The 71,843-nt window shown below is 31.4% G+C and overlaps 3 protein-coding genes across 3 annotated transcripts; 2 read left to right on the forward strand and 1 right to left on the reverse strand.

Annotated features, from left to right (window-relative positions):
* Positions 1–15,695: 15,695 nt before the first annotated feature.
* LOC134685700 (DBH-like monooxygenase protein 1 homolog) lies at positions 15,696–20,489 on the forward strand. Its single transcript, XM_063545674.1, has 6 exons — positions 15,696–16,016; positions 16,763–16,909; positions 17,394–17,567; positions 18,107–18,187; positions 19,646–19,822; positions 20,370–20,489. Exons 1-6 carry the CDS (start codon positions 15,696–15,698, stop codon positions 20,487–20,489), a joined length of 1,020 nt encoding a protein of 339 aa, XP_063401744.1.
* A 159-nt stretch (positions 20,490–20,648) lies between these two features.
* On the forward strand, positions 20,649–23,928 carry LOC134681165 (DBH-like monooxygenase protein 1). The gene is made up of 5 exons (XM_063540643.1): positions 20,649–21,002; positions 21,445–21,627; positions 22,620–22,679; positions 22,969–23,205; positions 23,719–23,928. The coding sequence occupies exons 1-5, from the start codon at positions 20,817–20,819 to the stop codon at positions 23,806–23,808; spliced, it is 756 nt and encodes a 251-aa protein (XP_063396713.1). The 5' UTR covers positions 20,649–20,816; the 3' UTR covers positions 23,809–23,928.
* Positions 23,929–26,933: 3,005 nt separating this feature from the next.
* LOC134709352 (adhesion G protein-coupled receptor L3-like) lies at positions 26,934–52,689 on the reverse strand. Its single transcript, XM_063569524.1, has 21 exons — positions 52,587–52,689; positions 50,474–50,491; positions 48,167–48,361; positions 47,539–47,601; positions 46,159–46,270; positions 44,978–45,082; positions 44,458–44,530; positions 41,966–42,077; positions 41,442–41,488; positions 40,232–40,349; positions 38,131–38,234; positions 37,372–37,474; positions 35,892–36,045; positions 35,207–35,276; positions 33,747–33,813; positions 32,957–33,042; positions 31,920–32,046; positions 31,144–31,185; positions 29,395–29,484; positions 28,989–29,037; positions 26,934–27,033 (listed from the first exon to the last, which is right to left on the reverse strand). Exons 1-21 carry the CDS (start codon positions 52,587–52,589, stop codon positions 27,014–27,016), a joined length of 1,758 nt encoding a protein of 585 aa, XP_063425594.1. The 5' UTR covers positions 52,590–52,689; the 3' UTR covers positions 26,934–27,013.
* Between the last annotated feature and the right edge of the window lie 19,154 nt (positions 52,690–71,843).

Genomic DNA, 71,843 nt, shown 5'->3' on the forward strand with positions numbered 1-71,843 from the left:
GGTTGTTTTTAGTTCTCTTATGCATTTCCCTCAGTTTTAGTTTGTAACCCGGCTTTGTTTTTTCACTATCGATTTATGGATTTCGAACTTCTTTTTTAAAGCGATCCTTCCACTCCAGGGCTTTCCCTTAAAATTGTAGTAGGCTAAAATAAAATTATAGGTGGCTGTCGCCCACCAATGCTTTATGGCCGGGGGTCTGGAGGAGCTTAATGCCCTCAGAAGCTCTGGGGTAAATAGAGCAAAATCCTGAATACTAACAATCTCCTGGCACCTAATTTTATCTTTCAAATGACCACTTTTTGGTGCGAAATAAAAGATAAAGAAAGAAAAAAAGCTCAAAGGTTTTTTTTTGGGTGTGTGTAATTGTCAGTTCTTTATTATTTCCTTTACCTTCAGCTGAGAATTAATTTGCTATTAAATTAATCATACCTGAATTTTAATAGCTCAGAGAATGTGATGATAACTTGTAAAAGAGTACCAAAACATATTACAATAAGTAGAGAAAAATGTATAAATCTAAATGTTTATAATCAAATTTGGACAGAGCAGAAACATATATACACATTTTAACTACATTGGCTAGAGGTAATGGGGAGGGTTGAGATCTCAAAAACATGTTTAACCCCGGCGCCTTTCAAAGTAAGGAGCTGTTGACATTTGTTAGTCTTGTATACTTTTTAATTATAGTTTTCTTGTGTATAATTTGGAGTTTGTTTTTACATCCATTTTCACTGAACTAGAATACACTTTTTTAAGGGACCAGCTGTAAGAAGCCTCTGGATGCGGGAATTCTCGCTGCATTGAAGACCCATTGATGGCCTTCATGTGTTGTGTTGTTGTCTCTTTGAAACATTCCTTATTTCTCTGTCTCCGGACAAAGGAATTTAATTATCAAAGAAAAACCAAAAAAATATAGACAAAGCATATTAGTAACAATGGGATATGATTATACAACAGTTACAGCACAAACACAGGATGTAAAAGTACAGAGCCACGTCATATGTAAAAAAAAAAAAAAAAGTCATATATATACGTTTGAATGTTTTTTTTTCATTTCAAGGCCAAAGCGCCGTGATTTGACTCACATGTGTAAAAATTCACTGTTATTAAATTATGGTTTGAATGGAGCGTTGTCTCATTAGCACTCATACTATTATATAGTCTTATATCGACAAAGCATTTTAGCAAAACTTGAAATAATCATGTATAGAACAATAACACAATGACGGGATGTTTAAGTACAGAGCAACGTCAAATGGATACCTCTAAAACAGACTAAACAGGTAGAGTGATATACCTAAAGACTAATAATGAATACTGTCCTAATAGTTATCAATGAATACTGTACTAATAGTTATCAAAGGTACCAGGATAACAAATCCATGGACAATAAACAAAAATCGGGGTAACAAACTAAAACCGAGGGGAACGCATTAAATATTAAAGGAGAACGACATAACACTTAAATGTAACACACACAGAAACGGACCGAGCATCAGACAAAATCCCACGAGTATAATAAATATAACATGAATTTTGGATAGACAAGAACCGTGACACGTCTTATCGCAATGTGAAATTACACTCAAAAATAAGAGAAAACAAACGACGCAACGTTAAAATGTAATACACACACAGAAACGAACTATAATATAACAATGGCCATATTGCTGACTTGGTACAGGTCATTTATAAAGGAAAAAAATGGGTGGTTGAACCTGGGTTTGTGGCCTGCAAAACCTCGCACTTTTATGGCCATGTAAAATATAACACCAAAATGACAACACAACACCACAGGACTACAATAAATAAATTGGAGAACACAATTGACAAAGAATCACACGAACAACAGCCAATAAAACAAGTTATAATTTTAAATACGCCAGAAGTGCATTTTGTCCACAAAAGACCTACTAGTGACGCCCAGATACAAAAGTATGAAAGTCGAAACAAGTACAAACTCAAAGTTGAACAGCATCGAGAACCAAAAGATCAAAAAAGTTGTGCCAAAAACGGCAAGGGTTTTCTGTTAGTCAACAGTAAATTTTATAAAATAACTTTACAAAAGATGTATTAACTAATTACAGGAAACAACTAAAATACATTACATAACCAGACATTTGCAAAACTAGTAGGCATATCCGAATAAGTTTAAACCTCAACGCCAAGTGACGTCATATTAGAAACTGTAAAAAATGACGAAAAAATGACGTCATTTGAATTTGTAAAACAGATCATCACAAAATGAAAAATGACGTCACATTAGCATGAATAAGATAGAATTAGGATTGATTTATGATTATATATTTGAACTAAATACTGATATTGCAAAAAAACAATGCACATTTCAATACGTATTTATAATAGCAAACTAAGGTAGCAATTAACTATATTATAAAGCTATGTCCGGTTTGTTTTGAATCCAACTTCAAACATAAAATATCGTGAGCTTTAATCCTCTTACTACCGGAGGAACACATAACATGTATAACCATAGTTAAATTAATGCAAGTTTTTCATCAATGCTGTATCTCTTTCAAAAGAAAGACCGAATTTAAAACAGTGTAATGGTTTCTTCTTCGGATCCCAAATGAAACGGTCGTTATGTAGTGACGGCTTATGGCGAATGACGTCATTGTTTGTTGTACCGTCACAGACGTCGAGCTGTCGTATTATCTCGCACTTCAAAAAATTTAAAATTCTGGTAGCTATGACGAGGTCATGTGAAAAACGGTCGGCAGTAAGAGGGTTAATATTTTATGCTCTTCTACTTCGTACTTTATTTGGCTTTTTTGGATTCGAGCGTCGTAGTTTCGTTTTTGATACTGACTATATCATGTGGAATATCTAGACGAGCTCGTCAGGACGAGTTAAGATATTTAACATGATATAGTCCGAATTTACGAATTACCGATAAAGAGATATACTATTTTTTTTAATTTTTTTTTTATGAATGTTATTTTAACTGTTTAGTCCTGTAGTCCTGTTATTATGGATATCAATTTGACGTGGCTCACGTCATTGTGTTATTGTTTTATGCTAATTGTCGTATTCTTGTTATTCATGTTTGAAAATGCGCTTTATATACGCCTTTTGTTGTGTCCTTATTACATATGACGTGGCTCTGTACTTATACATTCCGCTATTGTGTTTTTGTAAAAAGATTTTTGTATTCATTTATTTTTGCTTCTGTTCTTTGTCTGTTTCTTGGATACAATTGACGTGGCTCTGTACTTATACATCCTAATAGTGTGCTTTTGTCATTTAGGTTTTGTCTGTTAGTTTCACTGAAGGGCTTTGTGTGTTTACCTTTTTTGTATGACTTGTCTCTGTACTTCTACATCCCATTATTGTGGTTTTGTAAAACACTTTTGAATTATTGTCTTGCATCTTTAATTTTTACTGATGTGCTCGATCTATGTTCCTTTTTATGTTTCTTTGATACACACATGACGTAGCACTGAACTAACTTCCCTTTCTTGCGCTTTGGTAATATTCTTTGTTCTTGTCTTTATATTTTGCTGATATGCTTGTCTACATGTCATTTTGTGTCATATATTTATTTGTAAAATGATCTCCGGAGGTTACCTCGATAGTAAATAAAATGGCTTCAAACCTAAAATACATTCGATAAGATTAGTTCAATTTCTTGCACATCACGAAGGTTTAGTATTTTATAGACCCTATGTGTATATCATACAACTTTATATTTGTTCTTTTTCACATTTCTCACATGATCGTGCATCATCACTTCAAAAATAATGCACACTGGTCTTTGTATATAGATTCTGAGTAATTAGCATTGTTTATTATCTTAAATATACCAAAAAAAATGTTCGTCTTTATTTGACGCGGCTTGGTACTTGTACATCACGTCATTGTGTTATTGTTTCATGATCTTCTATGCTTGTCATTCATGTTCGCAAATATACTTTGCCTATATACTCTTTGGCGCTTCTTTGTTGCAGATGACGTGGCTCTGTAGTTAAACATCCCTATCCAGTATTGTACTTTAGTTAGACATTTTTGCTAATGTGCATTATATATATATATATATAACGGAGATGTAGTATGATTGCCCGACAACTCTCCACAAGAGACCGAAATGACACAGAAATTAACATCTATAGGTCGCTGTACCGCCTTTCACAAGGAGCAAATCTCATACTGCACAGTCCGCTATAAAAGTCCCTGAAATGACACTGTTAAACATTGCAAACGAGAAAACTAACGGCCTTGTTTAAGTAGCACATATACAATCGACAATCACTGAATTACAAGCTCTTCACTTGGGACAGGCACATACATATGTGGCGGGGTTTAACATGTTAGCGGGATCCCAACCTTTCCTAAACATTGGACAGTGGTATAACAGTACAACATGAGAACGAACTATATTTACCTTTTTATGTGTCTTTGATACATTCATGACGTACGCGTGTCTCTGTACTTATACATTCCGTTATTGTACTAAATGGGAAATTTGTGTATTCTTGTCTTTAATGTTTGCTGATATGCTTGTCTATATGCCATTTTGGGCTTTTTTGTTACATACTTGTTTGTAATACAATGATTAGGACTACAACACAATGTTAACTGCTGTATAGGCCCAGGCTGGTTTGTTCACATATATTAAAACATTCTGTTCGGTTTTCTCGCACATCGTTGTCAATTTAATGAAAATTGATGCGACGGTCGTGTTAATATCTATATCGCTTACATGACCATTGGAGATCTCCAGAGGTCAACTCGATAGTTAATTAGATGGCGTTAATACTTAAATATACATGTAGCTATATAATATCGAGCTCGTGCCCTGTAAGCTAATTATTTCAGACTTTTTATAACTTGGTTTTACATGATTATGAAATAATTACTTTTTTTCTTCTTTCGAATAACCAATATTTTTATGTTATCTACAAATAATTTAATTTTGAATGTCACATGTCCTCAGGTTGGCTAATGGTGTTTTGTCTATCGCCTCATAGACATTATTTTGGCATGTGACGGTAACTGAATTCAGAGAAAAATTCAAAACGGAGAGTCCCTAATCAAATGGCAAAGAAAAGTGATAAAACACTTTCGAAACCATCGAAACCTGCTATGATGGTCTTGGAGGCAGACTATTTTTTACAATTTAGAAAATCCGGCATTGTGAGGCCTTTTGAGAAGATGTTTTCAGTCTGAAAAATAACTTTCATACTTCATATATTTATATTTCATAAAAAAAAAGTTAAGACCAAAAAAATCTGATGGCAGGAATTTGTTTGTCAAAATCAGCGACTTCCTATACTATAATTATAGAAAGTCCCTGTCAAAACCTACATTTTTACTGTTAATGAATTGATCCATTTTAAAAATTTATTGTGTTTTATCATTAAACGTCACTGATGAGTGTTATGTAGTCGAAACGCGCGTCTAGCGTATTAAATTATAATCCTGGTACCTTTGATAACTATATTCAGTCTATTTGAAATAACATTTAAAATAAATGTGCTACAAACGTAAAACTAATCCGCTTCTCCGATTTTTTAAGTGTGCACATGTACAACAATGTGTATGTTACTTCTGCATAGACAGAGACAATAAAAATAACAGTCATTTCTTAAATGTAATCATAAAATGTCTAAATTTATACAATGAAACCCTCATAACCGTCTGTCCAGAGAATCACTTTGTCAAGTTATAAGCATAATAATACATTCAAACTTTGGTAGGTATAACACCAAGTGGTTCATTCTGTTTCTTGTCAAAGTTGTGGTCGGGGGGCAGTTTCAGACCGCCGGATTACACAAGCATCTAGGTTCTTGGAAATGTTGGAGTTTCATGCATCAACAATGTAGCTAAGAAAACCCACCAACCAAAAGAAAAATTAATCTTTTGCTTTAAATTAATTGTGTAAGTACCAAGAACCATTATTTTGAGTTGCATAGTATTTTGGATTGAAAATTTTTATAGATATCAAATTAATATTTAGTAATGACTTAAAGATTTCAATATATAGAAAAATATTTTAAAGTACCCATTGACCAATTTTTAGTAAATTTATTTTTATTAGATATAGGAAGATGTGGTATGTGTGCCAATGAGCCAACTCTCCATCCAAATAACAAGTTATAAAAGTAAACCATTATTGGTCAAGGTACGGCCTTAAACACAGAGCATTGGCTCACACCGAACAACAAGCTATAAAGTGCCCCAAAATTACTAGTGTAAAACCATTCAAAAAGGAAAATTAACGGTCTTATTTTTATCAATTCTCTTTACTCACTATTTCTATAATCCGTAAAGAAGTTTTGCAGTTTCACCATCATTCTGTTAAAAAAAAACGTCAATAAAATTGACTTCTGCATGTTCTATTCCATGTTTGGTGTAGAATACCAAATCACACTTTCTCATCTCCATAATTCCCATTTGTCCTTGCACTTGACAATAATACTGTGCAGAAAAATGAATTTGGCCATCAGAATTAGTTTTCATGTGTAATACAGATGTAGCAGATTAATTTCTTAGAGAAAATGGACACTTAATTTCAATAACTTTACTCTCATGGCATTTACATGTGATCACTCCATCTGGACTACAACCTATACATGGATACTTCGGATTTACCACCAAACAAGTTTCAGTTATATATTGATTCCTTTTCAAACCATGAGCTGTTTGGTATAGGTTCCTGGCTTTTGATTCCTTGCGTCTACCCCAATCTAAGGTCATTTCTTGGAATTAATTCTTTACAGAAAGTGATTCACTACCTATAATTCGTCTGCAAATATGATCTGGATCCTCATTATTCATTATAGCCTGAAATTTAGAAGCAGTAATTAAACCTTCCCTTATAGTGAACCATAAATTGTTGAGTTGCTTTTGATATAAGCTTAATTATAATCCAACTATGTACAGTACTGGGTCGATGCCACTGCTGGTTGACGTTTCGTCCCCGAGGGTATCACCAGCCCAGTAAATACCAATACAATATCAATAATGTGGTCATTTATATAAATTTCTTGCTTAAAAAACATTGAATTTTTCGAAAAAAAAACTAAGGATTTTCTTATCCCAAGCATAGCTTACCTTAGCCGTATTTGGCACAACTTTTTGGAATCTTGGATCCTCAATTCTCTTCATTTTGTACTTGTTTGGCTTTATAAATATTTGAGCCTCACTGATGAGTCTTATGTACACGAAACGCGTGTCTGGCGTACTAAATTATAATCCTGGTACCTTTGATAACTATTTACACCACTGGGTCGATGCCATTGCTGGTGGACGTTTCGTCCCCGAGGGTATTGTTGAGAATAGTTCGAACTTTATAACGTTACGTTTCCCGTATTTACGTTCACATGTTTGTGGCGTTGCTTACATCTTGTATGGGCTTCGCCATTGTAAATATTACACGCAAAGTAAACACACCACAAGTACATATACGACTTAGTCTTTTCCACACATTTATTGAGCCGTGACTATGATAAGATGGACAGCAAGCTAAAAGCAGACAGAGCCGGTCACAAAAGTGCAGTAAAGAGACTTGCGGAAAACGGAAAATGATTCAAACTTGGACAATGAAAAAAATGCTGAACTTTTAGAAACATTAATTCAAAAACAGAAAATTATTAGTTAAAGGAGGAGGACATCGAGGAAGAAATTCGTAATGCAGATGAGTACAAATTCTTTTTGAACACCACAATACGATATTTACGGAAAAAATTCGCAAACAAAGTATGTACTGATAATGATATCCCACAGCATGATCACGCATTACCTTCTCACACTTTTGAAAACATTAATCAACACAGTTCTGTTCCGTACACAACTCAAATGTATCCCGTTCAGCAACCTAGCAACCAAAATCACCATTTGCCGAAACTTTCACTACCCATGTTTAACGGAGAAATTCTGACTTGGCAAACATTTTGGGACTCTTTTGAATCTTCCGTCCATTATAATGTAACACTCACAGACGTAGACAAATTTAGTTATTTAAAATCCCAGCTTGTTAATGATGCTCCAAGAACTATTGACGGGTTACCGCTCACAAACTCAAATTACATGGAAGCTAATAAACTTTTAAAGGAGCGCTTCGGACAATCGCATAAGATTACAAACGCTTATATGCAAGCTATGCTAGAACTTAGACTACCACAAAACAACCTACTTAGTCTACGTGTTTATTACGACAAGTTAGAGGCATATATAAGAGGTCTTGAATCGTTAGGCCGCTCCGGAGAATCGTATGGTGCATTACTTATTCCTTTAATACTGAACAAGCTTCCGTCAGAAATACGACAACACTTAGCTCGTGAAAACGGTTCCGATAATTGGGAATTGATTGATTTGAGACGTGGAATTTTGAAAGAAATCACTATAATTGAAGCTGGACAACGCTCGTCGTCGTTTATGGATTCAATGCAGTCTATCGCAATGACCGCATCGTTTTTGATTTGCGTTAATAGAAAAGGTGAACCGAGTAAAGTAGATACATGCGATAACCATGAGAGACAAACACCAAATTTTCGACAAAAACCTTGCATATTCCGCCAGATTTTACATGACCCTGCAAAATGCCCAAATGTTTCAGATCACGATACACGCCTATCATTCGTCAAAGAAAAGAAGTTATGTTTTTACTGTTTAGGATCACACCGTTCCGTAGATTGAAGATCGAAATTTCACTGCCGCCAGTGCCATCAAAAGCACCACACAAGTCTTTGCCATGGAAATACATGTACTTATGATCAGCAAATGTCAGTTATTGCCGTTGATGATAGTAAAAATACATTGATCGCCGCCATTTTTTCATTCGTCTGAAGATAAATCCCGATCGAAAGTGCTTCTAAAAACTGCCGTTGCACCAGTTGGGGGTAAATCGATATGTTGATACGCACATTTTTTTTGATGAAACAACGCTCTTTTGTTACCAAGGAGCTAGCGTCGAAAATAGATTTAGAAATACTAGGAACAGAAACCATACATTTATCGGCATTCGGAAGTACCGGCAGCAAAGGCCGTCATTTGTCAAGAGCACGCGTATACGTAGAGTCGATAAATAGAACGAAAATTCCAGTTGAGGTTCTAGTAGTACCGAACATCGCCAGCCCGTCAACCAATTACATCGGTAATGGTATACGAAATTCAAGTACCTGAAAGGATTACGATTAGCTCATCCGTTTACAGAAGACAACTCTTCTTTTGAAATCTCCTTGCTCATCGGAGCTGATTTCTATTGGGATTTCGTAGAGGATAAAATATTGAGAGGAAATGATCCGACCGCCGTAAAGTCAAAACTTGGTTATTTGTTGTCTGGTCCAATTCCGATGTCTTATCGTCAACAGAGTAATGTAGGTATGTACAACATATTGACATCGCACAAACCAGGGAAGTTGAATTTAGAAAGATTTTGGGAATTAGTCGTCAGGAGTAGATAGCAATACGACAGATGTTGAAACAGTCTTTTAACTTAATTACAGCCTCTTAACTTGGGACAGGCACATACATACTAATGTGGCGGGGTTTAACATGTTAGCGGGATCCCAACCTTCCCTAAACCTTGGCCATTGGTATAACAGTACAACATAAGAACGAACTATATTTACTTTTTTATGTGTCTTTGATACACTCATGACGTGGCTCTGTACTTATACATCCCGTTATTGTACGTTTGGAAATTTGTGTATTCATGTCTTTAATGTATGCTGATATGCTTGTCTATATGCCATTTTTGTGGGGTTTTTTGTTACATAGTTGTTTGTTATATAATGATTAGGACTACAACACAATGCTGGCTGCTGTATAGGTACAGTCTGTTTTATTCACATAAATTAAAACACTCTGTTCGGTTTTCTCATACATCGTTGTAAATTTAATGGAAATTGATGCGACATAAATTTAATGGAAATTGATGCGACAGTCATGTTAATATCTATATCGCTTATATGACCATTGGAGATCTCGAGAGGTCAATTTGATAGTTAATTAGATGGCGTTAATACTTAAATTTACACGATGCTATTTAATATCGAGCTCATGGCCTGTAAATTAATTAAATTCAGACTTCTTTTATAACTTTGATAAAGATTTTACATGATTATAAACTAAATCTTATAATTCAAATCGGTGAACAGAAAATTGGCATCTTGTGCTCCCATAAAATGATACTTCATGCATGATTAAAGTTAATTTTTCTTCTTTCGAATAACCAATATTTTTACATTATCTACAAATAATTTAATTTTGAATGTCACACGTCTTCTGGTTGCCTGACGGTGTTTTGTCTATCGCCTCATAGACATTATTTTGGCATGTGACCGTAACGTCTTAAAAGTAAAATCACAAAAATACTGAATTCAGAGGAAAATTCAAAACGGAGAGTCCCTAATCAAATCACAGGGACTCGGTTAGCAGATTAACATTTTGTAAATCAATGTTTTTAATTTATTTTTTTATTATTTCCTGTCTATTTGCATTACTATATTAACGTATTTAAAGTTGCCATCACTATTTCTTTGTTTTCTGGCAATGTGCAGTTTACTATCCATATCCATATACTGCAATCTCATTAAAATCCGATGTTCTGATACGCTACCCTCCACTGTATCAGAACATCGGATTTGAATGAGATTGCATATACTGAAAAAACCTAAAGGGATCTAAGTCGCCATCTTGAATTGCCTTCCCTACTTTAGATAAAAAATAATTAAAAATATGAATAAATTACTATATACCTAACAACAGCCCTCATTTTCTTCCGAAATGATTCTTCTATAACATGCATATTTTGATTTGTGGATTAACAGAACCCTTATGAGGTTTCAGTTGCATTCGTGTCAGAATATTCAAATTTCCCGGCGAAAGCAACGTATCATTCGGAAACTTTCGGGTTGATGCGTTTACTACAACGATAAATCCTTATAAACAGACGAGTGCTGTCCCCTAACTTCATACCTACGCCACACCAAGATATCCTTCATATAAATTAAATATCAAACAAAAATGTCTTTGAACAGTTAGTGCATTTATTGTTTCAATATCAGATTATCCTCCTATCCTTCCGCCCATTGAAAATATCAAATGATTGTCCCAAACTATCGGGTTGTATTTCTGACATCCTGATATTTTTCAAATCATGGATTTATGCAGTACAAAACTTACACTTATATAATCAGAGGAGTATGTATGTAAATGGAAAAGGGGCCTTCCGATTGAACTTCATACATGCATGTATGATAAGTTAATATACTTTTTCAAAGTATTACTCCAAGTTGACCTACCAACCGGCCCTCCCCCTTTTTTTATATCCTGGTACTGTTAATAAACCTTATGAATCCCATAGAACGTGTCAATATTTAAGTAACTTCTTTATTTTATTGATGTGTCTTCAAAAAAGTCAATGATTTATGTTACCCCGTTTGAAGAAAGGTTATATTCGTTAACTTTGCGCTCGATATGTAATAATAAATCAAGGGACAGCACTCGTCTGTTTATAAGGATTTATCGTTGTGGTAAACGCATCAACCCGGAAGTTTCCGAATGATACGTTGCTTTCGCCGGGAAATTTGAATATTCTGACACGAATGCAACTGAAACTTCGTAAGGGTTCTGTCAATCCACAAATCAAAATATGCATGTTATAGACGAATCATTTCGGAAGAAAATGAGGGCTGTTGTAAGGTATATAGTAATTTATTCATATTTTTAATTATTTTTTATCTAAAGTAGGGAAGGCAATTCAAGATGGCGACTTAGATCCCTTTATGTTTTTTCAGTATATGGATATGGATAGTAAACTGCACATTGCCAGAAAACAAAGAAATAGTGATGGCAACTTTAAATACGTTAATGTAGTAATGCAAATAGACAGGAAATAATAAAAAATAAATTAAAAACATTGATTTACAAAATTTTAATCTGCTAACCGAGTCCCTGTGAATCAAATGGCAAAGAAAAGCGATAAAACACAACAAACAGATAGACAATTGTCGTATTCCTGACATTGTACAGGCATTTTTAAATGTAGAAAATGATGGATTGAACCTTGTTTAAAAGCGCTGAACCTCTCACTTGTGTGACAGTCGCATCAAATTTAGTTACATTTTCAACGATGCTTGAAGCAAACAAACATAATATAGGTAACAATGTCAAAATATCGGGGGGTTGACACTCACTTTTGTAGGTACTAGCCCAGGGGCTCATAACAATTATATTCAACTAGCCCTGTTCTTTATCAGGTAGCCCAGTGAGTGGGCCATAAGCCCGCGAAACCTGCTATGGAAGTCTTGGGGCAGACAATTTTTGCAATTTTGAAAATCCTACATAGTGAGGCCTTTTGAGAAGATGTTTTCTGTCTGAAAAATAACTTATTCATACTTCATATATTTATATCTTCATAAAAAAAATTAAGAACAAAGAAATCTGATGCAGGAATTTGTTTGTCAAAATCAGGGACTTTCTATACTATAATTATAGAAAGTCCCTGTCAAAACCTACCTTTTTACTGTTAATGAAATGATGTATTCTAAATATTTATTGTGATTTAACAGTATATAGCGTCACTGATGAGTCTTTATGTAGACGAAACACGCGTCTAGCGTATTAAATCATAATCCTGGTACCTTAGATAACTATATTCAGTCTATTCGAAATAACATTTACAATGTAAAACAAATGTGGAACATACGTAAAAATAATCCGCTACGCAGGTTATTCAGTGTGCACCACAATGTGTATATATTTCTGCATAGACAGAGAACAAAAATTACAGTCATTTCTTAAATGAAATCTGTACAATGAAATTAGTAGATAACTAATTATTTAAGCTTTGCTCTTCATATCAATCACTTTATAACTTTCTTTTGTACATTGATTTTCGGCCTATTAGTAGAAAAAGTGTGATATGTCTCGGTTATTGTATAGAAATGTATATACTATGAAAATAAAAGCGCGGGGCTTTGCCCCAAGCTCTTATTTTCATAGTATATACCTTTCTATACAATATCCAATTTAGCACATATTCTATACAATATCCAATTTAGCACATATTTACAACTTGAGTAATCCTGTAATTAGTCTATTGGTATGTTTTGGCCGACTAGCTGTAGCTCATTTACATAGTTTTGTAAATCTACTCACTTTCATCATTGTAAGCTAATGACTTCAGAATGAAAGATTGTAGTTGCTAGTGTAAGTATGTTTATTGGTATATTTGTATAAAGCTGTGTTTTACTATACAAGTAACATGATAAATTTCAAAACATGGATAGTTTGCAGTGGCAGATCCCAAAAGAGGATGGTGGAAAACGCCTACTTGGGGGATGATCAATGCTTTGAATAAAAATATACAGTTCAACCCCTCCCACTTCATTGTGGGTTGGAACCCCTTTAAAAATGAATGTATCTGCCCCTGGTATGTGCCCATAGGTAGTATAGTGAATAGTTTACATGCATGACATATCTGTCACTGGACATTAAGCAACCAATAATCAATCCATTCATGACGAAATATATTGAATTTCTTTTATTTCCCTTTACAAGGTTTCATGGTTCACTCTATTTTTGTGTACAAAGTAATTACATGGAAGATGATATACTAAAAAAGTAAATGATTACAATTTTAGATGTCATTGTACTATAATCAAGTTATAATGAACTACAATGTATATTTGTTACTCTTTATCACAGGGTCTCGGTTAGCAGATTAAAATTTTGTAAATCAATGTTTTTAATTTATTTTTTATTATTTCCTGTCTATTTGCATTACTATATTAACGTATTTAACGTTGCCATCACTATTTCTTTGTTTTCTGGCAATGTGCAGTTTACTATCCATATCCATATACTGAAAAAACATAAAGGGATCTAAGTCGTAATCTTGAATTGCCTTCCCTACTTTAGATAAAAAATAATTAAAAATATTAATAAATTACTATATACCTTACAACAGCCCGCATTTTCTTCCGATGCATATTTTGATTTGTGGATTAAGAGAACCCTTACGCAGCTTCAGTTGCATTCGTGTCAGAATATTCAAATTTCCCGGCGAAAGCAACGTATCATTCGGAAACTTCCGGGTTGATGCGTTTACCACAACGATAAATCCTAATAAACAGACGAGTGCTGTCCCCTGATTTATTATTACATATCGAGCGCAAAATTATTAACCATGTTAACGAATAGAACCTTTCTTCAAACGGGTAAACATAAATCATTGACTTTTTCGTAGACACATCAATAAAATGAAGAATCTACTTAAAATATTGACACGTTCAATGGGATTTATAAAGTTAACTATAAAGTACCAGGATATAAAAAAGGGGGAGGGCCGGTTGGTAGGTCAACTTGGAGTAACACTTTGAAAAAGTATATTATGCATGTATGAAGTTCAATCAGAAGGCCCCCTTTCCACATACATACATACTCCTCTGATTATATAAGTGTTGTACTGCATAAATCTATGATTTGGAAAATATCAGGACGATGTCAGAAATACAACCCGATAGTTTGGGACAATCATTTGATATTTTCAATGGGCGGAAGGATAGGAGGATAATCTGATATTGAAACAACACATGCACTAACTGTTCAAAGACATTTCTGTTTGATATTTAATTTATATGAAGGATATCTTGGTGTAGCGTAGGTATGAAGTTAGGGGACAGCACTCACATATCTGGCTGTGTTGGTTTTTTTTAACTAATTTTAACTTGTTCCATGAAATATGTTATATGAACATAACATGCATAACATCGTATTGTTGTTTTTTTCAATAGACTGAAATATATCATTTTACATAATTCATGATGTAATTACGTTTTGATGAAAGCACACAAGTTTGGTGTCAACCAATGCATTACTGGCTTGTTCTTTGATTTTGAATAATTATTGACAGTTAACTATTGTATCTCACATGTTGACGGCATCAACAAGCTGATATGTGAAATGACCAAATAAAGAACATACATTTTTATGCAGATAGCTGGAAATTAAAGAATTTCAAATTATATTTACAAATATCTGAACCGTTTTTATTTTTTTTTTAAATTCAAATATGTATAACTGATATTGTATATCTCGGCGAGCCTTCGTCTAAACAACTCTTATTGGGTAAATATTGTTCATCTTTGTATGTAGTGGAAGTATCAAATTTATTATTAACTTATGATAGATCTGTATTTGGAACATGTGGTTTACTTAGGGGTATGTTCTTTCGTATTTATCTTAATATAAGGAGATGTGGTAGGAATACCTTAAAATTAGTTTATTGCATTCATATTCCGGACTTTGTGGTTATCTTCGGACTCAGACATGTTCAAATATGTTCTTCAGACATGAGTTCGTCCTAAGTTATGTTTTTGAGAGTTTCTATGAGTTAGGATAAATCCTAAAATATATCATAAATTAGATACATGATCTTAGATGTATATCATTCATGCTTTCTTATCATATTTACATGTAAAGTATGTCTTTCGTCTATCTACCTATACATAATTATCAATATATCATGAAATGGCTAAACTTTATCTATTGGCTATTTACAAATCTAAACATGAATTGACACACACAATTCGTTTATGATTACTTATAATTGATAGAACCACTTCTGAGATTTCAAGATAAAGACAAGGAAATCCTTAGGTCAATATATCTATAAGAAAGATATGATAATTTAAAGTGTCTTAAGGTTATAAAGGTTATATAGAACAATGGTCTGTAATGGATTTTCGTTGATATTATTATTGGGATTATATAAGGCATATGAGTGCTCAGACGCCATTGATTCAGCTCAAAGGCTGATACCTGTTTACAGTAAACCAGTCCCGACATCAGTGTTCCAACATGAAATTCAACTGGATCCTGATGGAAACTTTTGGCTATTTTGGAATGTCAGCGGTACCAATATAACGTTCGAAACTCATGTCAGAACCAGAGGATATGTGGGATTTGGACTGTCGCAAAATGGTAAAATGTTTCCATCTGATGTAATTGTAGGCTGGATTAACTCTGACGGCTCAGTATATTTCCGGGTAGGCAGACTATTATTACCTTGAATAGTATTATCACAAACTGAACGTTTTTTAATCTTTTACTCCCGAAATTATCTGTTTAAACTTTTTTTCAAGCATACATTGATATTTTATGTTAATTTCTATCTCTGTCAATTTGGAATTTCATTGAATTTGGGGATGATATATCCTGTCCTTGGAACGATTTACTGCTTGACATATTGCTTAGAGAATTGTCAATTGATGAAGACTAAGGTTGATCTCAAAATGTCTTTTGTTTGCTGTTGTGGTTTTTATTTTGCCATGGTGTTGTATCTTTGGCGTCCATGTGTTTTATGACCTTTTTGTTCATTTACTATGGTCTTCTGATTTGCGGTAACAATTTTAAGATTAGATGATTCTTTTTAATTTCACCTGAGTACATATTTTAAAAAGAGGTATGGGAGTTACTAGGAAAAGATGAGTTGCTCTCAACATTTATCAAATTTAACATTGCTTCTAATGTGCAGAACATTACAATGTCAAATTGACAACTTATATTCAGTTTGAGTAAACATGCCATATTAGTTAATTGTTTAGAAAGTTTTATGGCTTTCTACAAATGCTAGTGGTCATCCATATAAAATTATATTGTATGCAAATTTTTTTTATTTTGTATACAAAAATGTAAATTTGCTGAAATATAAACGTCTGTTGTTAGTATCTATATTTAACCGATCATTTGTCAAAAACGACATTTGATATCTTTGTTTATGTTTGCAATGCAGGACTGCCATACTGTAGGAAATGTTGTTCCCAAGGTGGATTCTAATCAGAACTGGTACCTGATTAACGGATTTGAGAACGATTTCGGTACTGTCCTGACATTTACTAGGAAATTGGATACTTGTGATGAGGATGACATAGTGATAAATGTAAGGCGTTGTATTATTTAAAAAAATTATGAACTTTATTTTTTTATCACCAGTATTGTTTTTATATTGACGTACCATTACATTTTTGTCTTCTTTCAATGTTGTCTATGTGTTATAGTTGATATTTTTATCAATGAGAATTGAAAAATGCTTTTAAATTTCAGGAATGAATTGCCGTTTGGTCTAACTTTTTATTTACGAACAATAGTCATGTATTTACAAACTCTGTAACTGAACCTCTCGATAGAGATCTATTTGTACGAATTGTTGCCCTTAGGAAGCCTATAAATTTCCCTTGATTAAGAGTAAGCGTACATGGTAAAACATAACGGCATAAAACTTATCTAACTAGCAATTTGCTTTGAATAATTTTTACATATCTCTCCGTATATCTATATGTATCGTATATATATCTAGAAGTGTATTCTCTCTTTTACTTTGTGTGTCATATTTAGCATAAAATATCAAGAATATTTTTAACTAGGACGACACTATACGATCTATATACTCATACCACGAGGAAGATCCAATTTCAATGACGGAAATGCCATGGCATGGAGAAAATCGAGGCGCACAAAGTGTGATGTTTTTGTCCTCAAGTAAATCACTTGCCAGTATTCCAAAAAACAGCATAAAAGTTGATATTGTAACACCCCCGGTATGTTTTATCTGTATAATACAATTTCAGATTTTATCATATTACACATTTTCCCCCTTATATTAAATAGTGGTCGGAGTCGACTTTAGTAGTAGAACTTCTGCAGTCTAAGAGTAGGATGGACGTTTTTTATGTTATTGAAATGGTCACTTAGAAAATTATTCACTACTATTTACATTTATTTTTTATCGATTTAGAAAGAATAAAGACACACACCAGAAAAACAGCAGTAAACCAATCTGAATTTGGCATTTTTAGTGGGTTTTTTGGGTTACATTCTCACAAAGTAAACGTGGATACCTACATGTAGGTAAGAATCGTGAATTAATTGAAGGAAGTACATCAACGAGGCAAAAAAAAACATTAAGTCAAGAGAAAGTCTGTAAAACTGTATCACAGAGTTAATTTTACGCGTTATTTGAGGTAAAGCCGAACTATAAACATCATCAACTCAATTGTAACTGAAAGGAAAATCCACCAACATATAAATGGTTGTTTACAATCCATTCTATTAGTTAATCTGTTAGATTTAATTTTAGTATTCAATACATCTCGCTGATACTCGCCACTGCTCGCTACATAAGATTCCACAACTTACAAAGAAGCATCATATGATAAGAGTAAGTATTTAAATATTTTACGCTTAACTTCCAACATATTTAATTAATATTCCATCAATATGTTGGTATTTGGATTTACACGGTAGATTGTTGGATTGTTAAAAAGATACCATAAGCGCCGGAGGTGAATTTTTATTTATAGAATAACGCTTTCAAATTATATCAGACGTTTTTTTTAATGAAAAGCGTTGGTCTTAATCAGTGACGATTTATAAAACGGTGAACATATACCAGAATATTAGACAAATAAAATGTAATGACAGTGTAAATTTTGAAACAAGTAAAATACTATTTAAAAGAGGGACGAAATATACCAAAGGGACAGTCAAACTCATAAATCTAAAACAAACAACGCCATGGATAAAAATGACAATTTTACAACAAATCCATACTGACATTGATAAAAAAATATACAAACTATCTTGAGGTTTGTCTTCTTCATTACAAGTATTGAAATATTCGAAAATTATTATATGCATACCTTTGATAAATACATTAGTGTAACTCATATTCAGATTTGACTAATAAAAATGTATACAAAATTAAAATGTATCATAAGAGTATGATATGCATATGTTTTAAAATTGGTTGGGCACTCCTTGGTAAATGTTCGGTCTAACCTATGTATAACAAATAGATACAACGTGGGAGAGATCGTCAGGTTATTCTTGATCCTTGATGATAAGCCAACTATATAAACTCTTTATTTACACAGTTTTGATTCTATAAATGTACTAGGTTAACTTTAAAGTGAACTCTTAGGCAGCATTTTAATTCTGCATTTAAGTCAATATAATATGTACATGTAGTTACAATCAAGATAAGACTATAAATACCAAAAGGTATCTATCGTTTAAGAGGATCAACGGTACATATTTCCTCAGATAGAATTTTCCTAAACTTTGTCAACCTAAAGATTTTACTATGCCTTTTTTTCAAAAATATAATGAAAAGTATGTGATATATTTCAAGTAACAAGTTTGCATAGATTTCTCATTAAAACACATTTATGTTTAAAGAAATCTATGAGCAGATAAATCTCATAATATGCTTTTAGAAAATAAAAAGTAAGAATGTTGTCCCGAATTGGTTTTCTTGCTACAAGTAAAACATGAAAATTACACTATCATTCCAGTGTACAATTATTACTGTAAGATCTAGAGTTGCCCCCCCCCCCCCCTTTTCTTAATTAGCGAAGTTGAAAAGTGCTTCTATAATACCCAAATATTTGGTATTTGTTTAAAAAAATCTTGGATAATGCAATGAATCACTTATTTTTAATACAAAAAAAAACAGTCTTGCACATAAATTGAAAATTTGTCAAAAAATTTGTAGATTAAGGCGAAGAACTAGACCAATAGTGTACTTCTATTGTACAATCCAAGATGGCGGTATACACTGAAACTACCGTTAGGTGGAATTCTTGATGTTCTTATATTTACATTGGTTTTATTTCAGTATGAACCACTAATTCCAAAAGAAAGTCTTACGTTTGTCCACCATATTGTTATAAGCAAATGCCCGGATACATCAGACGCAGATGTTGGCTCTACCTATGACTGTTTTTCAACATCCACACCTGATCGTTTTATGACATGTAGTGACCCCGTGGTAGCTTGGGCTGTAGGGGGTTTGGTAAGTTTGGGTGTTTTTTTTTCGCATTAGAAAAATAAGAGTTTATAGACTACTTTAATCAAAAAAAATATTGCAAACACTTGAATGTTTATCGACCACCATAGTATGACAATTTCTAAATAGCTAAGAATATAGAAAAGAGAAAAGCAACTAATGTATAATAAACAGAGACTATAGAAGATTACAAATCAGCACTGAATTCTCAAAAGGAAAAATATTTAGATATGTCAACATACCATTACATAGACTACTTGCTTGAAACAAGCACATGTAGATTAAAAATAACAAAAGTAAATAAAACAATGATAAAATGAATAACAAATACACCAGTACTAGCAAAATCATATTTTTTTGCACTTGAATCTACTGAAAGCAAGCGTTAAGTTACTAACTTGATACAAAATCAAGTTGTGATATTTTCTATTTTTTACATTGATTTTTGAAATGTTGCGGGTTTTCTTGTCAGCCTTTTACTGCATATCATTTTCGTATAATTTCAATTAATTTGATCAATTCAAAGTGCTTTAATTTTGGTATTATTGACTAGGCTTTTAACATGCCAGAACACGTTGGTTTTGCTTTTGGAGAAGCAGATAGTCCTAAATATGTGAAACTGGAAATACATTATAGCAATCCTTCAATGAAGTCTGGTAAGATTCATAGATAAGTCTTATAAGTTTTGTTTCAGATCAATTCACCGTTTCAGAATTTTTGAATCATGAGAATTTTATTGTTTGTAACGACGTCGCGTCGTCAGTTGATTTTCCGTTGTTTCGAATGTTGTTTACTAATCACCACGATTTGTTTTACACTGTCGAATATATCACCATTCCGATTCAGTCAATAATAACTGTACACACATGAAATGATGTGTTTTGATTTTTCGATATTTTTCTCTTTATTTACCTTGAAGTTTCTTCAACTCGGTACAATGTATGAACATGCAGGGGTATGGGTTTTGATTTCGTAGTAATAATGTAGTTCTGTCTCCTACATGATAATTTATATTTCAGGCATTGTAGATCGTTCGGGTATAAGAATGTTTTTATCTCCTGATATTCGTCAATATGATGCTGCAGGTATGACGTTAGGTGTTAACCCAAATCCTACACATATAATACCACCATATCAGAAGTCATTCGTCTCAACAAGCTATTGTAATCCACAGTGTACAGAAAAGGTATACATTTAAATGCTTATCAATGACTAGACACCAAAATGAAATACTTTGTATAAATAAAACAATATAAACAGATGTTACTTTCTTCCAACGTATGTTGTTTTTGTTCAAGATTGTAAATTCTTATACATTTTTTGATAAATAATCAAAATTGCCAAATTCTGTCAAAACTAGGGATTTTGTGCTGTTTTATTTTCAGACATTTATTCCCTTTGACCCTCGAGTCCTCATAAATTAAAAAGTAGATGGACTAAGATAAATGAAATCATTCTTATTAGGGATGACGTGTTTGACAAAAGACACAAGAAAACAAATACAAATACAAGTAACTTATTATTAGCAGTCTACAGAGCGGTAAAATTCTACATGATTTATTCACAAATCCTCAGATATAGTGTTCATCCAAGGTTAAAATTAGTTTAGAAAAAACTTTACTATTCAGGGTTTACCGGACACTGGAATATCCATTTTTGGTGCATTTCAACATGCTCATGTTCTGGGAAGAGCAATCAAAACGAGGCACATACGAAATGGTAGAGAGTTGCCTCCAATTGCTGAAGACAAAACATACGATTTTAACTATCAGGATATCCGAACTTTAAAAGAAGAAAGGAAGGTTAAACGTGTAGGTATTGTTTTAGCGAAAAGGTGGACAAATGTTTGTCTTTGAATTTTTAAAATTAGCCTGACCGTCAGTCATATAGCTAGGAGAATTCGAAATGTTAAATTTCGGAAGATTACAACTGTTTTCAATTCAACACTGTATTGATAAAATTAGAATACATGTTTTTACGTTCAAACATTTAAAATTTTCCTAAAATTCATGTAGTAAAAGAAATGAAAAGTTTTAGAAATTGAGTGAATTTTTATAGATGATTAAAAAACAACAACATTTAAGTCGATATATACATTCGGACTAACTATAAAGTAAGAAAAAAAGTGGTTTTTTTTAATAAAACTAAATTTTTGACTAGCAGTCCTCCTGTAATTATGACGTTTTGGTTAAGTGAAAAATCCGAAATGATCAGCGATCTACGTTTATTTTTTTTGGATTTATAATCTGTATAAACACTTCAACAAGAGCTATGAAATGCAGTATTCATTTATTAATTGCTGCTTAACATCCAAAAGTAAATACAACGTTTAAAAAAGAAGATGTGGTATGATTGCCAATGAGACAACTATCCACAAAAGACCAAAATGAAACAAACATTAACAACTATAGGTCACCGTACGGCCTTCACGCAAGCTCTTGACAACGACAAAAAAAAAAACGATTATAGGAAAAGATTTATTGGTATATTAAGTTCACATATATTGCCATTTGGAGAATTTTTTCCATGGGTGTTTTGATGCTTAGTCAAAATAAGAAAAGAACTACTAGTCGGATTAAAAATGATACGTAATGTGTGAGACAAAAAACAATATTAACATTCGCTTTCTTAATTTTAAAATATTACATGTAATGTTCATGCATTAACTATATATCAACTGTTTCGGTTCTTATTCATCCTTGGCTTAAATATTCGGCTTTGATAGATCCTGACGAAGATAAATCCAGAAAAGAGCTTTGGCCGAATGAAACTTAAAAGTGTTCTTTTTAATTTTGTTTCTTAGGGAGACAGTTTCATGGTTGAGTGTACGTATGATTCATCAAAGAAAAACGAATCGACAACGGTGAGTTTACATGGAAAAGATATAAGGAAAAAATACTAGATGCCTTATTTAAAGTTTGATTTTTTGCGAAGTACATATACACTTAAAACCTTAAACACTAGATTTTTTTTCAAATCAAAAATCAATAAAGAAATGATTTAACTGCATATCATTTCTATATTTAAAAAAAAAAATATAGGTCACACTCCATATTAATGAGGAGTGTGATATGAGGTTTGGTATTTTTATGTAATAAATACACATAACTTAACACGTGATTACTTTAAACATAGTTATATGTATAATTTAGGGAGGAATGTCAACTGGAGAAGAGATGTGTATTTCCTATATATACTACTATCCGAGAACCAATATGTCATTCTGTCTGGCTTCACCATTGTATGATAAGATTTCTAATGATTCAGAAAAAGCATTTGAACAGCTGAAGGATTGGAACTGGAACGATCAAAATGTTCGACAACAATTTCAAGAACTAGTCAATAATTCAACATATAACACCATTTGCAATGGACCAATCAAACTCGAGGTTAGTAAATGCCCTTAAAAACTTTTATTTTCCAAGCCTGCAACAATTAAGTAGTGAGAAATTTGGGCTAAGTTCTTTAATTTTATTTTTTCAATTTTTTCCGTAACACTTATATAAAGGCAACAGTAGTATACCACTGTTCAAAACTCATAAATCCATGGACAAAAAACAAAATCGGGGTAACAAACTAAAACCGAGGGAAACGCATTAAATATAAGAGGAGAACAACGACATAACACCGACACGTTACACACACAGAAACGGACCAAGCATCAGACCAAACACTGGCAAGAAAGAGGTCAGAAATTATATTTGCATTTAGTAGTAATTCACAAAATATTCAACGAATTCCAAGAAACTAAACGAGAAGAGCAAATTTTTATACATTCCTGAGTCCCGTTTTTGATTTGAATTTTTACTAGGGTTCAGTACTTTTGTTATCTAACTATATTTTATGTTGTAAATGTAGACATCAGTAATGGTTGTAATAATTTGTTTTTTTTTTAATTTCAGAGTAATAGCTATAAGACTGTTATACCTGAACCGGAATATCCCTACCATAAACCATCTCAGTCATGTGGGAATTCAATGGGAATGAATTAAGAGTCACGAAAATAAGACTTCAGACAATTGATATGCTTTGCATATGACTTTAACATACTATTGTTTTACTTATTAATAAGGTTTAATACTGTTAATTTGAAATATACCTCTTTCAATTGATTTTTAAAGTTCGTTCTTACGTTGTTTTGTTATACCACTGTCTAAGGCTAGGGGAGGGTTGGGATCCCGCTAACATGCTTACCTCGCCACATTCTGTGCCGGTCCTAAATCGGAAGCCTGTAAGTCAGTGGTTGTAGTTTGTTTATGTGTTACATATTTGTTTTTCGTTCATTTTTTGTACATACATAAGGCCGTTAGTTTTCTCGTTTGAAATGTTTTACATTGTCGTTTCGGGGAATTTTACAGCTGACTATGTGTTATGGGATTTGCTCATAGTTGAAGGACGTACGGTGACCTGTATTTGTAAAGGAGAAGGTCCGGTAAGACACCTTTTTGGCCCCAAAATATAGCAGTTTTACAAAATTGTTAAAATGTAAACTTTTAGTTATTATTTGGACAGTAGAATGCTTCTGGTACTTAAATATGGGCTGTTTTTGACAATACATGGCACATATATTGGGTACTAGCACCATAAAGTCATGCTAAATCACTGAAATCTTCACAATTCTAGCATTTTAGTATAATTTTAGACGGTTTTCGTGTAAATCGAAAGTGGCCGCATTCGTGTTCATCCTTAATATTAAAATGTAAGTTGTATTTGATAATAATACATAACATATATAAAGGTTGAGGATGAACACGGATGCGGCCACTTTCATTTTTGGCAAAAACCATCTGAAAAGTGACATTTTTCGGCATATTTGGTGGATTTTTCATATTTGAGCTTGAATCGGATCGTTTTTAATGACAAAATCAGTGAAAATCTTACACATAAACTAATAGATTCAAATAAAATAGACACTTAAGTGTTTAAAAAGTGGTCAAAATCTTTCGTCAGATGAACCTGAAATTTGAGGCCAAAATCGGTCCTTATCGGACCTACTCCTTTCTGTGTTATTTTTGGTCCCTTGTGGAGAGTTGTCTCATTGGCAATCATATCGCATCTTCTTTTTATATATACTTAATTAATTTCTTTACTTGGTTAAAATTACTCAAAATATCCCCTCACAAAAATTATAGTTGTATTTTAGTGTTCATTGCCCGAGATTTAATGAAAGTTTCGAAGGTGCTTTATCATCTACTTAATTACCATCTGGACAATTGGTATCTTTTCAACATTTTTGATGTATGCTTATTTAACTTCCAACATTCTGTCTAACGTGAGAAGCAGAGAGTAACACATATATTAATGGGTTTATGAACAAATAAACTCATCAAAGATACCAGGACTAAATTTTAAATATACGCCAGACGCGCTTTTCGTCTACAAAAGACTCATCAGTGACGCTCGAATCCAAAAAAGTTGGAAAATGGCCAAATAAAGTACGAAGTTGAAGAGCATTGAGATCCAACGCACTACACTCTGTACTATTGGATTTTAATACAGAAGAAAAGGACGTTCAATTTTAAAAACAAAAATTGTAACCTAGGTTGATGTTGATTACCTTAATTCCATAGTAAGTAAAAATCCATTTTATATGTGTAAAATAAATCAGTGTATATACTCATTTGACGTCATATATGCCGGCAAGACATTTCCAGCGAATTTGAATTGAAACAATCCGACAAAACGATGAAGCTCATTGCAATTAACTAACATTAAATAAAACGAAATAAAAATATTTACCCGGTCTAGAATTTTGAATATTAGAACACATTCTACGTGACGTACATTAGTTAAAAAAACTAATTGTTTGTACATTTTTATCGCCATTCATATTTTGCGATTAGCTATTCTTTAAAGTCACAAGAAACCTCAAATTAAAAAAAAGTATGCATATGTTTTCTATAACTAAATGAATAGTTTTCACTATACAACTTATAAACATATACTTTTTTTAATTTGTCCACATTTAGAAGAAGTTTACTTATTTTTAATTGCTCGCTTCCAGGAAGCAATTCGCCGACATGTTTTCCGTATTTATATTGACCCGAGCGTAACCCTCCTCGTAAAATTCGGTGATCGTCATACGCATGGATCTGTCATTGAAAAAAAAATTTGACGATTATATGATATATTTGCGAAAATAATGATGAAATCCTGCACAGAGAACTAAGTTTATGATATATACATGCCTTGGTTCAAGAATTGGATAAACATTATTTTTCACCACTCACTCGTTTCATATGACTTTAAGGAATTTTAATTGAGTTTTACATGAGGACAAATAATTAATTTTCAATTAATGTTCTACCGTAGCCCTATGGATCTAAAATAAAACCTTGTAACTTCGTATAGCAAATGCATTTGTTTTTTGTTTACCTTCCTTTGAAACGTCAGGAATGAATTATATACCTTCTTGAATACATGATATCATCCCCGTTTTTTATGTGGGGTACAGGTTGTGTATGACATGATGGACATGGTTGTTATAATTGCCAGTATAGCATGGTTTTAATTTTCACGAGTCTACTTCATTGAACAATGAATGTTATCACATAAGATTATGATAATGTCTAAACACTGTGAAACTATACTGGGTAGTGTTTTTTGTGTAATTTTCATCAGCAAGTCGATATATTTACAAGAAAGGTAATGTCATTTCTCGAATGTTACTTTTGTTTTTCACTTTTCTAAATTATTTTTTACATTGGTTTTTGATGCAGTACGTGTAACTCAGTCTTCAGTTTATTATGATGTGTTATAAACTTCGGGAACTACTGTTACCTTGATTGTTTTCCGTCGTATTGAGTTGTTATTTATGCAATTCAATTAATAAATCGTTTTTGATTTTGTATTTTGAACAAAGCATTTATATCTTTGGCTTCTCTTCGACACATTTTTTTTAATTAAAATAACACTAGAGGTGTAAATTGTAGGAAGTAAAAAAAAACTATAATAAGAAATTAAAAGCAAATAATAAGGAATTCTATGTTACAAGAACTTTTTCTTATTTCCATTGAGGACAAATATTCATATTAAGAACACTTTCAGCGAGAAAAAATCAACTTACAAATATATTAACATTCATACATAACAAAATTAAAAGCTAAAATAATGAATTATTCCGTATTCCAAAATAGTAATATCATAAAATTCTATAATAAATAACATCGTGCAAGAAGTTAAAGCTGTGTTGTTCTGTCATGATTCAGTCTTAGTATCTGCAAAAAGACGAAGAAAAGTTCATATAAAATAAATATTAAAAAAAAAGATGTGGTGTGATTGCCAATGAGACGACAACTCTCCACAAGAGACCAAAATAACGCAGAAATTAACAGGTATAGTTCAACGTACGGCCTTCACCAATGAGCATAGCCCATACCGCATAGTCCACTATAAAAGCCCCAAAATGGCAATGTAAAACAATTCAAACTAGAAAACGAACGGCCTAATTTATGTACAAAAATTGAACGAAAAACAAGTATGTAGCAAATAAACAAACGATGACCACTGAATTACAGGCTCCTGACTCGGGAAAGACACAAACATACATGATGTGGTGGGGTTAAACATGTTAGCGGGATCCCAAACCTCCCCCTAACCTGGGACAGTACAAACTTTTATTTTTTTTTATGGAGTTGTCGTATCTTCATTTACTTTGCATAACGTGATATCTGATATAAGTCATGTCACAAAATGCATACACAGACTCAACAAATAACTTATAAAAAAACTTTTTTTCTTTTAATATAACTATATTACTCTGACTCGCAACAAATCACAACTTAAACTTCACTCGAAATGAAAGATCAATTTTAAGTTCCTTTATTACACAATGGTGTTGTCTGATGATGATGACGCAATACCTGTTATTAAAGAACACTCACAAGTAATCTAGCTAAGTTATATATTACAAATGAATAAATATATCAAGGGTTTCGTTTCCTAAAATATGAAAAACGTTTACGCAACATTCTCTGTGCGCTTGTATAAAGTCAGTGGTTGCTGTTGGTTGCTGTATGTTACAAGTTAATTGTTTTCTAAATTGTCTTTTATGTTTTAAAGGTTTCTTGTTGCGTCAAGTCGGTGCATTCAATAAAAGACTCCACGATATTAATCTTGCGTATTGTAAAAAAACGTACAATGAGATAATAATAAAATCCACGTCATATGGACGTTATCAAATTTATTCGTTTTTATTACGTTTTTTTGATTGAGTTAAGCCTTCCAATTGATATGTTATCATGTGGTTTTCTATGTTGTGATGTAATGCTATTGTTTCAGAAACATGGAGAAGGTTTGGTACCATGAAAACGTTTAATCCCGCTGCAAATGCTTGCACCTGTCCTAAGTCAGGAATATGATGTACTGTCGTTTTTTTATGCAATGTATACGTGTTTCTCGTTTTTTATATAGATTAGACCGTTGGTTTTCCCGTTTGAATGGTTTTACACTAGTTATTTTGGGGCCCTTTATAGCTTTTTATTCGGTGTGAGCCAAGGCTCCGTGTTGAAGGCCGTACGTTGACCCATAATTGTTTACTTTTATAAATTGTTATTTGGATGGAGAGTTGTCTCATTTGCACTCACATCTTCCTATAACTATATAAGGTGTAACTTTGACAATCATACCACATATTATTTGTTTTCGGATGTATGTTCAAATTAACAAATTGAAGGCAATTGCTGATAGGGAAATCAAGACAGCATTGTCATTAGCCGTATTTATTTGTGATTCAATCATAAAATAAACTGTGTTGATTCTTTAAGCGTATGCAATGAGCATTTATATCCTTGATATAAAAATAAATGGTGTGAATTTAGTTGAATGTTTAGTTAAGGCATTTTCATCATTAGTATTATTTATGAACAACCGACGCAAAAGTAATTTCTATTTCTATGCAAATCAAAAAAAAAATCTTTTAAAGTCCTTCAATCGCAATATAAAGATTAATCTATTCTTTTTCAGTACACATATTTTTATGGTAAGGATTTTAGAAATTGACGCATTGTGTAGATAAAAAAAGAAAGAAAATGAAATATAATTGATTGTGTAGTTGGTCAAACACAATATTGAAATAACAAAAAATGTGATTAAGTGATTTCTTGTAAACTTTACTCATCACCCTTTTTGTATTTTTATATTGGTTCATAAATATATACATCTAATAGTCTACCTTCTATACTTGAATGACCTTCTTTCCATGCAACAGCTGTAATGTTGTCCTGCAAGTTGAAATACAAATATCAATATTCAAACATTGTAACATGCATATTTATTATTGTGTTGTCAATATTATTCGTACATTGTACTACACCTACAAATTAAGCTGAAATTTAAACATACTAGTGCACAGGAAAACACCAAAAGGCAGACATGTCTTCTTTTTTATAAGCATATTAAAATAATTTTGTATAGAAACCCGAATAATACAGTCCCTCATCGTTACCGATCTCTACTACTTGCAAGGTTAACAAAACAATCGTGGATCAGCGATAAATAGCTTCTGAATTATTCGGGTGAGTTCTTTAGCAGATTAAGAAAAAGGCATAAAAGAATACTAAATGTACAAATGTACATACACACGTGATTTCTTCAGTTGTTTTGGTTGTAGTTGAGAAGTGTCCCTTCTTTCGAAATACAGATAATTTCCGTTTCCATGAACTTTGAATCTGAAAAATACAATTATTTTGATTTCGAGTAAAAAAAAACATCAAGATTTACTTTTATTTTTTTCTGCACAGTCATGTTATTTTGTTGTCAGAAAATTATGTGGCGCAAAGAATTTTATAAGAAAGAAAAAATTTGTAAATTACTTTTTAGGTCAAAAACTTGCATTTTGCTTTTGAGACAAAACATTCCGGCTTTATAATTATTTAGGCTTGTTTTGGTGTGTGTTCTAAACAATATTCAATGAGAAAAATCATTTGTATATTCGTTTGATACTATTTTAATAAATATTTGCTGTAAAGGAAAAAGTGTATAGTTGGGGGGTCAACTCTAGCTGCTGCTCATATAGTTTCAACAAAATTAGAAATTTGAACCAATTACGATTTCGTCTTTAAATAGATGTTTTTACAACAACAAAATATTATTGATTTGAAATATCAAAAGTCTATTTCTTATTTTAAAACGTATCATTCAAATATATAATAGCCCGTGAAATGCAATTATGTATTTTTTTAAACATGGTCAAAACAAAACAAACATAATCTTACTATTTTTGATTGAGTTAAGTCTGCCAATTGATATTTTATCGTATGTTTTTCTATGTTGTGATGTTATGCTATTGTTTCAGAAAAAGGGAGAAGGTTTGGATCCATTTAAAACGTTTAATCCCGCTGCAAATTTTTGCACCTGTCCTAAGTCAGGAATCTGATGTACAGTAGTTGTCGTTTGTTTATGTAATATATACGTGTTTCTCGTTTCTCGTTTTGTTTATATAGATTAGACCGTTGGTTTTCCCGTTTGAATGGTTTTACACTCGTAATTTTGGGGCCTTTTATAGCTTGTTGATCGGTGTGAGCCAAGGCTCCGTGTTGAAGGCCGTACTTATAATGGTTTACTTTTAAAATTATTATTTGGATGGAGAGTTGTCTCATTGGCACTCAGACCACATCTTCCTATATCTATGAGACGACGCAAGTATAACTTATTCTTAAGTAAGTAAGGATATGTTAAAAAGGTTAATCTTAGAAATACATGTATCTTCAGATATATCTATTGCAATTTTATTTATTTTTTATTATTAACTTTAAAAATATTTTTGACGAAACACAAACGAAATAACAAACGATTTCGTGAAAAACTCACTTGTGGAAAACTATTCTTTTAATAGGTTAAACACTTTGAATGGAAGTTAAAACAAATTTAAACATAGCTTACGAGTGCCGAAAAACTGTTTAAATGATAATAAAAACTACCAACAACAATAACGGAACGTATAGAACCTCAGTCCTACTAGAAACAAGTTTGCAGAGGAGTGTTTCGTCATATACTACATACTGTAACCTTACACATATTGGGATTAATGGTAAATGTATATCGTGAAAGCAGAACAGATCAAGATTATAAAAGTTAGAGTGTGGTATGATTTTCAATGAGACTCCTATCCATCTGACAAAATGTAAAATAATCAATGTAAAAAACCCAAGGCAATTGAAAGAAAAAAATTATGACAATTATTAGGCATACATTTTTTTGGACTAAAAAATGATTTAAATCGGTATGGTATGAAAGATCTCATATTATAGTAACATAAATGTTTGTCTATTGTATGTAGGTTGTTGTGTGTAACTATTCAAAGAAAATGAAATCATCGAGAAACTTACTTTAGGGTTTAATAATCCATGTACAATGAATATCAGTAATCCCTGAAATTATATGATGATATTGCAGTAGAATTAAACTTTTAAATATATATATACGGAAAAAAATTGGTTTTCATATATATTTATTTCAAAGGATACCCTAGTATTAGTTGGTATATTATACTAGCCAATATATTATCTTATTAAAAATACAAAATTAGATAAAATACGATTGTTGCGTCATGTAATATAGTTATTCTAGAAGAGATTATTGCTATTCACAACAACTTTTTTCAATGCAATAACAAAATTTGAGAAACAACTTTAAAATGTCATTAATGTACCTCGAGCATTTTTGAACAGATATTAACAAATCTTTGTTCTTGTTAGCTTTAATTTTGATTATCTATGTAATTGTTTGCATAGTTCCAGGATAGGCACATATAAGCATGAAAGTTGAAAACAAACTGAAACTTTGTATTGCATTTTTACATTTGATAGTACGTTTATCAATATTAATATCTTCAATTTACTTCTATTTGTAACATGGTTGTGATAACAAAAATTAATAGTGTAGAAAGAAAATGTCGACTCTGGCTGTTGGGTTTCGGTTTTGGTTTCGATTTGTTGTTTCAATTTCCCTTTGTATGTCTTTCATCACCCTGTTGTATTGCAATTCGGTCTAAAGTGTGGTGTGTTCATTTAGTAGTTGCGTTATTTTCTCTCAATTTATTCCAATACTTATCAAGTCTTATATTCAAAGGTACAACAGTTGTAATTTATACACATAAACGTACCTGTAATGAATTGATGATAACAAATAAATAACTAAAAACGATTGTATCTTCATTTAAAGAGAAGAATCCTAGAGTCCATGTTAACCCAAAAAGGGGTGCTAACACTGAAAAACATCGCAATCCACTTCTACAAAAAAAAAAAAATAAAAATATTTTTTTCCATCTACATATTTCTTAAATAAGATGAGAAACAAATATGCAAAGAATTTTTTTTCTTTATAAATGTTTTACGTACAAAATATTCATCAAACATCTCTATTTGATAAAATAATTTAAGAGGGTAATTTATTCAATACACTTAAAGAAATCATTTCAAATTTTCTGCCGCAGCAAATATTTCTCAAATTTGAAACGCCCTTCCTACCATTCATTTCCCATTTTTGTATAAACACAAAGAAAAAATTACCGAGTTGTCATAAAGAAACAATTTGATAAATATTGGTTAATTTCATTTTGGTCTTTTGTGGAAAGTTGTCTCATAGACAATCATACCACATCTCCTTTTTTATATTTTCAGTAGATTAAGTCGTACTGCAGAAACAGTTAGAATGACTTTGCAAGCAATTATAGGCAATTTGTACTGAAAAATATCGAGGTCCTAGGAAAATTAAAAAGGAAAGTCCCTACTAAAATGTAAAATCAAATCAAACGAATGAATAACAACTGTCATATTCCCGACGTGGTACAGGCATTTACTCGTGTAAAAAATGGTGGGTTACACCTGGTTTAATGACAAAAGTGAACAATCGTCAATACAGAACCTGATCTTATTTTTTATATTTCTAAAGCACCAGTTGTACAGTTTTAAAGTTATTACACCGAAACGAAATCATGCTGTTGATTTTCAAATGTTTTGGTCCAGAGTATAATTGAAAAGACGTGAATTGTGGAATACACATTTTTTGTATTAAAATCTTAATCGGTTTTTTTTTAATGCAATCAATCAGGAACCTTGACCTCTGAGCAATAATAAATATATTAAGTATAGAAATTCACTTTTAACTATAAATAATATTAACTCATAAGATAATACTTACATGAATTGCTGTAGTTTTGTTTTCTTTTTTACAACTTGTATAGAGAAAAGCTTCTTCACAACGAATACAAAGATCACAAAGTTGGTCTTGAGGAAAGAATATAATTTGATTATTTTTCAGCATGATCCAAAATTTGAAATAACTCAACACGTTACTAGGCGGAAGACAGTTTTGTGCAGTCAATATTTTTTTATACTTAGAATTATTTTGCTTGTAACTGGTTTTTTTTCTTGTAAGCTTTAACAATGTTTTATCCACGTGCTTTTTCTAATAAAGCTGATTTTAAAAAAAAATGGTTATTCTTTTTTAAATAAATGCGAGGAAACGTGTAGAGCAAGATCGATTTACTAATACAGAGCACTGGATATCAACTCCGGTTTGTGATGGCGTCGTGTTGCTCAGTCTTCTGTAACGTGTTTTTGGCAATGACAAAATCATTTAGTTTTCGACTGATAACAATTTTGACTTTCTTTTTAATATGTTTTGCCTCTTCTTTTTAATGCATGGTAGATCTTTAAAAGTACGTTTTTGAACATTTTAAATTTTCAAATTTAAATGACAAAACATCGTGGCCTATAAGATGTGTAAATACCATCTTCTTTGTTATCTTGATAGTTTTCATGATGAAAATATATGTCTTCGGTTAATAAGTATTTACATGAGAAACAATCTAAATGAAGTATTTTATTTTCAGATGACAATAACATGCAACTAATGAATTCATGATTTGGCCATTAATCTATAGCTTAATTGTTGATACTATATTGCACATGATAATTAACCTACTTACAACAACTGCTACTGCACAGGGGACGAAAAACGCCCAAATTAGACCATTACTTGTTGATAACCAACAACTGTAAAAATTACACAAATTTCATATTTCTTTTCAAAATTTAATTGATTGTTCTTTCGATACAAATGAACAAACAAAAACTACTTATGCATATACAGCACTAATAATGTGCTAATACTTTGACAGACATCCTGAACAGTGAATGTATGAATGTATATATTCTAACCGATTCTTACACGAGAATAATTTTAAGTAATTGAAAGAAATTCAAATCTCCCTTTACTGTGATTTGTGTACCACTCATACTATAATGAGAAAGAGGAACAATTCATTTGTTTTGTGAGGTTCCAGTATAGGATTTGAGAGAGCAATTATCAACTAATCCTTGTATCTATAAATGATTTTATTTACAGTATCAAGAATATCGGAAATATGTATATGAATTTTAAATCTTTGTCTATTTTTGTAATGAAGTTGCTAAATGTGACTTTTTTTCTGTTATTTTTTGAAGATTTTGAAATCAGAGATTACTTCTTGTAAGGCTTAAAATGTTGTATAGGAAATATTATCAACAATATTTGATTGCTAAAGTTGAAAAGTGTAAAAGTCTGATTTTGAGTTTAGACATTTGCCTAGTGATTTTATCTTATATTTGTTACTTAGGAAATTGTTAATAATTAATTCTTTGTAAAATATTCATGTGAACAGGTTGTGTGGTTTTTTTTATTTGGAACTTTTACACGAACGGTAGTTATATAGCCAGATAACAAGACAGTATGAAGTTATAGCACTACCAAAATAATAAGACAGTATAAGATATAGCACTATCCAGATAACAAGACAGTATGAAGATATAGCACTACCCAGATAACAAGACAGTATGAAGATATAGCACTACCCAGATAACAAGACAGTATGAAGATATATCACTACCCAGATAACAAGACAGTGTGAAGATATAGCACTACCCAGATACCAAGACAGTATGAAGATATAGCACTACCCAGATAACAAGACAGTTTGAAGATATAGCACTACACGCACATGAATGAAAAAGATCAAAATTCCAACGCTTTTATTATTCTAAATATCGTATCTTGACTTTAAAACCGGCTATTAGACGAACGTGAATCAAAGAGCGAACCCAATTACACAACATACCAACAAACGTATAGATACAGGTTTCAAATATTGTCTATTTTAATAGTACAAATTAGTTAAAAACAAACCTGGTATTCTGAAATATTTCAATTTCAAATTCAACCTTAAATAAAACCGTTAGGAGCCTATACATATATTTAAAGGATAGCAACTTTTTTTGTTTGTATGATTGAATAAATATTCGTTCCTTTGACACATTTAAACTAATTTTGGCGCCTTGTTGTAGTGCATATGAATTTCATACAATTCTGTTGTTAAAAAAATTTCATAATATGTGTTTTATAGCTACTCACTATTTTCCATCGCCGTATCCTTCTAGTTTTGTTATTGCCATCGATATAGCAACAATGAGCACTGGTATTCCTGTAGGAAAAGACACGGCATACATTTTATTGTAATTATATACATGAACAAAGCAACAGCAGAAAATGGGTCATGTCTGTGATCCACCTCCTTACACTTTTAAAAAATAAAAAAATAAAATATTAAAAATATACTGTGTGTATTTTTTTTTTTAAAGTGTCCGATATTCAGAATTTCAGTTTGTGTATTGATCTATGGCAGCAACTACTCATCAGCATTGTCTCCCTTTATTCATATATGAGTAAACTACTGCATTGGTGGTAGGAGTTTAAGTTTTAAAAAAACTGCAAGATGACACCAGATTCTTATTTAACTGAAGCATACGTTGTGTTACTTATGGCTAGTACTCCTCATTATATGGTAACAGATAGAGAAAGAATGTTTGCTTTATTGGTTGGTCATTGTTGTTTCGCTGTTTGAACAGGGATTTGTTATATCAACTGACTTTAATGCTTCATTCGTATTTGTCTCATCTTAAATATACAAATATGGAGATGGCAGGTTATTTAATGTTTAGAAAATATATATTTAATATTAAAATTAAAAGAAGAGTGCAATAACAATTCCACGTTTTAAGGTATACAATCATTTTTCAAAACAACCAGAACTTCTCACCCCAACCAATTGGAATTAGAATCGGTGATATTGAACGCTGTTCGGTTGATACTGTGGCAAGCATTTTCCCGTGCACAATGCCTTCTGCAACCATCATATGTATACCCACTAAAAATAGGAAATGAAGGACAATGGCGACTACTTTGCATGCTACCTGTAATGATTTTACAAGAGTTTATAATATTTTTTTATAATGCAAAATTTGTAACGACATCAAATACAACAGTATCATTTACAAAATCAAGTAAACTTGGTTTTTTCTCCTTATTTTATTTGTTTTATTGAATTTTTAAACATACATTTAGTAATTGAAGATCTATATCAAAACAGAAGATGTGGTATGATTGCCAATTAGACAACTCTTTAAAAAAAGACCAAATGACATAGACATTAACAGTTTTAGGTCACCTTCAACAATGAGCAAATCCCATACTGCATAGACAGCTATAAAAAGCCCCGAAATCACAAATATTAAATGTCATAAACGACAAAACTTACGGCCTAATTAAAGTTTGAAAAAGAAATATGTAACAAAGCAACAAACGACAACCACTGAATTACAGCCTCTTGACTTAGGACTGACAGGTACATACAGAATATGGCGACATAAAATGTGTAAGGGAAGATCACAACCCTCCCCGTAACCTTGGACAGTGGTGTAACGGTACTAGTGCAACAAAAGACAGATCTAAAAACGGCTGAAATCATCAAATGGATACAAAAAGAAATGCGTATAACAAAAACACGTGGACATGACCGTGTAATTGTGCATCCCACCAACAAAAAGACATTTAGTTCAAAGCCGATAACAACTAAATAACTTTAAAAAATCATGGATCCAAAAGTAAATGAGCAATCAGAACACATACAGCATTCAATGGATTTAGTGTAAAGACGTAAAAACATGACCTTGTGCAGTGCTAGGTAGGAGTCGTTTGATTTTGATACATGAAAGTTCATATCTATGTAAAAATAATATTTTGCTTACTTCTTATTTACACTTTACAGAATAAATACTAATAACAATAAAAAACAAAATTCTAATGATGTGATGACAGTGCTGAATTGGTAACTTGTAAGAATAAGTTTATTCAAAGAATCAATTCTTAATTTCCAGCACTGTAAACAACAGCTCCGTAAAAATGAGGATTTACTATCCCGTTTGATGTTTTCTACAAGGTCAACAGAATTTTAAAATCAAATCTTTAAATCTATTGAAGAACTGAGTTTTAAGTAATTTGTGATAACGAAATCCCTGACTAATTTACCAGTTATACATATGTAACGTTCGTTGAAATCTAAAACATCACAACAGACACGGGCAAAGTGAATGAGTAGTGAAATAGAAGCACGGTAAGATGATGCCAAAAAAACATCACTTTACTTTTATAAACTAAAAAATGAATAAACACGCCATTTGCATATGTGTTTTTCTTTTTGTCATTTTGCAAGAAATAGATCGATCGAAGTTAACAATCACCTTATTCTCTGTTCCCTCTATTCCAGCTAAAAATACCACATACGCGAGGAGGAAAACTGCAGCCATTGTAACTAGAATTTTGGATTTGTCAGATGGTAGAAGTCTGCAAAATAACAACAACAATTATAGGTGACAACATAAGTCATGAAACTAGAAGTAACAGTGCCAATGTCGCTCTAATCTGTTTGGAGAGCATGCGGTGTTAATTGGTTTCATTTTAAAAACAAAATGCAAATTGTATCTTTCGTCCCTCTTTTGTAACTGTAAAATACTAGCGTTTTTTTGTCAAATTAGTGCATCGAACAAGTTCATAAAGGCCTCACCGGGTGTTTTAAAATATCAATATGATGACAAAAAAATCAAATCGATTGATCAGATGGTCTATTTGTGTTTTATTTTTTATATAAACAGCCCTTATTATTGATTTACCAGCAAACTGTGAGATCACTTGATAAATTAGGGTTTAAATTAACAACTTGTGTAATAATTACGGTTCAAAATTTTCTAAATTTTCTAACTTTAAAATACATGTATATGATCATCTAAACAGATGATACCATGTATGTCAAATTGGACTGCTTAGAGAGATTCGTGACATTCTAGTGATATTCTGGATATTTCCTTTAATATAAGATTGTTTTCCCCATGTAATGCTTCTGTAAGGGGGCAAACTAAACGTTAATAAAGATTTTCTGTCAGCAATTTAGTTGTTCTGAATAGAAGAAAAAATACTAGTATCGATAAATGTTATTACATTACCTCCACTCAATAAAGTATATTATTAACAAAAGGACAAGAGCAGCAATGGATATCGAACAACCAATTTGCGTAATAACAGCAAGAACCTCGTTATGATTTTCTGGCTGCAAAAAAAAATCATATGTCATAATTAACCCTGAATTACAAATGCTTTATAGTCTGCTTCGCTTTGTTTGAACTAAATATTTCATATTGAATTCTAAAATACAAGATTCGAGGAAAATAGATTTTTCTGGATCACAGATATTGCTTGTTTTCATATAAAACGGTATTCAAATTGAACGTTCTTTTCCTCTACAATTGCAACTATCAATCAAAAAGAAACAAACGTCATCAAACTTATCTAAATCTGATGAATACAAATTAGTTCAAAGCGCTGTTTCTCTGTTATCCTTAGACAATATATAATATAACGAACTAAATAATGTAAAATATGCTCTATAATAAAATAACAACTGAAATGTAACTGACTTTATATTAATTTGTTAAACAAAAATGTTACAACTTTTTAACAACATATAGTTTTGCAATTATTATGGCACCCTCAACGGAGTTGGGGTGACATATTGTTATTCTACGTTTCTTTTTTTTTCTTTTTTTTTTTATTATGTCACCCGATCGACAATGTCGGGTGACATATTGCTTTTCTTATGTTTCTTTGTTATTATTATTATTCTTCCACCTTTTTTTGTCCGTCAGCTTTTTTGGAGTGAAATGGAACCAATCTTAATGATAGTTCAGCATAGGGAGGAACTAAAAATTTCTGGTTGCAGGTGGGTCTAAGACCATAAAAAATGGCTGCCGTTTCCATGGAAACAGAACAATTGTGAAAAATTCCAGTTTTTGGTTTTTGTGAATAATTTGGAGATGCTTGAACTCAGAATCATCATATTTTAATACAATGTAGGTGCCAGCCATACACTGGTTTGGGATGATTTTGGCAATCATTGGAACCACTATGTTGCCATGGAAACTACCCCAAAAATTCCAAAAATATGAAAATGCTCCAATTTTTTTGAAACTTTAGCATAACGATGAGCAACTTTGGTAGATGTGGAATTTGGCATTGGAATTTCCAAAATGTCTGCTGTTTCCATGGAAACAATGCAAAAAGGTCAAAATGGTCCAAAAACTTCAAGGTTTGGTGACTAACTTTGGTATGCTTGAACATGAAAGCATAAAATTTTTACACAATATAGTTGTCCACTATATACAGGTTTTGTATGATTTTGACAATCATTGAAACTACTATGTTACCATGGATACAGGATCAAATATTTCAAAAATTTCAAAATGCTCCAAAATTGATGAAACGTAATATGATTGGTGACTGGCAAGTCTGGATGAGACTTTTGGAGTTGGAATTTCCAAAATGGCTACCGTTGCCATGGAAACTGCAGAAATGTCAAAATTTTTTTAAATCCTCCAAACTTAATGAAACTTGATACTATTGTTAACTGGCAGGTAAAGATGAGACTTTTGACTTGAAATTTTCAAAATGGCTGCCGTTGCCATGGAAACAGCAGAATTTCAAGTTATTCAAAATGCTCTGAATGTACTGAAAATTTACAGAAACATGTATTGCCATGCATATATGTGCATTCACTGTTCGACAATTTTAAAATGGCTGCCGCTTAGTGGCAATTTGGGGAAGGGTGACATCCGCTATTGCTTGCAATGGCAATTCTAGTTATTATTTTTCTTCCACTATTTTTGTCCGGAGCAGTTCTTGGAATAGAATGGACCAAAATTGATTGAACTATGGTATAATGTTGACCACCATGAGAAGTTGTCCCTCTGACTTTGGAATGGTCAAGATGGCTGCCGTTGCAATGGAAACGGGTAAAATGTGAAAATTTTCAAAATTTTCAAAATGATCCAATCTTTCTTAAACTTAACAAAAATGGTGAATAGCATGTGCTGAAGTGCTCTTTGACTTTGGAATTTCAAAAATGGCTGCTGTTGTCCTGGCAATTGGGGAAGGGTGCCATCCGTTATTGCTGGCAATTACAAATCTAGTTGTACTTCCTATTCTAACCATCACCAATATTTCACTAAGGTATTTATCATTCGATATTAGTTCTTATCAATGACTACATACTATTTCATATAAACTCAACAGAACAGCAAAGTTGGTCAAATGAGTACTTGTACATTCTGTATAGGTACTATTCTGGTGAACAGTCTTTAATCCGCTTGATGACCAGAAACCAGTCTTCCTTCAAAATAAACAATTGTATTTTATTTCTAAAATTAAGATCGATTAAAGTTTATAGACGGTTTTGTTTTTACAAAATGCATTCAATCACAAAATAGTATAAAAACCATATAATGGTTATGTTTATTTTAAATCAAAAGTCAAATTGGGAAGTCAAATTACCGAAAAACGGAGACACAATGTAAAATGAAGAATATTGAAAAAGGGTTCTTTGCATGCCACCAGGCTTAACATTGACTTGGTGTTCTAAGCTTCATTGTTCCACTTGTAACCTTAAACCGAACTCAAAAATGCGGATTAAAGTACGGCGAAATCACTAAGAAATGTATTTGTAAATAAACAATTACTTTAAAAAGGTTATAAAACAACTTGGTAACTTATTCCATAACTCATTCTACTGCATTCATCATGAGTTTGCTTATTAAATTAAAAGCAGTTTTCACGTTTTAATTTCTTTTTTTGCATTATTTGGTAGTTTTGTGTTATTATATCTATACATTCATTTTGGTTGTTTAAACCAGGTTTATCTCCCATTTTATGCATAAAGAAATGCCTAATCCAATCGCAAAAACATGTAAGGGATATGATTTTTTTTTCGTTTGATGTGTTTGAGATCTTGATTTACCATTTGTAAAGGACCTTCGATTTAGAATTTTTTTTTTTTTTTTGTGATTCAATTTTCTTTTGCTTTCTTCTTTTTTATAGAACAATGTTTGTGTTTTCCAATATTTTGGCCCTACTTTTATTATTATCAAATTGCGGTCCCTGTTGACTCTTTGCATATTTTTCCTTTTATTTTGATATGCCATATATATATATCCTTCATTTTAATATGGCTCATGTGACCTTATTACAGATTTTTTCATTCTCTTTCTTTTGATACTTTCACTTGCGTTGATGTTTGTCTCATGCGACGAATGACAACAGTGATGTAAAGTTTTGGAAAGTTGACACATGATATACGTAATATTTTTTTGACTAATTGACTCATACCAGTGATAGAGATATCTGAGTAGGTTTTTTTGCTGTAATTTGTGTTTTTGCTTAAACCTGTATTTAGTGTAAAATGCACTTCCAAAAAACTAAGACTTACTTTAACGTGTAGTCCCAATAGGAACATCTTACTGCTTTGTCGTGATTCTGCAAAAACAAGTTGTATACGACAAATAAGGATCATGATTATGAACTAGTCATTTGTCAAACAAGAAATCTTTGAAACTATAAATCATTTGTTAAGCAATGTTAAAAAAAAGTGTCTTTTGGTCTAAATGTAATTTAATTTATTATCATACCTTTTTTTAATTTGATTTAAGTATACTATCAACATTGAATAAACGAGTAAATATGTAACTCGTCAAGAATGCAAGATTGAAATGTTATGAAATTCGTTATTTATTATACCTAGCACTCTGTCTAATCCTCGTACAGTCATGCTGAATAAAAGTTTCAATATTTTTCAAAATGGATTTTGACACTTGTATTAAAATCCTTGTATACGCTTTGAGCGTTCCTGATGAAGGTAAATAAATTAAATCGAGTCGTACGCATGAAATTGATATAGAACATATATATTATAAGATATGAGGTCTATTTAAAATATGAAATTATGTATATTACCTGATCATTTCTGAAGAATAAATGTAATGGTGGGTTCAAACGCGTCTGGTTGAGCCCTGGTATTGTAAGGGACAGAACTGACGTAAGTACTGTAATGTCCTGATTATTGACACTGTATAAAGAAAATTTAGCCCAAAATATATAAAAGATTTCAAACTCACATATCACTTTAACATTTAAATCATTGAAAATAGTACTTTTTTCTTTAATAAATGGACGTCTGCTCTCAATAGAACGACTTAGGTATTATTTATGTCATACTCATAAAGTCAAAAACTAATAATTTGCATGGTAAATGTATCAAACATCCATACATATTAACCCCAACCTCAGCTTGTATATACAGGTAAAGTCCAATATATACATGATATAGTCATGCTGCTATAAGTGGCCTATAAATGAAATATAGATTGCATAGCCACACTGTATAAGATGGTGACTGCAATTTCAAGAATGCACAATTTTCTACATCAGAAAATGCATGTACCTAGTCAGGAATATGACAGTTGTTATCCAATCGTTTGATGTGTTTTAGGTTTTGGATTTTTTCATTTGATAAAGGACTTTCCAATTTGAATTTTCAGCACTTTTGTGATTTTATTTTTTCAGTTACAAGTTTATTCCGCTGTTAGAAGTAGGTCAAATGATACAAAACATCAATGCCTATCTTCAAAACTGTGTTTTTATGTTTAATTGACAACACTGAAAGTATGAAGCTATAGCTGTAGCTATAGCTAATGATGTTGTTGACATACATGTAGTTATTTGATTTTATAGTGAATAAGATGCTACTGCTGGTGGACGTTTTGTCCCCGAGGGTATCACCAGCCAAGCATTTTTTTGGAATTTGGATCATTAACTTTGTACTTGTTTGGCTTTATTTATATTTTGATATGAGCGTCACTGATGAGTCGTATATACTAAATTATAATCCTGGTACCTTTGATAACTACTTCTCTAATTCGTACTCGGTTTATATTTTTTCCGATTTGTTAATTCTTTTTATTTAATCAACGTTTGGTTTGTTTGATCTCAGTTCTTCATAGTCAAAATTGGATTATGACGTCAAACGTTCTTGCTTTCTTCTGAATTTCCTATTGTGGAGGCATGAAAAAGACGACCATTTCTGATGACGTCACATAAAAAGAACATATGATTTGCAGATCAAAAGAAGGAAATAGTGTGACTGCATATCGGTTTAAAATCATTAAAGAAACAGACTTCAGGACAAAATATCGTGCAATACAATATTTATCCAATCTCGACAGTTAAATTTTAAGTGTTCAAAACGCTAGGGGAGCTATCGTATTACACTTGGTGCAGTGGTAGAATCTATATTAATATAATTCTTACTCGATTTATCCCTTTCCTGACCTGTTGATTATTTTTATTTAATCAACGTCGTTTGATCTCAGTTGTTCATTGGTCAAATTGTGTTGCTTCCGCTGAAAATCTTATTGTATCGACATGAAAAAATGCGACCATGCCTGATGACGTCACGTAGAAAGAACACTTCTGTTTGCAACTCGTCCAAAAAGAATGATTTCAAGATTCCCTGCCTATCGTCTTAATCATTAGAGAGACATATTCCACCACCACATCTCGTGCAATACAATAGTTAACCACTCTCGAAAGATAATTATTAATATATAAAACGCTCGACGAGCCTTTTGTGTTAAATTGGAAAATTAAACTGTCTCGAGTAGAGAAATATCGTATAAATCTCGATGCAGTGGTTGAATCTATATATAACATAAATTTTACTGCTGAAACACATTGTTGCCATATTAATTGAATTATATGCAAGTGGCATACAATTAAGAGGTACATCTATCCATAAATCAAGGTTAAAATCACCGTTTTTCTTGGAATTCAGATGGAACAGATAATCTTTTGTCGGGGCAAAGAGTTAAATATCATTTATAGAATAACTAATCGAAGAATTAATATAGATAAAAATATTCATGGAATGACCTAACAACACATTAACTCACGAACGCGCGTAGCGCATGAGTTCATTATCAGTGTTGTTCGGTCACGGGTAAAATATTTTTCATATTTTGAATTATTCAGTGAAAGAACATCGTCTATATCTCCATTATATACGTCTTTGACAGGCACACAACATATGGCTAGTTCGTTTGTATTTTATAAACCATACATTACAGAAAAGGTGAAAATCTGTTTAGGATAAGCTTTTAAAATAAATATAGTTGTTTTAACAGCTACACAACAAAATGATAAATAATAATCAATTCTAAACATACTAATGAAAAATCAAGACATTGTGGACTTTTATCATACTCGATATAAATCTAGTTGTGTAAACTTAACATCGGTTACTGTTCCTCATACAATAGTGCATACCGTAACGTCAATAACAGCACAGGAACATGGTCTTTTTGAAAGCCTAATATAACTTAATAAAAAATTAAAATAAACGTTTTTGTATGGTTTCATAGGATTACATTATTTGAATACACTTATATTACCTTGTTTTTCTTGGCAATAACTGTGCTATTGTACTATAATGAATCGCAATGTATCCTGTTGTATTTGCATCTTCTAAAAAATGCACATATATGGTATGTAACGCGATCGTTAAAAACTCTAATTCGATCTACGCTAATTTGTATTGTATTTAAAAAATAAATTATTATGTGCTCATGTAAGTTAGTTTCCCTTTTTTTCTCAAGTAATTTGGTTTCTCTAATTGTCTTACTCTCGAAGTTTATAAAACATTTTACAAATTATTGGTATAAATGCAAATATGTTTTTTTTTCTCTGAAAATGCTACTACATGTATATCTTAGTTTAGAGCTTGAAGATTCATTTTTGGAATATGTTTTCTACAATTAATTAGTACGATTCAACGATTTACGAAAAATGGTGATTACGATTGGGCAGTAGTTATAGATTATCTTCATTTGAGTTTTTCCGATTGAAATAAAATATGGAGTGACATGTTTATGCGTTATTACCTTACGACACAAAATTTTCAAAAATATTTACCTCTCAAACTCTCCTTTGCTAAGAAAAGACGGTCGTCCTTACCACGTGTTTGATCAAACAATCGGAAAGCGATGTCTCCTTCGTTGTATTTGTTAATTTCTACATCTAAAAAAGTGCAAATGACTTACAAAAATTGCAAATACTCGTTATGTATTCAACCTTAATCTTAATGAAAAGACTGAAATCGATTTAATTTCCCTCTATTGTTTGAAGGAACTGATTGATGGTGGACATCGAAGTGAAACAAAGTTTAAAAATTATGTAGCTTGAAGTAGGTTACGACACATACACGGATCTTCTGAAACCTTTGAAAAAGTGCCTGGAAGAAATATGAGTGACTTAGGTACGACATTTTTTATTGTATTTTGGTTTACTTGGAATTCTTATAACATACATTTAGAAGGAAGTTTGCCTCTATTTTATTATTTACTGTAAAACCTGATGCTCAAAAATTATGTTAGATAAAGTACAAATAAAAATAAAGATACTGTAATTGTTATATTGTAAGTGTGATCTGTCTTATATAATTAATGTCGGTTCGCATATTTATTGGACGATGTAGCTCAACAATTCCATTACAAGTGATCACCGATGTAAATAGGCAAGTGCAAATTGTTTTATTTTCAACAATGTCTTAGATAACGTTGATACGAAATTTGGTATTCGAACTTTGTATTCATATTTACTCCCTCAGTATTCACAAAAGGTTAACGTTATCTTTCAATTGATACAAATTTAATCGCATCTGAAAAATATATAAGCCATGTATGTTTTAGTGAAAATGTTTTCAAGATTTTCTGAACAAATAATCAATTCTTTGGCTTTTGGGTATACTTGACTTTCATATTCGCTTGACTAAGGTTATAATGTTCGTGTTGTTTATTCTTTAGTTTATGTTGTGTCATGTGTATTGTTGTTTTCATTTTCATTTTTAGCCATGGCGTTGCCAATTTGTTTTAGATTTATGAGTTTGACTGTCCCTTTGGTATCTTTCGTCCCTCTTTTATAGATCAAAAGTTCATATCAATCGCAAAACATTTAAATACAGATCTCATGATCCAAATCTGTATTCTCTTATTTAAGATTTTAGTCCAAATGCCTTTATGTTAGCTTTCAATCTACGACAAGCAAGTAATAAATTTGATTCGAAATCATTAAGGGCATACATATATATAAATTACCTATAGACGGTTTTGAAATTTTCAATGGTGTATTGTTTTGATGTGATTCAAATGTGACACCAGCAAATGTTGATGTTATGTTCAATACTTTAGCAGCGTCATTATCTCCAACCTGCAAAAGAAGAATTCTTATTGAAAACGAAGAACGAAGATTTAATGTGTTCCAGCGTTTATTAGAAGGACAAATAGAAACACAACTGAAGATTCACAAAGACACATGTATTTTAAAAATCCATATCTTTAGTATACTACTATATATAATTGTCTTTTGACTGTTTTCTTGCCCAACTTAAGAATATAATAATGAGACTGCATTGTACATCTAATCGACATCTAGAAATAGGGATCATATATCGTTCACGACTTCTTTGAACTGTACGAAATACTAATGAATTTCTACGAACACAAATAGATAACCTTTAACTGTATTTGTTAGACCTTTCAGGTATTTTGGTCCTTAATGCTCCCCAACTTCGTACGTTATTTGTCTTTCTAACGTTTTTGATTCGTGTGTCACTGTTGAGTCTATTTTAGGCGAAATGCACATCTGGTGCAAAAAAAGTATCAGGCTAATATCATTAAGACTTTTTTTTTCCTTTCACACCTTACAGGCAGTGACGCCTTACTGACAAAAATTTATATTTAACATTACTTTATCAGATGATACATTTGATGATTTTATCAAAACAGACACACTTAAAACACTAGATTTGCCACTGCAAGCAATAGCGGATGGCACCCTTCCCCCATTGCCAGGCGGCTATTTAGAAAATTCCAAAGTCAAAGAGTGCATCTACACTTGCAAATTATATTTTTTAAAGAGTTGTATTAAGTTTAGCACATTTTAAAAATTTTGACATTTTTTGTGTTTCCACGGTTACGACGGCCATTTTGACAATTGCAGCTGCAAAATCGTGCGGATCTGAAAACGTATTTTTTCTCAATTGTGAATATTTATTCAACTTCAAATATCTTCAATAATCATGTTGAAGAATTCTCCCTTGAAAATTTAATTCTATAAAAAATTGTTTAAAACAAAGTGATCTAACTTGATCTAAGAAATGATTTTTCGAGACAAAAACTAAAACATACATATTTTTTCGTGCTCGGAAAATTTTCTTCGGCAATGATCTTGTTTATGTCTAAAATTAGTTTTTTGTATTGACCCTTTTATATCATCTCACATCTTTCTTCATCTGCATTGATACGTACAAATGAAACGTTGACACTGATTGTTTCCTTTTGTTAATATAATTAATTATATTTGTTTGTTTTGAATTTTCTCAGCTTTCTGATTTTTTTTCATTTAATCGATTCTTAGGAATTGATTATGACTTTATTGCTCAATACTTGAAGGAGTAGACCATTTTCAAAAGATACCTCTTGCCACAAATCTGTTGCTGTTTGACTTGACAATAAGCTATTTGCAGCTGATAGGAAAGCCTGAAATTTGAGAAAAACAAAATCATATAGAGCCTGACCTATCGAATTATACTTATTACCGTGTTTGAACTAATATGAGCAACGCCGCGGATGGCCATGTTGAACAGGATCTAATAACCTTATTTTTGGTGGGGTTGGTGTTGCATAGTCTTTAGTTATCTATGTTGTGTTTCGTGTACTATTGTTTGTCAGTTAGTCCTTTTCTTTGTTAGCCATGATGTCATTTTTTAAAGTTTGAGTGTTCCTCTGGTATTTTTTACATTATGCCTTTGTGTTCTTACATTAGCTGTGTATACAAAATGTAAATAATAACCTTGCAAAAAAATACCGGATTCATGGGCACACTTTCACCAACATCCGTAGTATATTTGCAATTACATTTTATCCAATGGTCATAAACAAAAGACTGTGTAAACTATATGTTAATAAAAGCCCTAAAATATTTCTGTATACAAAACTGATAAGGGAATATGGCTTAATTAAGATAACGATATAATGGTTATAATAACTCTAATATATTTCTAAATATGTAGTTACTATCTTTTGACTAACTTAACATGCTAACCTCTGTTTCTGCAAATGAAATATTGCGGTTTTGCGATGAGAAAATATCAGTGGATTTCTCAAGGATAATAACTCCACTGTTAATATCTCCTGCTATCAAAGACGACTGGTTGTTCAGAGAATCTATCGTATTCGAAAATATTTCAAGGATTTCTTCGTTTGACACATTTTGAAATCCATCATTAATTTGTTCCAACTAAAAAATAAAATAATAAGTAGGTACCAGTTTGAATAACCAGATATTGATAAAACTATAAGTGAAAGGGTTGAGCATAGAAAAAGAATCAGGCAAATTATACATCCTATTCAAGGTGGGAACAATTTTCAATGATAGACCTTGGGGGTATCCTACACTTCAAGTTCTTGATTTTTTTTGGGGTTTTTTGTTGTGTTTTTTTGGGGGGGGAGGGGAGGGATTAATTTGGTTTTTCTGGCAGGACTTCTATAGTTGCACTAAAATAATTCACACAAACTAGCCAATTTCGCCTGATATATGGTAAAGAAACATCTTAATGTTTGTTCTGCCTTCTTTTAAATTATTGCTTTTTAAATGCTAATTCATTTATAATACATTATCATTTAAAAAGTATATAAAAGGACATATTAAGTATTTGTCAATGATACTACAACCCAACCAAACAGAAAAATGTTAGAATAATTTTGAACATGGTGGTAGGTTTGTTTAAGTGTATATTTTAGTTCTGTGCCTCTGTAAAAAAATGATTATCTGAGTGGGGCGAAAGATAGCCGAGACACAGTTTAACTCATAAATTAAAAATAAACTGACGACGCCATGGCTTAAAATGATAAATAATAGTAACAAGATGAAATCATCTCGTTTTTTGTTAACTTTTGTTTACCATCGACCCTCATCGTCAATTTCTAAATGAAAGGTAGCACAATACAAAGATTTTTTTACTTCGAATCGCTCACCTTTAAAATGATGTTACTTTTTTAAGACTGCCTATAAATAATTTAATAGGTATATATAGATAGACAAAAGATATTTTTTTAGAGAATGTAATATTTTTGTTATGCAATCATTATGTAATCAGTTATTATGCATAATAACAAAATGTTGGTCAGTTCACTTGAATGAATTTACCTCTATCATCTCTGTAACTATACAGAAATTTTTAACAAAATCATCATCAATACAGCAGGAGCTACAAAAGGATGTCTCAAGTTATCGCTTTCGTGTTCTATTCTTTCATAATTCTTTAATTAGTGTAAACATCCTTACCACATAAAAGTGGATAATATTTGATTATGCGTAAAATTTTATCCATACATTCTATCTAAAATCTGAGCCATCCTTTTGTAGATAATGGCTATAGGAACAAGATACATAAGAATCAACCCTGTCGGGATATCAATGAAGAAGCTTATTTCAAATAAAAGTAGAAATTTGTTGTAAAAGTTTGCAGACACAGATAACATTATAATTGATTACACAATTGTTGTATAATACTAACATTGCATTAATTTGAAAGAGTAACCTTTTAACTATCCATAAATACCACTTTTATAAATTTTCAAGCATTATAAAAAGAAACTACAGCATTTTAAAACTGTGAAATTAGAGGTTTAAAATCTTTGTATTGTGCTCCCTTAAGTCAAGGTATGAGGCAGACTTTACTGTATCTGTTGTATACTTTACCTCTAGTTAGATGGGATAGATGCGTTCAACATGGTCACCAAATTTTGGACTATCTAGTGAGAGAACATTATCTATATAGCGGAAAGTAAAGTTTAAAGATTTTGCTAGCTTCTTATTTTTCATCCTAAGAAGTTCCTGTTTGAAGTCAGCCGCATAATAATAAAGAAACAAGTCGGCAAGAAGAGGAGCACAATTGGTTCCAATTGAAATGCCGACGAAGCCGCGGTTGACAATGCTTCTTCGAGGGTACCAATCTGATTTATCACCCTCTCAGCTATGTGTTATTTGATTTATTGTACTGTATGCCTTATCATAATTATCTTGTACAGATGAATTTCATTTAAATGTATCTTCGATGATGTCACGTACGTAAAAACGAGACAGGAATTAACAGTAGTGTGGCAAGATGTTTTATTAGATTTATTTTTACAGGCAAATAATAGAATCTGAGCATTAAAACTTAAACATTGTCTTTAATAACTTGATGTAAATTCGATGCATTGTCCTTTTATTTATCATTGTGATTGGTCTGCCCGACAGGATGACATTCATAAAAATATCTAGTTACAACCTTACCTGGTTTATCAAGTCTTGTACAGTCAGTTACATTTGATTTTTCCCACACCCCGGAACTAGCTTTCAACTTACATTTGCGTGAAACCACTCCTATAAAAAATACACCTTACGATCAAGTATAAAAACATCAAATTTTAACCAAAGGATTGGTGTTGTAAATGAACAGACAGCTGTTCTTACAGGGCAATACATATATACAATAGTGTATGTGTTCGTGCATGTGTTAGTGTGTATACATAATTGAAATATATAAAGCAACAAAAACACCAGCTCCTAAGGAAGAGGTAAGCAATATTGAAGTACATGCAGAAATAATGAACACCATTTATGCAGTAATTAAATAATAGGAATAAACACATTAAGCACCTGATAAATCTTTCTGTATTTTCATAGTATATCAATAAAAAATGTAATTAAAACACTAGATCAGAGGTAACGCCAAATTTCAATTTTAAACACAAACATAGTATGATTGTAAATACATCTGGTAAATATCAACTAAAGGAGAATAGAAATTTTTAACTTGAAAAATCGTCTGATGAATGAATGGGAGCAATATGCGAATCAACATCATTACTCTTGAATGAAATGTCAGCTAACTATTTATAGACATGTATAGATAGACAATAATAGTGCATTGACATGACATATCAACGATATAAGGATGAGGCTTAGAAACAGGAAATACAAGGCTCTGTCGAGCTTTTTTCCCGTTTCGGGCAGAATCCTTATATCGTAGATATGTCAAGTCAATGCACTATTATTGTCTCTATACTCCAATCTAAAAAAAAATCCTTTTCAATTGTTGTTTCATGTGTAAATGTTATCATTTGATTTAGATATTGGGAAACTTCCCCCTTTTATAAAAAGGCCTCATATCATGCAGACGGGGAAATATACAACACAATGAAATGTACATCGAAATCAGCAATCGATGGTGAACGAATTTGTTTAAGAATGAACTAAAATATCAACAATATTAAGCATAAAACATAATGATTTATAGTTCGCAAACCAAAAATATGAACAAGCGAAATATGTTTTTTTTTCTCTAAAAAATGCAAAGGAAATAAGTTTGAATCGTTGTATACATGTACATTAGAAACATGAACAGGTTGAAAAGGTCGTTTGAATTATTAATCATAATTTCGGCAATTTCTATTTAAATATTCATGAGCAAAAGTGATATCTGGTCCTTGACTGTATATGACATAAAGATATACGGTCAACACATTTTGACTGCTCAAATAGAACGAGTGTAGTATAAATATATTTATTTTGTCTCTGGTGCATGTTTCTTCTTATTATTAAATGTTTTTAGCTTTTTGACTTGCTTTCAGTAACTAAGAGATCTGTCAAATCATACTTTCTTGTTAATTTGATCTGTTGATTCAATTTGTAATGCTTTTATCTTAATTGGCGGCATTTTGTTCAATTTTTTCTGCAATTGTATTACATATAAGCCCTTATGTAAATTGATTTTGTGTTGGCCTTGTGTTGATTTCAGTAGTATTTAGTTTAGTTTAAACATATTTATTTATAGTGGATTGGGAAACAAGTTTTGCAACTTATATTAATCCCTTTCCACTTTGCGGGTGCGAGTGCTTCCTTGTAGCGGCATTAGCCTACTCTTTTTCGAAATCTACAAGGGTGTCTTTAACGTGCAAGAGATATGGCTCTCTCTTAACACGGGTCAGCCATTTATCGTCCCCTTCCGAAGGACTATCATCGTTTCCTCAAGACCATACTCGCAAATGGTGTCAAGGGAGAGCCGAAAATTGCGTTCCTGAAATTTTCATCCCAAACGGATATCGAACCAGGAACCTTTGTGCTAGTAGTCCAATTCAGTAGTATTTACATGCTCTGGTAGTATTTGACTTCTTTTTTTAGACATATTTGCTTATTGTTCTTACGTATTGAATTCTCTGTAAAACCTTTTTAAATAGCATCATTTTTAGATCATATCATTTATTTATTTTGGAATGGGTCAAGGTTTTACCAAAAAAAAAGACAATTTCCTATTTAAATGTATTTCACAATGATGTTGAGCTGTGCGAAATATTTTCTATGCGAGGAAAGAGCTCATATTCATTCCAATAACCTATGCATATAGTGACATCATCAGTTTTTTTTGCACTCAAGTGTCAGAAACGATGTTTTATCAAAAGTGTAATGTTAATCCTACCATCAAATCCCTCTGGACATGGCGAGTATGCTGTAAGGCCCACGTTTGTCGCGTTCCAAGTCATATTATGTGTACCAAAAGTGTATGTGTCTGTCTCAGGTGCACATAATGTGGCATCTGCAAAATAAACTGTTGATATAACCAATTCATTTCACTTCATGTAAGTCGACACTTATGTTCTAACGTGATATAACATTGATATATCTGTTTGATGTAAGTCTACTCTTTATTCAAACTGAAATCCTTGAAACACATTTTTTTTAAACCAGGCATATAAGAGATAATTAAGTTTAAAGGCTTTCTATCTTTTTAATTGATTAAGACTCTTACTGATGAGTCCTGTTCCGATAAAGGAAAATTTAGACAGGTTGACCAAAAATTGGTTTGACCGAATGAGAGGAAAGTCATTGTTTTATATTCTTATATATATAAAGATCTACAAAAAGAAATCACCAAGTAGAGATTAAGTGTAAAAAATTCATAAAATAGTTTTTTTCATAGATATCTTACAGTTGAGTGTTTGTGGGAAAACATTAACTGAGCGTTACTAAAAACCTCTTGGTTCCGATATTGCGTATACGACCATCAAATTAAATAATTCTAAAATTGGACTTATATAGACCCGTAATATAAGTCGACGTTAGATTACCGATTTTCAAGTCTTTCTAGAAATAAAGATTCAAAGAAAACACAAAAACTGAGACAACCAAGTGAAGCCCAAAAGAAGTGAGCTTCAGTGCTTTGACAGGTAAAGAGTCTGAAAAAATGTCACTAGTGGCTCGACACAATGAAACAGCGTTCAGGTTAATAGTTATCAAAAGTACCAGGATTATAATTTTATACGCCAGACGCGCGTTTCGTCTACATAAGACTCATCAGTGACGCTCAGATCAAAATAGTTAAAAAGCCAAATAAATACAAAGTTGAAGAGCATTGAGGATCCAAAATTCCAAAAAGTTGTGCCAAATACGGCTAAGGTAATCTACTCCTGGGGTAAGAAAATCCTTAGTATTTCGAAAAATTTAAAGTTTTGTAAACAGAAAATTTATAAAAATGACCATATAATTGATATTCATGTCAACACCGAAATGCTGACTACTTAACAATTTTGTTTCCTTAAATGTTAGAGTCATCTTTAAACTAATATTAAAAACACTCAGAGAAATATATTTTTCTCTAGAACATGATTTCTAGAAGTTAAATTAGAGAACAATAAGTTATTCAAGCAAAAATAAAAACAATTGATTGATATCAGATTATTTCCCCTGGAATCTTAATAACCACATTTGATTCTTTCATACAGATTTTATTAATATTTCATGTTTTAATTCAACTTGATGACTGTTTCTTCAACATATAGTGAACATTTTAAGAGGTAGAGAGTGAAAACTTTAGACTAGACAATTAAATACCAATTTAATCATTACTCATGCACCTTCATATGACTTTTCAAATTGATATGTTATGAAGAAAACACTACTATATAACTTAAATGACAGATGTGGAATTGTAATTTGATAGGTTTCACGTATGTTTTTAGGTACCGTTGAAAAATGAGAAGTTGAATATTGGAAAGTTATAATAGTCATGTTTATCATATACTTTGAAATCGTCTATTTGTGTCATGATCGAGGAAAATATGGAGGCAGACCTTCTACTTAAAGTCATATGAAACGGGTGAGTGGTGAAAAATAATGTTTATTTAATTCTTGAAAAAATGCATGTATATATCATAAACTTAGTCCACGTACACGATTTTCTCATTGTTTACGCAAATATATCGTATAATCGTCATTTTTTTTTCTCTCTGTCTATTATGATTTAACAAATATGGCTGATCATTAAATGCCGTTTTTTAAGCCAAATTCTACTAATTATCACCTTATAGTAAACAAATAACAAAAAGCATGGGTATTGAGCACGTGTTTAACATGTACAATCAGATACTTGTTTATGTTAATGACAGAGCCATGCGTATTGCGATCACCGGATTTTTACGAGGAGGGTTACGCTCAGGTCACTATGAATACGGAAAATATGTCGGCGAATTGCATCTTGGAAGGAAGCAATTAAACATAAGTAAACTTCTTCTAAATGTGGACAAAGTAAAGAACTTTCCTCAGAAAAAAGTTTATGTACATAAGCTGTATAAAGAAAACTATCCATTTAGTTATAAAAAAAAATGTAAGGAATATTTGAATTTGGGGTTACTAAATGACATAATTAAAACAAAATATATCTATAGTAAATTTAAAGCACTAAGAATCATGTTTTTGTATTTGCATTTGAGAAAGTTATAAATGAATTTTACTTTATATAGAGTTGACCAGTAGTGGTTCACAATAACTATTTATTGGAATACCCACTATCTGCGCAAATATCATGCAACTAACGCAATATTTGTGTTGTCAATTAGAAAGTCAAGGACTTTGAGAAATTCATCGTCAGTTTATTTGTTTAGGAAATCAGTGCGGATATTCAGAAAATGATATGTAAAAAAATCTTCATTACATAAAACAAGGCATTTGTATATACGTATCAATTCAGCATGAAAAATAGTAGTGCAAAACGTAACAAAAATGTGATGATTGTAAATAAACTAATCATAGATATCAGAATAAACATTTTGTATTTGAGCCAGATGCATGTTTTGTCTACAAAAGACTTATCAGTGACGCTCGAATAAAAAAATGTTAAAAAGCAAAAAACAGTACGAAGTTGAAGAGCATTGAGGACTTGAAGATCCTAAAATATTTTCAAAATACGGCTTAATTAATAAACTTTTGTTGCGTCTTGATATAACGTTCAATTAAACATAAAGCAACACTGGTTAGATTGATGAATTAATAAACCCACTATTTAATTTGTTTTTGCTTTAATTTTTGTTTTGGTTTCATCGTTCCTGTAAATACAAATCCAGAAAAGCAAATATGGTTTCAACAAATTATTAGCCATAGCTTCAATTGGCATGCCTCATACAATGATTTGTTTTAAATTTCCCCTTGATAAATTTAAAACAATTGCTAAATAAGTTGGTAGCTCCATTGGCCAAACTGGCCTGAGTTTAATTTATCTTTTCGATTTGGGTCTGATTGGTAATAAAGGTTCTCACTTTATGAGTTATTTATACTCCTTTACCTTTTCATTTTTTTTCTTAAAGGTTCAAAACAAGGATTAAGACACGCAAAATTTATAAAGTGTTTTGTTTAATGAATTGCTTCGTTACTAGTGACATACACACCTGTAGCGGTTAAACCAAATTAGTAACGTCCTACCTGCATCAAAAACCGTAATTTTAATGGTTTTAGAATAACTGGAATTTTCATATAGCTGCATTTCACATCTGACTTTGGTACTGTATAATAGCTCATCGACTATGACCTTTACTCCGTCTTTGTATTTTTCTTGTCTTGCATCTTAAAAAAATATTATCAACACTATGATTATATTGGTACAAACAAACATGACTTCTCTTCTTCTATGATTGGCGTATCGCAACTGTCATTTTTTTCTTTTTATTTGAGGTTTATCTCTTCGCATTGTTATATATTTGAATGGCGATTACACAATATCGACTGGAATGATAAACAAAACAAAGTTCGAATGTTTATACTTTCGTAGTGTATGATTAGCAACATGCAACATAAACTGTGTCTGGAAGCTTTATTGTATTCTGTACCATTCAGTTATATAAATTATACAAATATAAAGTTTGTATTTCGGTGGGCCTATTATTTTTCACTCCTATATGCTTTTAAACTTTGACTTGATAGAAATAAGAGGTCAAATAATAGTTTCGTCATGTTTTGTTGCTATTGTTACTCCTCAAATGTGAAAATCATTTTAAATCCTGACCACTTACTACCCTAGTCATGTCAAGGTAAACTGAAATCATATCGTGTAAATATTAAATGTTTTATTAAATTGGAGACTTATGATGCCCTTATGAGCACTACACTATTAAATATATTTTTAATAAACATTAAATTTTGAAGTTGTAGCACTTACCATATATGCTATTCCCATAAAGTTTAAAGGTAGCATTTAGCTGATTGGTGATATAAGGACTAAGTTCGCATGAAATTTCGGTTCCATTTCCTTTCACCAATGTTGCGGGGTTTGCTAACAGTCTGAGAGAGTAAACGACGATATCTCCACTTGAAATTCCAGTTTCATTTCCAACATTAACTATGCACTTTAAAGTACCTGTAAATATAAATATTAGCATTTGACTTCTTTTACATTCGTCATTTCGGGTCATTTTAAAGTTTGCTATGCGGTATAGGTTTTGCTCATTGTTGAGAGACTTATGGTGACATATAGTTGCTGACTTATATGTCATTTGGTCTTTGGCGAAGAGTTGAAACGATAACATTTATAGCGTATTTGTTTTCTAATTTTTATACATATAGCTACTGTAGATTCATTATTATTCGTTAGACACCAATTTAGTGGATTCATGAGTATAGGTGAACCATGAAATTAAATGTTCAACGAAAACAAATGACATATATGCATGCATAACGACTTGAAATATCAAAGAACATGCAAATTTTCATTAATCCACGAAAACTATCACCCGCGGACACATATTTTTATTAATATTTATGACCATTGAAGTATTAAGACTTTTCTTACTAACGTCCATCCTGTAGCATATATAATTTGTGAAATACATTCCTTGTCAGATTTCTTTTTTATCATATTTCATAAATCTCTTCAGCATCTACATTATTTTTTTTATTTCTTTTTATTTGATCATAAAGTTTAATATATTTCTTATCGAATGTAATGGTTAAACGACCAATGTAAAATGGATTCAGAGAAGAAAATAGTTTTATGAACACCACTTTTTTCTCACCTGTATCTCTTGGGTTCGTATTTCTCACTGACAGTTCAGAAAAATTCGTGGTTGAATCTATTTGAAATCGGGACGACGGTAATGGTAATATTTCTGCGTCATTCAATGTCCATTTGTATACTACTTCATATCTATCGGACTTTGTATTTGCCACACAGCGAACAGTAAGAGGGTTTCCTTCAATCGCCGAAAGTTGTCCATTGACGCCAATTTTAATGTCGCTTTTTAACTGAACTGCAAATTAATGAAACATATTTTGAAAAATTATCAATAAGTATAACAAGAATAAACAGCTTTAAAATCAGAAATAGAATAGCTGCAATATTTGTTTTAAATTTGATAAACTTATTATTTTCAATCATTCGTATAATTACATATGCGTGATCTATGTCGTTCTGCGGACATAAATATTATCACAAGTTTTAGCTTTCTTAAAAGCTATGGACTGCTTCGCTCTACACTAATTTAAGGCTACATGTGCGCATGTGGTTGTTAAATTAGTATTGAAAATGTCGTATCTTTAGATATTGACTGATATAAAATCGATGTACTTTAAGAGTGTGCGTTATACACCCATGCTTTAAAAAAAAAATCTTGTCGCAAATTAAAACAATTATAAATTTAGACACAGCTCTTAAAGTGTGCCTTTCTGGAGGTGTGCCTATATTGTCAGAAATTATAAATACAAAGCAAATCGTGCAAATTACAGAGTAACAAAACAAAAAAGCACGTATTAATAGTTGATATTTCAATATTGAATATATCTGTGAATTGTATGCATCATAAAACGAACATGAAATAATGACAGTTGATCGAAATTGAAATACATATAGTAAATTTTCCGGCATTTGATGTTTTATCTCATTAAAGCAAATAGCTGTTGCTGTATCTTAGCCTCATTATAGTGCAACCAATCAGAATCTATATGTGATAAGTAATTTATTCAATATGGCGTTTATTTCGACTGAAACTAATAGCTCTGCACCGTGATGCGAGGCAATTAAAACGAGTTATATATAAGTAATTCATTTAAAAAAAAAAAAGTGATCGGGCAGGCAACAAACAAATATATCAACTTTTGCTTCATTTAAATTGATCTACTTTTTCCATGATTATATCTTGCGCAAATTCATCTTAATCGAATAAAAACATTATTATTGTATACCCAATTTGGCGAAATTTTGAAGAAATTGTATGTACATGTTCCGGACCATAGGAGTATTTGGACCATACGCGTATGGTCATGACCATATGGGTATATACTCATATGGTCCGACCGTACGCGTATGGTCGGGGTTATTAACACTCTGTTACAGTTAACTTTAAATACGTCTCAACTCTTCATATGGTATGACTGTTCATTAAAAAGACGCTATCATATATGTAATTTTATATTAATTTATATAATCATTACAAAAAGATTAGCTAAAACAAATTAAAAGTTTCAAATAGTTAATTTTATTAACTTGTCAAAACACATTTTATACAAATGGTCATTGCCGATGGTCATTACCGATGGTTATAACCGATTTTTTTAATAACGAGTGAATGGCAATATGTCCACTTGAAAAAATATTTCCAAAAATTTCTTAACGAACTGTTACACAAGAAGTCAATTGAAAGTAACACATTTTATTTAAGTTGTCTTGTGAATATGGTGTATTGCAGTCGTGTTACGATATTTGAGATCTAGAGCTTCTTAAAACATCGTAGATATTATTATATCGGAATGTCCCAAGACCTCGGTATCACTGTACGCAGCTGCAAAAGGGATTTTCATTCGCAAACAAAAGATGTAAATGAAAATGATCGTGCACAACAAGGACTAGTAAATGCAAAAAATCTATGATACCGTGTGGAATTAACTGTCACCTCAAGCCTACATGCAAGAATGTAATTACCGATAAAAACTAACTAGGGCATCAATATTTAATTTTAACGTAGTCTTTGAATTATAAAATTAATACATTGTCATGTAACCATCATTGCTTTTTTATATAGTTTTTGTATTGATACGTTTATTATGTAATTTAAAAAAAAATACCTATATGGTCCAAATACTCATATGGTCCGGCCCGTTAATAACCAAATGAGTATAATACTCATATGGTCCGACCATACGCGTACGGTCGGACCATATGAGTATACGCATATGGTCATGACCATACGCGTATGGTCCAAATACTCATATGGTCCGGAACATACACTTTGAAGAAAACCACCTGGTTTGATTCATCTTAAAACATGTTCTTATAGATTAAATTCGGAAGCTGTTGCCAAATTGGATAGAACTTGAATACGCTGTATGTTTATCTACCGCTATTTCCTGTACATATACCTGATATATAACACACTCTTAAAGATGCGATTGCCCTAAAAGTATTTTAAAAGAAAACGTATAGGCTAAGTCCATTATACTTATGGATGTCACACTCAATTTCCATCCGCCATTTTATATACTAAATTGAATTAAAATCCTTAAACTCCTTAGTTAATGAAAAAAATACTTTGTCTCAAAATACTTCGTAGACGATCTGCCGATTCGACGAATTCCTTGCTATCCCGTTTCTTTATCTTAAATTTCCTTTCTACTGTACATTATTAAAATAGTCTTATCTAAAAGACAAGAACGTTGGTAAAAAAAAAAGCTAGTAGTCATACATATGAAAATATGTTTACTTTTATGTGCATGAAATCATACAAACCAGGTGTTCCCTCGCAAATGTAAAAATATTCTTTTTCACATTTTTCGTCATTCCATTTTCCAAGTTTGTTCGGCTCCATGAATATATTTCCGCATTTTTCCTAGTGTAAAAAACAACTTCATATACCATCAGATATATACACATCAACCTTCATAGTTCTAAAGTCTTTTTTTGAAATAATATCGAACTTTATTGTCTTATATCAGCATATTCTAAAAAAAAAATGGTTTTTATACCATGTTTTGTATATATATATCTTATATTTCAAACTGTTATCAAGATGAAATTACAAAGATTAACAATTGATTTTATTAATGTTCTTTTAAAGCTGAAAATATTCAAATATTTGTAATTGTTATACACTTTAAATTTATGATTTTCTTTCCTCTAACATCGTTCACTTTGCTTTACTTAGGAATTTAAAGTTTCTTTTTGTATATTCATTAGGGTGTAAAAGCGTTGACATAATATATATGTTGAGACGCGCTTCATTCTTAAAACGTACGCACTATCAACGCTTTTACAACCCTATAATTCAAATTCAATACTTATGATTATAATTTTTTGGTGAAAACACGATTTCTATCATATTTTTTTCTTTTTATTTAGCTGTGCAATTTTTTTGTGGAAGCTCGTGTCATCATGAATGCTATTATTCATTTTGATTTCAGAATGACACGAGTTTCATGTCAGCCAATCATAATATAGCGTATTAAAGTGTAATGAACATGTTATTATTACCATTTTTTTTTTATTTCCTATACAAACTATAACTAATGTATCCATGTGTTGACTATTTTATTTATTATGTCTGTTTAGTTCACGCTTCATTGTAAATAAAACGGAATTTGATGAAATTGTCGTATAAAGTGAGAGGTTTAGCGCAATAAAACCAGGTTTAATCCACCATTTTCTACATTTAAAGAGCATGTACCAATATGGAATGTGACAGTTGTTGTCCATTCGTTTTTGATGTGTTTTGTCATTTGATTTTGCCATGTGATTAGGGACTTTCTAATTGAATTTTCCTTTGAGTTCAGTATTTTGGTGATTTTTTTTACTTTTTACAAAGGAGTAGGTCCGGTAAGGGCCGATTTTGGCCTCAAATTTCAGGTTCATCTAACGAAAGATTTGGACACTTTTTAAACGCTTGAATGTCTATTTCAATTGATTTAATAAGTTTATGTGAAAGATTTAAACTATTCCGATTGAAGCTTAAATATGAAAAATCTATCAAATTTGCCAAAAAAGTAACTTTTCAGATGGTTTTTGTCAAAAACGAAAGTGGCCGCATCCGTGTTCATCCTCAAACTTTAAATATATTATATATTATCATCAAATACAACTTACATTTTTTAAATATAATGAATAAACACGAATGCGGCCACTTTCATTCAAGACCGAAACCGTCTAAAATTTAACTTAATGCTAAAATTGTGAAGATTTCAGTAATTTAGCATGACTTAATGATGCTAGTACCCGATATATGTGCATTGTATTGTCAAAAAAAGCCTATATTCATGTAGCAGAATCATTTTACTTCCCAATAAAAAGCAGAAAGATTACATTTTCACAATTTTGTTAAACTGCTATATTTTGAGGCCAAAAAGGAGTCTTACTGAACCTACTTCTTTCAGACATACCATAGCCATGCCTCTATTATGCATCAAGTAAAAGTAAGAAAAAATCAGTCTGTCACTTACGTCTTCGCTGTTTGGTTCATCCGGGTTCTCGTCTCCATAATCCTTCATTTTATACCAGTTTTCATAGGAGACATTTGTTCCATCCACCCAATTGAAGATACTTAGATTATATGGATTTCTTGATAAGCCTATCCACACTCGTGCAGTTTCTTCGAAACTAACAGATGAAATGAATTCATTCACAAATTCTAAAAATAACAGTAAAATTTTACATAATAATAGATGTAAGGTTACGTACCAGAACACATTATTGTAAAAGCCAATTAGCACCTTATATCGTTTTAATTTAATGTCATCTTATTAAGAGCAAACTATTTGAAATCCAAATAGCACCGTTCGAACAGTTCAAAAACAGATGTTTTTGACTATTATTACATGTTCTTTATTGGTTATAAAGCTGTTCAATTTGTTCTGTACTTATACATCTTTAAGTTCTAGTTAGTTTCAATACATGTATATGTGAATTATCAGATAATGATAATACCGATAATGAACAACACAAAATTCAATATATCATTACCGTTGCCTCAATTTGATAGCACCTACTTTGTTCTCCTAGACTTTTGATAGTAATGAGTTTGTCGTTAACTTTTGTACACTCTTCCTTTGCTTGTGACCAGCTCGACTTCTTATGAACGAGGTTGTAACAGTGTTCTTCTAAGAATAAAAAAAAATATATTCACATAGACAATGTAATATTCTACATCTTTTTGTAATAATGGTGATGATGATTATGATGATGATTATGATAATGATGATGACCAATAAATATACTACTCATACCTATTATTAAGTTATAGATTATAGAACTTTCTTTTTATTCAAAAGTTTATCTTTCGAAACTGCTTTAACTTTGAGTGGTCACTACTTTTACGTATTATTATCATGGTTTTATGTTGCGATCACAATACCACAATTCCAAACTAAATCCCAATTCTATATTCTATTTTTAGCATTTCACCTGTGATGTCACTTTTGTGGCGTTTTTGTCGTAAATAAATGGCAGCTGTCCGTTGTTATTCAATGGTTTACATGTTTTAATGAACTATTATGTATTTCTCTGTCATGGGTTTTCTTACGTTTATTTGTACTGTAGTCTTGTCACTTAATGTTGTCATTTTTATGTTGTCATTTTTATGGTGTTATTTTACATTTACGCTGGAGGTTTAGCTAGCCATAAAACACGATCCAACCCACCATGTTTTCTTGAATTTCATGTACCCAGTCAGGAATACGGCAGTTGTTATCAAATATTACGTTTCGGTGAATGTTGGCATTTGTTCTTGTAGCAGTTAAGTGTTCTGTGGTTCCGTTGTTTTTCTATTAAACTTGATGTGTTTCTTGCGGTTTTGGTTATCTTAATCGATATATGACTATTTAACAGCGGTATTCTACAGTACAGTTGATTTTATCCAAAAAGGAAAAAAAAACATATTTACTACTAACAAATACAAAATAAGAAAACAAGCTTACTGAATTCTGTAAATCTAGAAGTACAATGCGAATCAATGATGACATCTTTTGTTGCTCTCCATATTCTTCCACTCAAATCATCTAACGTAAATAAAAATAGGTGTAAGATGTTACAAGTCATAAACATAAGATGAGGATTAATAAAGGGTCATCTACATAAAAAGATGCAAGACATCTAATCCCGTTTGCCGCCGTCTGAGATGAAGAGTCATGATGTTATGACAGTTAGTTTTTACACATCGGTATTCCTACATAGCAAATGAACGATTAATTGCCGCTATCGTGTTTAAGATAGAGAGTACAGCCATACACAGAACGACATGGTCTTGCTAAAATTGAAAAAATCTTAAACTTCATACGGAGTGAGACAATACACGATTATCCTGTCACATAACGAAACCAAATTTTGTTTACTATACATACCTTTACCGATCAACTGTGCAACGGAACAAAATGCCTGTTGAATAAATAAACTTGTTGTTAGAAAAAATATAACCTGACATACAATTGAAAGCAACTATTGTTCAAATTGGTATAAAAACTACTTCTATGTGTAATTGTACAATTTCTTTGTGTGTCTTCTTTTTTCAATCGCCTCGATATAGTTTTTTGTGTCGATGCAGAGTATTGGAATAGATATTGGGCAGATATCATAAATGTAAAAAAACAGTTATGTCCGAAACGGGAAAACATCTAATCTATTTTTATAATTTTTCAAAACATTATTCATTTATATATTTTCAATCATTCTACAGTTATTAATACTAACATTAGAAATATCAAAAGTTTATTTGAAGCAAATAATTGTTTTACCTACAGCTTTTTTTTTTTGTTTTTAGGTTCATTCTCTCCGAAGAACATAAACGTAAGTTGAATTGACTGTAATTATGTTTTACCTTTAATATATCCCAGGCCTGTAGCTCTTTCAAGTCAACCTGGTTTGAGCTTAATATTTATTAATGATGTATATCTTATAATAATTGATATGATGATACATACAGTATTATAAAAACAAGGCTTCGAAACAGTTTTTATTTAAAATTGAGAATGGAAATGGGGAATGTGTCAAAGAGACAACAACCCGACCAAATAAAAAAATTAACAGTAGAAGGTCACCAACAGGTCTTCAATGTAGCGAGAAATTCCCGCACCCGGATTCTGTTTCACTTTTGTTTTATATTCATCATTATGTGTGCATTCATCTTTTTTATAAAAAAAACTTACAAAAATCTAATTCTGACATATTTTTTATATTGTTTCGAATACAATGAATTAGGTATCGAGTAATGTATACATGTGAAAATCCACTTTGGTAATTGAAATTTTTGTTTTGCAAAGTTCATACTGAATATAAATATGTGTTACAGTGAATTTATATAATCAGGGATTATGTAGAATCCCTTATTTTTCAGGGAATATGTAGGATCACTAAAATCATAAGAAATTATATATAATCCCTGAAAATTACCAGTGATTTTACATAATCAATGAACATTTAAATAATTATTCTACAAATTCCCTAATATTATTTCAGGGATTATGAATAATTTAAGGATCCTTTGTTTGATAAAAAAAAAAAAAAAAAAAAAATGTAGACAAATTATCAATTTTACTTTCATATTCATTACCAGACGAAATAGTTTTGCTCTTAAACACACATGATGATCTTAAAGATATAACCAACACAGGGTTTTGAGATAAAGTTGAAGACTTCAAAATTAATAATATCAGAATTCTCTTTATAGCGGCAACTGTATATGTATTGCAGTGTTTGTTTATCAAGTTAAAAGCCAGCGTCAAATGGATATTCATGTTCTATTTGTAAATCCACAGAGCATGTTATTTGCGCTACATTAATAACAAATGGTGAAGAAGATAATGGAACATCTGGGTTTTTTTTGTTTTGGTTTTTTTTAATGAACAAGAAATTCAAACAGAGATAAAATACACATCTAAATGTATAGAAAAACTAAGGATTGACATTTAGAACAAAATTTTTAGAGGAAGCTGAAATTTTGGTGTAATATTCCATAGCAATTCCACAGGGTAGAAAAGGAAAGGGAATTCCAAAATACATATAGGTAATTGCTCACCAAAAGTCTGAAAAAGGATATCGCCTGGCCCCCGACAAAATGGAATCTTGCTTGAACCAGTTCGTGGTTGTAGATACCTTTTTTCGGGGTACCTACAGATGTTTTTACTGAACACTTTATTTCTCTTAGGCGGGTCATAACATCTGAATGATATGTGGAGGAAAATGTTTTCTAATATGTGGATATTGTGGTGAAAATAGATGTGAAGCATAATATTTTAATATATTGTGTTTAACATCTTAATATATTGTGCCTTATATATAACCAACTAGAGTAATCATTTTTGTCAAGCGTGCAATTTTTGTTGCAGAAATCTCGACATAGGGATAGTGATCCGGCGGCGGCGGCTACGGCGGCTGCGTAAGCTAACTTTTTAAAAGCTTTATATTTTAGAAGGTGGAAGACCTGGATGCTTATGTGACGAAGTTTCCGTCAGTCACATGTCAAATGTTCTTGACCCCATTCTCATGGTTCAGTGACCACTTGAAAAAAAAAGTTCAGATTTTTTGTAATGTTGAATTCTCTCTAATTATAAGTAATAGGATGATTATATTTGGTATGTGCGTACCTTGCAATGTCCTCATGCCCGTGAGACAGTTTTCACTTGACCTCAACCTTATTTTATGGATCAGTGAACAAGGTTAAGTTTTGTTGGTCAAGTCCATATCTCAGATACTATAAGCAACAGGGCTAGTATATTCGGTGTATGGAAGGACTGTAAGGTGTACATGTCCAACTGGTAGGTGTCATCTGACCTTGACCTCATTTACATGGTTCAGTGGTTATAGTTAAGTTTTTGTGTTTTGGTCTGTTTTTCTCATACTTTATGCAATAGGTCTACTATATTTGTTGTATGGAATGATTGTAGGGTGTACATGTCTAGCGGGTAGATGTCATCTGACATTGACCTCATTTTCATGGTTGAGTGGTCAAAGTGAAGTTTTTGAGTTTTGGTCTTTTTATCTAATATGCCATAGGTCAACTATATTTGGTGTATGGAAATATTTTATGATCTATATGTCAGTCGCACAGGTTTTATTTGACCTCAACCTCATTTTCACGGTTTATTGCTCAGTGTTTAGTATTGTCTATTTTTCTTAAAATATAAGTAACTATATTTGTTGTATGGAAGCATTGTTAGCTGTACATGTTTGCCTGGCATGAGTCATCTGACCTTCACCTCATTTTCATGGTTCATTGGTCTTTATTTAGTTATTCTTGGTTAATGTTAAGTTTATGTGACAGTTTTTAATAAAAGCTTTATACTTAGGACTAACAACATAATATCAATGATTAGTAAAGAAGGCGAGACATTTCAGTGTGTGCACTCTTGTGATATTTTGCGCTTAACATTACACAATTTATGTTTGTACAGTGTAATGTTGTTTTAATATGATTTTATGGCACAAATCATTTGACTCTTATTCATTTTCTTTATTTCAGTTATTATGTACAATCCCTGATGTTTTTTCTAGTGATTATACATAATCCCTGAAAATTTAAGTGATTATATATAATCCCTAAACTGACCGGTGATTCTTCATAATCCCTGAAATTTTCAGGGATTCTACATAATCACTGATTATACAAATTCACTGTAACATATGCACGGTGTTTGCCTTTATTTTTTTAAGACCCATTGAAGATGACAACAGTTCATGATTGCCAAACGTGAACATTGGCTGCATAATTGTCTTTGTGACAAAAGATGTGTTGGATCAAAGTCGATCTACATGCAAAAAAACAGGCATTAAAATGGAAAAACAGGAACAATTATTCTGAGCAACGTTAAACGCGTCTGGCGTTTAGAATTAAAACCGAGCTGCTATGATGAGTTTATAAACATTGACTGAGTAGATGCCACTGCTGATGAAATAATTATCAAAGGTACCAGGATTATAATTCAGTCATGTTTCCTCTACGAGGATACCACCAATCAAGTAGTCAGCATGAATTATCTGCAAAATGTTTATAATTATGATATAAATGGTTACAAAACTTTTCGAAATCATCTGGATTTTCTACCTCAGAAATGTAAATCTGCTAAGCTTTAAAACAACATTTAGACATGTAAGCGCATATATAACAAGTTTTGTGAATTTGATGTTAAAAAGAGAAAAAAGTGTCAAACAGAAAATATCAAACTAAAATACATAAAATGTAATTCGTCGGAAAGAAATAAACAATGATTGTCATTTTACATTATTTAAACATGGTATCAGTTGACATAGTAATTTGTTTTTCGCTAATACCTATTGTCATTTACTTAATAACAATAAGTGGGAGAATATAAAAAATAATCGTCCCATATTTTTATTCGACAGTTATAAAACCAATGAAAAAGTACATAACGGGATGTAGTTTATAATAACTGTTAAATGCGGTAACCACATCGATATATAAAACAACGAGATTATAATGTAACCGTTCGCCCATATTTCATTATCAATACCTATTGTATTATGTTCTATGTTTAGCATTGTGTTCCTATAATGACAACAGTCGTCAAGTATTTTAAAACTTGTCATACATATTACTGATATTCGTTTTTAATAGATAATTCAGTTTGCATTCGTATGCTAGAGTTATCACCCTTTGAAGAAGAAAAAAATATATAACATTGGAAAGTGTGAAAGACATATCGTAAAAATATTTGAAATTGAAATTTATTTTTCTTCAAGACAGTGTATCGATGATATTTGCTATGGCATATTGGCTCTCTATGTCGCTCTGTATATTGATTCATTGGTTTATTGGAACGTATTTTACATAGTTCAATTACAACAAAGGCAGTCTTATTTTACACCTTCATAGTTAAAGAATACCTCAATACCTTCATTTGTTTAACATTTATAAAAATAATCCATGCAGCTCATTTCTAAACGTTCAAAAACACTTGGCGAGTTTTACAATATAATGAGCAATATTTCTTATATTTACTTTCTAATCCATCACTATAATAAACACAACCCCAACTACTGCAACGCATGTACTTTTATAATGGGTCATCCCGCACCTAGAAAGGTCAGACCATTCTACGCATGCACCTTTATAATGTGTCATCCCGCACCTAGAAAGGTCAGACTATTCTAAGCACGCCTTTAGAAAGGTGCTTACCGATGCTTTGACTCCTTAATTAAGATAATTTTCAAGACTTCACAAAATACTATCTAACGCGAAATTCACACATTATTATTTAAAACTGCTTTGTATTTTTGTAACAGCTTAGATTATATTAAAAGATACAAATATGTACAGGTTTGCTTATTGTTGGTCTTTACTTCAGTAAGTAAAGGATTATAACTAAAGACACTTCGGGCGTGTCATAAATCTACGTGTTATAAAAAGAAGAAGGAAATACCATGAAGCGTATGATTTTATAAAATAACTATAAAACAATTTTTAATAAAATGATACACGCTTGCGGCAAAATACTGTAACACAAAAAATAAAGTTTGTGATGGTTTGATATTACAATGAACATTTGTCATATGTTTAAATTCTATAGAAATATAAATTGTAGATATCTAACGGTACTTACAATCAATGGTAATAGATAAACTGGAAATAATTGACCAATCATTACGTATCCCTTTAAAGTAAACAAAGCGCAAAGAATATAAGACAAGGCAGTTGTGTATGACAAGTAAGTATGTTATACAACATTCTATTTATAAAACTTAGTGTTTTACTTGTAGGCGGTATAGTAATTCATCATAAGATTTATCCTTGTATAAAACAACTATATCCTTGTATAATAATACACGTGATTTGACATCATAATGACTTGGTCATATTTTTTCAAAATTAATATCTTCTTTTTATGATGATGTTATATTTTTAAAGTAGAGGATTAATGCTCAATTTTTTTTATATCTAAGTGTTATCTTATAGCATTGAAATATCTGATATGATTTATTTTGTAAAAATCAATAACCTAAAATAGGGGGATAATTAAAAGGGGATATTCATACGATTCCTGTTTAAGATCTTTCTAAATCTCAATTATTTTATGTATTTACTTAAAATGTAAGTCCGGAGCGACGTAATAAAAAAAGTTAGCTTAAGTTTTAATCAAATCATACTTATTGTGGGTATCTCACAGTAATCTATATTTCAATGCAGATTTATTTCCCAATATTACTGAGCATATTTTTGCGACATACATAGTTTTATATTGTAAAGATGAAAAGCATATATTGCAGCGTCTTCAATGAGATTGAAATAAATTAACTACAAACTATAATTTTGATAATTCAAGACAAAAGGATATGTATATTGTATGTTAAACAACATACACATTATATGTTAAACAAAACATCCTAAGTACTTTATCTTCTTGTTAAAACTTCAGAAAATTTATTTTATTTAAGTGGAAATTACTGTTAGCATACATGGTTTGATAAATGTCATAATCATGCTTTTATTTCAATTAGTTTCTTCACGGAAAAAGTATCCTGTTACGGGAATTTATATGACGTCATTAGCCATGGTGTTGTCAATTTATTTTCAATATATCAGTTTGACTATCCCTCATGTATATTTCGTTCCTCTTTTACAAGTCTTTACGGTTATTTGTTAATCCTTTATTTATCATAATTTTGTTTTATTTTAATGATAATTTCGTAAATTAAGGGTTTGCTTTTTACACTAGTGAATATATTTTAAAATCAAACGGCCATTTTAAATTAAGCATTCGTTCTGATATATCAATCAACGATCATAATAGCCGTTTTCGACTAAATTCAGTTATAAGAGCTGTGCCGAACCTTTTTTTTATAGTCAGATTTCATAAAGGAATTTGATATAATTATCATCAGACAACTATTTAATAGAAACCATCGGGTGCTCATGTAAACAACTTTAGGTCTCCCTACGGATTTCAATAATAATCGCAGCCGTCATGGTACCTTGAAAAGTCGCCTGTATGAATAAATGTGAAATCATTTGACAAAACAAAATCCTGATTTACGTGAAAATAAATATTACAGCAACCAATGAAAACTCTAATAAAATGATCCTTACCTGTTGGTGACATATGCGTAGCAGGATCTGTGTGTATTTTGAAGGTCCTAAGATATCTACCATTTGTTTGAATGGTTTTTGTGTTAATTTGTGTAACTAAGTCTTTCGTTTTCTATTTTGTTTTGTTTTGTCTTTTCGTCTTTTTTCGTTTTATTTTATTGTGCTGTCAGTTTCTCTTTGACTTATGAGTTTGAATGTCCCATCTGTATTTTCTGTCTATACAGTTTCATAAAGTTGATTTTTGTTTTGAATTTAATTTTATCACAAGGTATTTATCCATCTGAAAATTTTGTAAACATCCCAGATTCGGTAGGTTTAAACAACGGTGAGTAAGAGAAATTTAATTATGCAAATAAAATGATTTGGTTAATACTTTCTATATTCGTGCATGCGGGAGGAGCTTATATATATTAATCATCTTTTGATACATATTGTTCTACTGTTAATCTATGACCACAAGAAACATGGTGGTGTCTTATATTAGTTAGTTCATATTAAAATAATGTAAATAAATATGGAGGTAAACAAAGAAATACACGAGTGAATCAATGAAGAGGGATAAAAACGAAGTTGCAGATATATGTGGGTAAATTGCAAGAGTAGTTCATATTAAAAGTCGCTAACAAAAAATCTACCTTAGGCCAGCAAACATTCCTTTTTCTTGACAAATTACATGGATATCTCGGTTTTTAGGAATACAACGAAAATGTCTCATTAGTCATCACTGTCAACTATTAACTGTATTTGTAAGTAGTCTTAACAAGTTACACTAGCGAAATTTCGAATATTTTGTATCATTTATGTTGATATGATGTATTTTTCAAAATGTGGCTGTAATTGATTAATTTTGTCCTAGATGAATAAAAATTTAGACTCTGTCCATCTCTCCAAATCTCGAATTGGTATTTAATTGCTAATATCTACGTTATTATATATCTGGTGGATAGTTGCCAATCATACCACATTTTCTAATTTTATATAACGATAACTGACATTGGACATACATTGGCAGGAGTTTGCCAATTGATTTCCGTTTGTTTTGCGTTAGTTAAAAGTTTCGTGTTTGGTTTTGTTAATTTTTATGGGGTTCCCTTTTTTTAATTTATCTTGGAGCCTGATATTTTTGTCAATATCTTTTTTCTTATCTAGGATAAAACTGTCTACGCGATGGCAAAGATTTCTCTGATAGAGCTTTGTTTTTGATACAGCTATGTCAATATGTTGTGTTAGATATGGTAACCAATATAAAAAAGGTTTTTTCCCTTCAGAGAATTCATTGTACCACAAATATGACCATCACATTGTTATGATTTCTAAAAATTTTCAACAACATTTTATTATGTTTTATGTTTAATTTTCTTATATTAAAAATTTGTACATTTTAATCATTAGAGTAA

This window comes from Mytilus trossulus, chromosome 1 (assembly GCF_036588685.1).
Source record: "Mytilus trossulus isolate FHL-02 chromosome 1, PNRI_Mtr1.1.1.hap1, whole genome shotgun sequence".
Classification (NCBI taxonomy): domain Eukaryota; kingdom Metazoa; phylum Mollusca; class Bivalvia; order Mytilida; family Mytilidae; genus Mytilus; species Mytilus trossulus.

What these genes read in the sequence shown, in the direction of transcription:
- LOC134709352 (XM_063569524.1), bottom strand. An exon ending in TATTGGGACTACACGTTAAA is followed by an intron (nt 40,350 to 41,441) that starts GTAAGTCTTAGT and finishes TTTATTTTGAAG; the next exon opens with GAAGACTGGTTTCTGGTCAT. An exon ending in ATGGATTATTAAACCCTAAA is followed by an intron (nt 29,485 to 31,143) that starts GTAAGTTTCTCG and finishes TGTATTTTTCAG; the next exon opens with ATTCAAAGTTCATGGAAACG.
- LOC134681165 (XM_063540643.1), top strand. Translation starts at nt 20,817, where the DNA reads ATGATAATTTATATTTCAGGCATTGTAGATCGTTCGGGTATAAGAATG. An exon ending in ATCCACAGTGTACAGAAAAG is followed by an intron (nt 21,003 to 21,444) that starts GTATACATTTAA and finishes TTTACTATTCAG; the next exon opens with GGTTTACCGGACACTGGAAT. An exon ending in ATGGACCAATCAAACTCGAG is followed by an intron (nt 23,206 to 23,718) that starts GTTAGTAAATGC and finishes TTTTAATTTCAG; the next exon opens with AGTAATAGCTATAAGACTGT.
- LOC134685700 (XM_063545674.1), top strand. Translation starts at nt 15,696, where the DNA reads ATGGTCTGTAATGGATTTTCGTTGATATTATTATTGGGATTATATAAG. An exon ending in ACGGCTCAGTATATTTCCGG is followed by an intron (nt 16,017 to 16,762) that starts GTAGGCAGACTA and finishes TTTGCAATGCAG; the next exon opens with GACTGCCATACTGTAGGAAA. An exon ending in CTTGGGCTGTAGGGGGTTTG is followed by an intron (nt 19,823 to 20,369) that starts GTAAGTTTGGGT and finishes ATTATTGACTAG; the next exon opens with GCTTTTAACATGCCAGAACA.